This window comes from Columba livia (assembly GCF_036013475.1).
Source record: "Columba livia isolate bColLiv1 breed racing homer chromosome W unlocalized genomic scaffold, bColLiv1.pat.W.v2 SUPER_W_unloc_5, whole genome shotgun sequence".
NCBI lineage: Eukaryota > Metazoa > Chordata > Aves > Columbiformes > Columbidae > Columba > Columba livia.
Window position 1 is genome coordinate 4,004,670 of NW_027043000.1, and position 72,089 is coordinate 4,076,758.

The window sequence follows — 72,089 nt, forward strand, 5'->3', positions numbered from 1 at the left end:
TTAACATCTGCAACTTCTTTATTGAGGTGTACTTTTCATGTAAATGGTTGTTATTCGTACTTTAGTTTAAAAAGAATTTTAAGTAGCTGCACTGATACAAAATACATTTGAGAAAATTTTATCTTCCCAAAATTCCTGAATGCTTGTTTGAATTTCAGATTTCATACACATTTTATGCTTAATTAGTTTGTTTTGAGAAAGTCCAAACTGCTTTTCATTGTGGGATGCTAATGTAGCTCTTAAATCAATGTGTCACTGACAATAAGGAACTGGCTTGTTTAATTCACGTTAGAGGGTGACTACAGTCATACTCTTGTTTCGGTTAAAATTAACTATGACTTTCAACAGATTTGATGATGCCATTGCAACCTCTCTTATGCATGCAATTCTGTAGATTTCAGTTGCACATCCTCACCACGCCCATTCAGAGAAAAAGTGCGTTTCCACAGGGAAAACTGCACCTGTGCTATATGCACATGGGTGCTCAGGCAAACAATAGCGGGTTCAATCATGTTAAACACACATACGTACATAACCTACATAAACAGGCCTATGCTTATAAACTGAACTCACCAAGTACAAGAGAATTAGAATATGACAGGATATTAAAAGAGCTGCTGGAGAGCTGTGGGATGAGGGAGTGCCTTTTTGGTTTGTCTTTTAGTGCTGCTAGGCAGAGATTTCTACGATGAAAAATCACAGTAATTTACAAAACTAATGCTGAGCAAGGTTTTGGTAAGGTTGGCTGATGTTGCATTGCTCATGTAATCGGAGCTTACTGTGCTAAATTCAGGAGTTCTGGAGCAGAAGATAGAAAGTCAAGCGTTCCTGAGTTATTAATCAAGCTCTAGCAACAAATCTCTTTGGAGCCAATGCCACTCTGCCTCAGTTTCTTTTTCTGCGTGGTCACAGGATATATATCCCTCTTTCAGAGATATAAGCAGCAGAACTAGCAACGTAAACATTTTAGTTGAATCAAGACTGGAGTTTTTAAGAACACTGCCCCAAGAGACCCATTTAGTGCTTTAGTTTGTATTGCAACGTGGGCTCAGAGGACTTGAAGTGGGTTCGTTTCAGTGATCAATAATACCTCTAGAACTACATCAAACGGCAGCTTAGTGGTCTTGAGATTAGCTTTATATTTAAGTAAGTTCCAGGAAAGAAGAGTTCTATTCTTGGCTAGATAACAAATCTCTCTTCAGAACATGCACATAGCCATTTCTGTGCTGTGTCCCCACACTTGTTTCCCCCACCCCGATATTTTTGGTCTTGTTTTTCGGATCACATACAATCTGCTTGCTACTGCCACATGCGTGTAAAATGTTTAAAGTCTAATAGTGAAGTCCTAAATCAAGCATATTCTGTGAATTAAAAGTATTTTTCCGTTGCCCTTCTAGCTATGATGGCTACTACACAGAAGATGACCCAGTTTATGGCAATCTCAATCAAGATATTTTAGGTAAGCTTCACTTTGAGAACACGTGTCTGTTCAGAGGCTGTGATAAATGTGTAGTTAAAAACTGACTGACCAACACTTTCTGTGTTTCTCAACACAGAATTAATACCAGCTTGGGATAGAACTGCAAACCATCATACTGCACTACTCTTTTTAAGACCAGGTCTCATACTGAATTGGATTTTTTGCAGTCCAAATGATCCTGTTCAGCCAGATATCTCAAAACCAAGAGCTGTTCTTCATGTAAAGCTGCACCAGTTGAAATAACAGCTTCATCCATGCAGTTACAGCAATCTAAGACACATATTACTCCCTGCCTAAAGTCAATGCTCCCACACAAGCTGGTAGAAACAGACACAGACCAGTTCTCTGTTGTGGCTGTCCACAGATCATCAGCAATGTTGACAAATATGCTGGAACAAGTCTGAAAACTGTGAGGAAATAATCTGTTATACTGGTGGCTAAAATGAGATACGTGATGAAAAAATGACTTACACCAGATTTTTCAGAAAACTGGAAGTAGAGTCAGGAATACAATTTAATCACCAGCTGCTGCAACTCACAGCCTCTTTCGTGGCCCAGTATAAGTTTGCCCGTGCTGAAAAATACATTAATATGTGGTTACGCTCTAATTGCAAGATGTACCCCTAGCAGTCTAAAATGACGCCCACTTAGTGAATAATGAGAAACTTTCCATCCATATGAACAGAAAATGCTTTTCATTTTCACAGTATGCATGTCTGAATTTCTTAGCTAGTCGCCCTTCTGTTAATAGAGAAAGAGATCTGTGTGTGAATTCAAACCAAAACAAACTTCTACCAAAGTAAACTGGGCAAAGTTGGTTCTGTAACCGGGAGGAGCTGTTAATTTGATCTTTTAAGACTCAGTAGTGTGCCTTAATAACTAAAACATTTTTCTACTTTGATAAACTGTAGAGGAATGTTGTTACGGGCAGATGAAGTCCCAGCCTCAAAGGCCAGTTAACCAGCTACAGGTATCTCTAAGTTTAATTCTGGATTTCTGAATTAGGGTAATGTGGTCTGTCTCAGAATTTTTGTGTGTATCCCACGACAATATATAACAAAAATTTTCACGCTGCTCCTCACGAAAATTACCATGCATTAGTGTCGTAGTTCATCAAGAAATTTAAGCACGGACTCGACCCTTTGTTCCATCTGGGACATTAATGAGGGAGCAGGAGAATTATAGACAGCTCATTTCCATCCATATGGCATAATAAAGCTCGGTCACAGGCATGCAGATTAGGCTGAATTGAGCCTACATCTAATGCCATGGCTTACGTAAAGAATTACTTGTATTTATTTTGGACATCATTCAAGTGAAAACACAAGCGGCATCACGTGATAATCATGAGTTTGACTGGCTCTCTCTTGCCCAACACAAAATCTATATGCCTTAAATAAATGCCTGGTTTTGTATCAATTTATATTTTGTTGAGATACCTGGATGCCTAAAAGCATGCAACCTTCAGCTGAAATTTGTCTGTAATCGAAGCATTCCTAGCATTGATTTCCTGAGCTGATTTCCAGCTTCTCTCTCAGGATACTTCCAGGTGGTGGAAATTTTTTTTTTTTTTTCTCTTTTAAATCTAGACATTTGCTTTATTATACTTCACAGAAACAGACTAACCTATGACAATTCCAATATGAAAAATGTTTGATAATTTGGCTTGAAAAACACAGAGAAAAACACGGGAAAGACACACGAGGCATACATTTTGCACTGCAAATGAGATCATATTTACAGACAAGAATCACCCATCTTTAGTTTTCTGCACAGACCAAGCCTATGAAAAATGTCGCTAGTAACTGGATTATAATTTAAAAAACAAACAAACAAAAACAGTAAGAAGAAAAAGAGATCAAATAATGTCTTACATCCCAAAGAACTTGGACCAATTATATAAATTTCCCTCAGTCCCACAGTGAGTCTTTCCAATAATAGCTGCCACTACCCTGTGGGGGGATTTTGATGGATAAAGATTTGTTGCTGAATTAGTCTGGCTCAAAGGAATCTCAAGTCCGCTTCAAGAAGCTGAGAACAGAATCTCCTGTGAGAAAGAGGTGTGTTCCTCAATCAGCGGGGTCCCATCATCGGACGTATCATCAGTGAGACTCCAGCGCATGGACAGCCCATGATACTCATTTAGCGAATCCATGCTTGGAGCCTGGGCACGTGATTAGAACATAGTTGCATATATAAGGAGGCTTGTTTCTGTAATAAATGTCTCTGCGTGATTCACATTGAATCGGAATGCTGAGTCCTTTATCGTTCCAACAAATGGTGACCCCAACGTGATACTCTGGCGTACCACTACAATCAGGGAAAAGCCTGGAGTGGCCCAGCCGGGAGTGGCTTCAGCTGGACTGAAGACCGGACGGAGGCGTAAGGATGCCCCGGGAATAAAGTCGTTGATGCAGCAAAGGGAAGAGGTGAGTGGCTGGGAGCAGGAGGAGGGAAGAGTAACGTTATGGGGCAGAACGTGTTATCTGAAGCACAAGCTGCAGTTAAGTTCCTCCTGCATATTCTCTCTCTGAGAGGACTTACATAGGAAAAAAGTAACATATGTAGACTATTAATTTGGTGTAGAATTAACGGCTACCCGGGAGAAAACGAGAAGGCTTTTAAACGTTAACTTTGGGACGATAACGGGCAGAAATTATGGAATAAGGTCAGCAATGGAGATGATAAAGAAACTAAATCATTAGCGACTACATGGAAGCTTATAATTTCCACCTTAAAAGACTTTAAGGCTGAGCGGGCTGCAGTTGCCGAAATTTTTTCAGCCTTGCAGCCTGATAGCAAACCTAAAAATAACCATAAAGTTTACCCGGATCATGTCTTTTGACCCCCTCCCCACTCCATCCCCTGTTGTGCCGTCGGCACCCCCGATGATACAGCAGTCTGGGGCGGAGGGAGGAAAATTACCGAGTGGATGGACTCCTATACCATTACCCGACTCTAGAGAGATCAAGAAGTCTAAAGGACTGGAATCAGACAATTTGTCAAAAGAACTGGTGAAAGCCGAGAATGCTAAAGTCGTAAATAAGTGTAATATCAGTCCTTTTACTGATTCATGTCCGCCTTTACCGCCTTCTACTCCTCTAACTCCTACGAGAGAGCAGAAGGAGTCGCTGGATAAGAACTGGGCAAAAGAACTGTGTGAAAGATCAGATCAGCTATTAGCGAGTGAATCCAACAGTCAGCAATGCGGTCATGCTGATCGTGACGGGAAAGGGGATGCGCTTGGGGACTCAGGTTATAAGAATAATTATGATGCTACAAAGGTTTGGCGAGAATGTGCACCGTTCCAAACCTCCCTGTTACAGTTACTAATGATTCTCCAGCACTGTTCAAGTCCGTGTTATCTGATGACTCGGAAGAGAATGAGGGTTTGAAGCATTTTTCTTGAAAATTTAAGTATGTGTACGAGTTGCCATTAAAAGTTAAGTATGTGTACGGGTTGGTGAGCTGCCAGGAACAGGGGGGTGGAACTTATCTAAAGAAGATGGTATTATATTATCTACATGGAAGTTGCTTCTGAAGAAGCAGGGTATTAGCCTTCTGGAATTGACTTTACGAAGGACTAAGTTACTATGGGGCAAAGCACTAGTGAAAGATCCAAAGCAGCAATTGAACTGTTAATAACATGGCACTTGTTGCTAGAGACTTTGAGAGGATTAAAAGAGCAACGGGAACATGCAGAGACAGTGGAGGGGGGTGGCTTCTCTGGACTAGATTTGTAAAAAAAAAAAGCACTGTTCCAAACCCCGAACCCACCTGTTACTAATGATTCTCCAGCACCGTTCAAGTCCACGTTATCTGATGACTCGGATGAAGATGAGGGTTTGCAGCATATTCTTGAAAAGTTAAAAGGAGTATGTGTGCAAGTTGCCCCGAGATCAGATAAAAACCATGAGGTACTCAAAGGAAAATTTGACCTATGGAATGTAACAGCTATAGATCATTTAGGACGGAACTATGGGGATTCGTTGAAAGGGGCGGGTATCCCACAACTCTTGGAAGAGACACTAATTGGCACACCACAACTACAGGCACAGATAAGTTTCTGAAATCCTGAGGCCCTCAACAGACCTCGCATATCAAGCTATAGTAGAGGTGTCTGAAACCAACAATACAGCCAAATCATTTGCAACTATTAATCAGGGTCCCAATGAGAATTACATACAATTTATTGACCACTTTCAAGAGGCCATCAATAAGCAGGTTGAAAACTTAGACGCTATGGAAGCATTAGTATTTATTAGTATTTATTCCAGCATTCAACTCTGTGACAGGCTGTGTCTCATCTCGGTGTGCTGGATTTGGCTTTTCTGTATGCACACCATGTAAAGAATCCTGGTTTTGGAATAACAGCTGTACTGCACCAGATGAGACACTTCAAAAAGAAAAAAAAGCCTTGCCCAGTCCAGCTTGCTGCGGCGGCGGGGGCGCGGGTGCCAGTGTGGCTCCAGCACTCACTGACCTGTTTTGTGAGGGAGACCCAGAAGTGCCTCCACCTGGCTGGGCAGTAAGCGGCCCAAAGGTGCAATGCAAAAATGGAGATATTGTCTTAAATTAGTGTAACTTTGATCCATCTGCATATTTGAACTTGGTGTTTGGTTTTCATATCTGAGCTCAGTATTTTAGTTTGCATATTTATATTTGGTACCAAATGAATCTTGTTTGGGGAGATAATTACAAAATGGGAACCGGTTCCACTGCTAAAATTCCACCTTGCTCCCCCTTAGGATGCATCCTTACACATTAGAGTAATTGCTTATATTGTTATCTAGTAATTTTGAGACCAGAAAAGCATTTAAATTGTTAAACTCTGCTTTGAAAACAAAAACAAAAACAAAACAAACAGAGAAAACCCAAAACACCTAAATGCTATGATAGATGTGAATTTGGAAGAGGTTGTATTTAAAAGTTGCTAGAATATTAACTGATTTGGATCTAGGAGAATAGAATAATGGATTGATGTTTATTATAATGTTTTTTGACATCTGCTGTAAATTGTAAAAGGTAAATGGAGCTAAGGAATGTAACTATTGCTGAGCTACTTGTAATTGCATATAAAGTGTATTATGGTTGGAATGAAAAGGGAAAACAAAAGAGCAAAATATCCCAGGCCTGTGTGCAGCTCATTTTAACTGAGAAATTTCCCAGAAGAGCCTCCCACTTCGTACCAGCCATTATGCCAGCTGCATGACCTTGGGTATATCGAAACTACAGCAAGAAGAGAAAGAAAAAAAAAAAAAAAAAGGAAAAACCTGGCTGCCCACTTTTAAAGCGGTGAAAGGGGGGATTTTCTTTCCCCCCCCACTGCAGCGATGTAATACTGAATGGAGCAGTCTGAGGGTGAAGTTTAAAGGCATCCCTAGCAGACCCCTAGTTCTAATGAAACTGAAAAATAAAACCAAAAATTTGTTAATAGACTTATTCTGTGGTAATTAGTTGTAAGAGACTTCTCAGTAAATTCACCATGCTAGTTTTTGAGGTCATGAGAGAGAATGAAAGAAAGGCTTTTTTTTGAGACCAATAGAATGCCAAATTTGGAACAAAGTTTTAATACATGAATTCTTATAGTTGCCAGAAAGTCCTATACCTCTTTTACGTTAAGATTTGTTAAGTAAATTGTAAGCTCAAATAACGTTTTCTGAGAATACTGTTTAGTTGCATTAGTTGCATGGCCTACAAGAAGCTGCTTGGATGGCGCAGATCTGCTTGCTGCAAGTGAGAAATCTCCAAGGAAATTTCGAATGCTGTATTTCCACTAGTATTAACAGCCAATGTTTTGATAAAGCAAATACTGCACTGATAGATCTGAAACAGGACTTCGATCCGGTAAGGGAAAACAATACCCAATAAATATGACAGCCAAAATGGACTTAGAAATGTTGAGGAATAAATTTATGACAACCTTACAGGCTGACTGCATTCGATTGGACTTGCAGATTTGTCTATGAAACAGCCTGTGGCTGTTGTGGGATAGTGTGCTTACATTGCTAGCAGAATGATATACCCACTGTTATGTATCAATTGTCACTCTGATCAAGAAAATGCAGGGAATGAATTTAAGTGTTAATAGACCATGATCCTTTTGTCATATATGTACCACTTGTGAAATTTAATTCTGATTTATTTTTTTTTTTTTAATTTGTAATCTATGTCTTTGTAAATTGCACTACCTGGGTTTTTTTTTAACAGCACAGATTTTGGCATGCATAAATGTAAATTGCTGCAGAACCTGCAAGTCTTTCACATCAGGTCATAGGCCATACTTGTATTTGGTCTGATCCTACATACTTGCACAATTTTTGTCGATGGTTCTGGGAAGTCTCATAAAGCTGTAGTGGTTTGGTGTGAAGATAACGATTGGCATCATTCTGTAAAAATTATTGAAGGTTCAACCCAATTAGTAGAACTTGGCACAGCTTTAAATTACTTAGAGCTTTTTAAGGAGGAACCTCTAAATTTGATTTGTGATTCTGAGTACGTAGTCAAGATCCAACGCATATTGCTAGTTTAAACTGGGTTTTTAAACTAACGAAGTCATGGGCATTGAAAAAATGAAAACTATCTATCTACACAGACTCTTTTTTATAAAGGCATTTTAAAGAGAATACTTCAATTTAAACTTGTCTAATTTGTCTGTGTAATTATATGAAGTGAATTACCTATTCAGGAGGAGTGTTGTGTTGTATTAAAAAAAATTATGTATGTAAGGAATTTCTTAGTCATTTTTTGTTAAGCTAAATTTTAAAGTAGCTGACATGGTAATTTTCCACACTTTGATCTAAAATCATTGAGCAGAAACCTGTGTAATTAAGAAGCAAATATCTTTACTGCTTAATGTAAACACTCTGGCACATCATATCAAAAAATATTTACCTACAGTGACTCCACATGTGTTTGGGACTAGTCATAAGATAAGATTCTATGCATTATGGTCACCATTTTCTATTGGTGTCATTCTTCTGAATTCATCAGCTGTTCATCAAGTGTGTCAGCGAAAACAAGTGGCACATGAAAAAAAACCTCTCAAGTGTGACTCCCCAAAGTCTTGTTCTGAACCAACGTGAAGCTGCAACTTGTTGTTGGGGAGGTGCTTTGAAGTCATGAAGGTATATTGTAAGTTGACCTGATTATCAGAATGCTTATTGCTAGTTTAATAGGCAGCAGAAAAGGAAAAAGAAAGCCTAATGTTAGCTCATGTTACATTATAACCCTTAGCAAATACGAGCGGTGAAGGGGCAGAGCTGAGCCGCTGATCCTGAGGGCTGCCAGAGCCCACAGGAATGCTTTTGCTTCAAAGCCCCGCCTAGGAGAGAAAAAAACAGTCTAGCACTTGCTCTCAAGAAGTGTCTTTGTCAACAAGATTGATGCAGATGCCAGCTGTGAGTGTCTGGAGAAGCTGGGCTGCCTATATCATCATCACAGGGGGGGTAGGTTTTATTTAAGGTAGATGTGTACTGAGAATGGCTAATGATTTTGTCACCATATTCACCTTGAGAAGAATCACAGGTTTCAAACTCACTCTGTGCAGCTGGGTGAGCTTTGCCAATCAATGGGGTGATTGGTAGTTTCCAAAAAGAAATACAGAGGAGCACTCAGAAAAGACAGGCCATTCTCAGGTCACACAAGACAAATGACAGCTGCTGTTTCCTTAACATCAACATTTTAACATTATAGTTTTTCCTTGTTTCATTTCTTTTGCTTGTTTACAGTTTGATGCACTATCTTGCTTTGCAGTCTGCATAAATGCATACTCTGGGCAAAAGCATTAGCTAACGTTCATTGACTTTGTGATTCCTAAGGTCATGGAGTTTGAAATTTTTGGTTATACCCTATCAAATATACCAGTTACTACTGCTATAGGATAGTTTTCATGTGCAACTGCTGAATGCCCCTCTCATTTTCTCGCAGGGGTGGTGTAAGAAATTATTTGCAATTGAGGGCTCCTGTCAGTCTAGTGAAGTGTTGCAGGAATTCCAAACAGCCAAAAGTAACAACTGGGTAGACTGGCTGAAAGACTGATCTTCTCCCAATGAAACTGAAATAACAGGAACACACCCTTATTTTCCCAGGTTAGTGATTACCTCAAATACAAAATGCCTGAGGCTAATTCTATTTCTAGTTTAAAATTACATATTAAGAAATTAGAAGATGGTTGTAAACTGAGTGTCTCCTAAGCTAGGGAATGTCAAAAGAAAGTAATTAATCTCATCCTGTGTGTGCACTGTATTGGTGGCTTTACAGGGAAATGAAATGTTCTACCAGTTTTTATTATCACTGAAGTGATGATTACGTTTTGTAAGTTACTTTATCAATTCTTGTAAAGTAGAACTTAGCACACCTACACGTGATGTGCTACCACAGTACCAAGCCTTATCTAATCATTGCACCAAATATGATTTACCATTTAAAGGCTTTTACAGACTGGGAAAATTGCATTTCATAGCATTTTGTATACGTTGTCCATCAAGAGAAGGAAAGGGTGGCATACAGCACTGTAATTCACAACTGTTGATTTGTAAAGGTTGGTTATACTTTTGGTTTACTAACCTCTATTCAGTATGGAATTAATATGGATCTCAATCCTGTCAAGCCTTAACTATGGCTTTAACGAACGTCAGAAACCATGTAGTCAGCATGCATTCAATAAAATTTTAAGAGTAAAATAATTTGCTTTATTTCCCCTCTTCATGGCATGTGCGGCTGTAATGCTCCTTGGATTTTAGCTTAGTGTTGTTAGACTTAGCATGTGATTTTGTTGTTGTTTTGTTTTGTTTTGCCTGACTTCTCAATTAACTTAGAATTACAATGTTCTCTTGGCTTGTTTACCTGAGAGTTTTTGCTTCTACAATTGTATTGGAGGCTGTTCAGTTTTGATAATGTGTTGTTACTATGTAATATGTTCTTCCTAAATGTTTATGTTTGTTAGAATGATACTGGGTATATATAGTGCTATAAGAAAAGCTGTGTTTATACTGATGTCTCTTGTTGTTTCTAGGACCTAAATCATGGAAGGATGTGTCAACCGAGGACCTTAGAAAATGGCAGGAGGAAGTACTTGACGTAGCTATTAATGTAGTCCTACTATGCAGTTTGTTGTAATGTTTCTTTTTCCTTAATATATAATATCTATAGGAATAAATTCAAATCTCGCTGTGCCATATCATATTTGCAAGAGGTATTAATCAATTAATTCAACATCTGCCTTAAAATAGGGGTTTAGGATAAATTGGTTAAGACTGTCAGATGAGACAGACTAAAATAGATGACCATTTACCAGTGGTAAGCACCACTAGTAAACCTGGAAAAAATAAATATTTTTTTGTCTACATCCTGGCATCCTGGCTGATGGGGATGTGTACTTTTGGATCTCATCAGAATATAGTCATTGAAGTTAACAAGCATTGAATCAATTGATCTTGGTTCAGGTAATCAGCTCTTCAATTCCAGAGGGCTTACTGGTTTCATCATTAGATTTTTTTTTTTCTTTTTTTTTTTTTCCCTGCAAAATAATGCTAAAGTAATTAAAGTATCTTTGCAATCTCAACACTTGCTGTCTTTATGAGGCTAAAGCCATTACTGTTGTGTGATCTGTATTTTTTTATTCTGAGTACTTACATTAAACAAGCAGTTACTTCTTTTTCTATTTCCCGAACTCCCTTGTAAGAACTCAACAGTGAATTTATTCTAAATCTCAGTGTTTCTGCCGTAACTGCCAAAAGTCACCTTGTTGCTACATTCCTAATATCTGCCTAAAAAGCTAAGTTATGTGGTGTGCCGTGGTAGTTAACACAGAAGCTGTTTGGAACCCCACAGAGTGAGGGGACAAAGGGTAAAATTCAGTCTTGGGAAACAAGAGAGTATCTAATGGAGAGAGCAAAGGGGCTGTATTTCCCTTTCCTTTTCCACTCCTGGGTAATACCTTGTGCATCATCTACTAATCCTTGCTGCACAACTTTACAGACTAAATACATTAAGGACTGTAAGAGGAATTATCTGTCTTAGCCTGGGCCAAGGTAGCTAAAGCTTACATTCTTGTAGCGATTTTAACAGCAATAGTGTGACAAGAAGTAAGTGATCAGGTAACTTTTAACATGTATAGTATTTGTGGCTTTTCTGATCAGGCCGTGGGAAACCTGATGGAAACGGAATTATTATTTAGGAAGTGCCTAGTTGTGAGATGTACCAAAGTAAACAAAGGCATCCATTAATTACTATTCTAATATTCTTCTGATGTTTCTTCTTTTCCTGTTTCTAATTGCAGTGTAACAGAGGAAGTGAAAGGAATGCAGGTAAAGTGTTTAAGAAAATAAGTGCCATAGATTATCTTATCCAAAGAGTCTTGACTTAATAGAAGACATCCTGGTTTTATGCCAAACTCTCTAGGATACTCACTGTTCTTAGTGGGGGGAACCACACAAAACCAATAATGTTCGTAATTAAAAGCTTCAGTAAATACATTATAACTGATATTGCTGTCACCACAAGTTGTTTAAAATAATCTCACCTGATCAATTAAACAGCTTTTTGTTGTATATGTCAGTTTCGGCAGATGTTCATTGAATCTGAAAATTCCAGCCCTAAGTTACATGGATGTTCAGGTGGAGAGATTTGGAAGTTGCTAACTTTTTGAAGTAATTAGATAAGCAGGCATATTAAAAAATGAGTGTTCAAAGAATCTCATTAAGTTGCATGATGAACTATCAAAAATTTAGCCGATTATTCTGTATACTGAATGAATCAGGCTGCCTGCAGGAAAAGGTTCATTAGAGACCAAGTATCACGATGAAAGTCAAATCAAGACTGCACACCTAAGTGTAATTCTGATACTACTTAGGGAGATGTATGCCATATGAAGTTTTTCTCATTGTTCTGAAAAGGTCCTGTATGTTCCAAAAAAATACAAGTTTTTACTGGAATAAACGAGTGGGGGGAAAAGCTGATGTGTAGTACAGCACAGATATGTTGGGCTTGATTTTCTTAAGGCTTCGCAGTCTTTATTTCTTTTTTTTTTGGTGTTGCTTATTTCATGACATTCATCTAAGAAACCCTTAGCTGAACATCTGAGGACAATACACAATCTAGTGTCTCTGTCTCTCTATCAAGACTTGATCTAATTAATTTTAAATATACTGCATCACAGATAAGGTAGAAAAGCAAAAAAACCCTATGTCTGTCTTATTTTTTCCAACTTTGAATATAACTTGAGCAAAGTCTTTATTATTTAGTTATGTTTTAAATTATGCTAGGGAAGATATATTTAACTGAATATTAAAGGCGTTAACAGCTTTTGTTATGAGGAAAAACCTACTTTTACAGATTAGTATTTATACCTGTATATTTATATATGCTATAAAAGATGGAATCTCAGATTTTTTTCAATTTAAGGAAATCATATATTGTATTGACTTTTTTTTATTTGAAATGCAAAAGTAAATGGAGTGAGCATTTGAAATGGCTGATTATGGTTGGTGTAACCCTTTAAAAATAAAAGCCTCTGGCTATGGATTATTAAAGCTACTGCGCACATTTTACCTGTTCTATATTCTTAAGTGGGCCTGATATGTATTTTCACTTAGGATACATAAAGTTCTATGCTATTAAGTGTGAACATTTAAAATATCTTTATGAGATCCAAATACTTATTAGTTAACCCTTTGTTTAGTGACAGTCTTGAGTCGGGTAAACATAGCTGCTTAAGCATATGTACTATTTTTATTATTTAAGTCACATGCATTCAATCATGAGAAGTCCTGCTACAGCTTTAATACCAGCAGAGTCATATGTTTGGGGATACAGATCTTCTCTTTTGGGAAAGATTAAGTTTCCGTAATTTATGCAGCATTAGCAATAGATTTAAGCAATATTTTTTTTTATACACACCTTATCATATTCACTCTATACAGACTTGAGAGGTTGTGGCTTGCTATAGGTAAGTTTTTACATCTAACAAGGCAGTGGTTAGAAATGTAACATTTTTCTGCAATATCAAAACAGTTTCAGTCGGATTAATTTTAATAGCAACAGTATTTGTCTTAGAGGATCATTATGAAATAAACTTGTGTGGAAGTCACATTTATTTGAAGATGGCTGCTTCTCTGTGGATGTCTTGTCGGTTTTATTTAAATCCATTTGAGTTGCGGTAGCAAATGTAAAAAATAGAGATCTCTGCTGAAATAGGCAGCTCTTATAGTCTTCATATTTCTTCTGCTGCTTCTGAGATAAATGGAGGGGGAACAACCCAAAAAGATTGTGAGTGGGTCTATCTGTGCAGGAAGACAGGCACAGCACTTTTGGAATGTCCCCTTGCCAAAAATCATTAAAAAGATGCAATAGAGGTTTGGGGCTCCATCCTCAGGCTTCAGGAGTAGTTCATCTTTTTCTCATCCTTTTCAACACACGTCAAGAAAAATGCAGAAAAAGTCTGCAGTTGTCTTCCTTTTCTACAAGTGATACCAACCGATAAAAGGGTAAATTATATTTTCTGTAGTGCTTCATGGGTTAAGAAGAAAACAATATGGTAGATGTGCATCTCTGATCAGAATTAGTCTGCTGTATTTGACTAGAACGTTGTTCTGTCACTTATCTGCTCTTTGTATCAGTCCTATGTAAGTTCTCCATTTGCAAAATGTCAATGTTAAATATTTTTCCAAGTAAGAGTATATACAAATGATCAGTTAAATAGTTCGGGTATAATATTGGTCTGTGACTTATCAAATTGAAATAGAATTATTTTTTTCCTCCTGTGCATGCTAAGAAATGTCAAAGCAACATAACAGTGATTTTGAGGATGGACATTCAACGGGACATCAGGTATGGGCACCACATTGCGTCTACTGTTACAAAGCCTCTTTAGGAAAAAGTATTTATGTACTCAAATGTTGAGAAAATAATCATGAACAGGTGATCCTGTACCATACCTACAGATTTTTAAAGGCCTACTCATTGCTAAATTGAATCACTTTGTTCTCCTTAAGTAAGAACTTCTGCATTATTTTAGGAAAAATGTGTCTTTACTTGCTAGGTGCACAGAATCATAGAATCATTTTGGTTGGAAAAGACCCTCAAGATCATTGTGTCCAACCATTAACCTAACTCTGTCACTAAACCATGTCCTTAAGAAGTTCATCTACACATCTTTTGAATGCTTCCAGGAATGGTGACTCCACCACTTCCCTGGGCAGCCTGACAACCCTTTCTGTGAAGAATTTTTTCCTAATATCCAACCTAAACCTCCCCTGGGACAACTTGAGGCCATTTCTTCTTGTCCTATCACTTGTTACCTGGGAGAAGAGACCAACACACTCCATGCAACAGCCTCCTTTCAGGCTTGTAGAGAGCGATAAGGTCTCCCCTCAGCCTCCTTTTCTCCAGGCTAAACAGCCCCAGTTCCCTCAGCCGCTCCTCATCAGACTTGTGCTCCAGACCCCTCGCCAGCTTCGTCACCCTCCTCTGCACTCTCTCCAGCACCTCAATGTTTTTCTTGTAGTGAGGGGCCCAAAACTGAGCACAGTATTCAAGGTGGGGCCTCACCAGCGCTGAATACAACAGACTGGTTAATATAGCTTATGCTACCAGGTCTTAAAATTCCTTTAATGTTCTTTTAAGGAATCTCCTGAGACCTCTTGTGTGAATACATCTGATACAAGTCGGTGTTTTCACTTACTTTTTAGATATTTTTTTTTTGCTTTTTGAAACTTGTATTACTCATGATCTTTTTATTCTTGTGCATATGAAAACTTGCTGTTTTGCATAAATTAAACTATGGCTAGGCGGTTACCAGCATGTAATGATGAACAAAGCAGCTGCAGCAAAATATGGTTAGCTGGTGTTTAAATACTCTGGTATATATTAGGTACTTCACACACATAGCTGTCACCAAGGCAGATGATTGCTTCCTTCTTGAGGGAAAACAGAAAATAGCAATCATCTGAAATTTGTCCTCCTGTCATTTGAGAGTGTAATTTCAAATATGTATTTGAATGATAAAATAATTTCTGCAAAGTTAGAAAATGTAACCTTGTGTTTTCTCAACCCGTGTAGTGAAATACAGGAAACGAATTTCAGAGGCGTCTGTAGCTTAGCTTCTTTAAGTGTCCTTTGTGTCTTTTGCACTCATGGGATAAATGAATGATGCAGTTCAGACTCTGATAGCTTCATAGCAGTGTGCGATAATATGATTATCCACTCCTCCTCCTCCTCCTCCTCTTGTAAATTCACCTAGGTGTTCTGGTTTGGGGGTTTGTGGAGTTTGGTTTGGTTTGTTTTTTTGTGTGTGTGTGTTTGGGTTTTTTTAATATACAAAAGGTTAGCAACAGGACATGCCAACTCTTAAGAAAAAAAGAGTATTTCTAGCTGCTTTAGCTAAAATTTTAGTTTTAGCAGGTTTTTTCCATCTTTAGTATTCATTCAGAGACACTTCTTAGCGAAGGCAGTGTTTCTTCCAGGTTTTATACAGTACTTTTGTTCTGAAAGTATGTGAAGCCTATCAACAGCAGGTACAAATAAACCAAACAGCTCTCACCTGTACATGAAAGTATTGGTCTTCCCTTAATTGGGAAAATTATTAGGTCTACCTCCTTTGGTTTCACAGGAAGTAGCACAGCAAATTATAGTGATATCTGAACAATTCCCTGTATCTATTAGGGTAGTATCACAGAATAATTAATTTGGAGAGAAAGGGGAAAGTTCAATCTGCGTTGTATATTTATCTAAGTGTATTTAAGTTTAGAAGATTGTATCAAAGTCAAAACATAATGTTTACAGTTACCTCCGTACTAATATGTTCAACTCTTCTGTAAGATATCTCTTTTAGGTAATGATATCTCTTTTAGATGACATTGTATTGAGTGCATTTCCAGTGAAATAACTTCCTGTATTATTGGTGAAATTTTTCAGAGAGAAAGGTGGAAGTTTTCATTTTTCCTCTCTCTCCTGCACTTGAGCAACAAAGGTGTTCCCGAATTTCCCTTTTGGCCCCTAAAAACACTTCAGGGATCCCTGGAGAAGATACTTGATTTTTTTTCTGTTTTGTGCAGTGCCGTGATCCTCTGCTAATAACGTTCTAGTGATTTGAAGTATGATAGACAATACATTGAAAACATATTTAAAATTACACTTTTGTGATGTTTCACACCTAGAAGGATATTCAGTTTGTATGCAGATCAACTTGTTGTATGATACAACCTATTTCTAAGAGCTTGTAACTGACATGATGGAGTCAACCATTCTTGGACACTTGAGTTACCTTTATACAAGAACCTCTCATTTCTATAGCAGTCTAGTAATTTCTGACCGTTTAGGGAGCAGTGTGCCAGATTTGTGCCCAGTTCTACTGGATAAAGAATACTGAATGGCAGAAAGCGAGTATCAGCTGTTAGAGCAGCAATTGGAGGCTGAAACTTTTCCAGATGATAACATTAACATTTTCACTGCTTCCTCCACTATTGATGCTTGGTAACTGGTTTCCTGTGGATAAAGTGATAACTTTTTTTTCTTTTAGTCATGTGGGAAGAAACTTTGATAATCTGACAAGTATGGGTTTCAGTTCTAATAAAACAATTCTGCTGGGGTCAGGTAAACTGTCAAAGACGACCCTCCGTTTGCTCAACATTTTCACCAGATGATGTGAAATTGTGTTGTTTCCCACAAAGATACAGTTTCTTTCATATGTGTCTTTATTTTAGCTCTATGGCAGCATGTGTCCACAAAGCTTTAGGTGATGACTGCAGTGACAGCGGACAAAAACGGAAGATGGGATAAGTTGGAATATATTTTCATTCGCTTTTTGACAATTTAGGGATAGTGTCAAGAGGCAGCGATGTCATAGGTATCATAACCAGATCTTTCACTCTTTTTTTCCATTTTCAGGGGTATTCTCCTTTCCCCTTTCCCTCCCTGTGATGAACACGATCATGGGACAACGATATAACAGCCAGGGAATTTCAGAAATGAGAACTTAGAATGCAGCTACATGTTTTCTGATCATGAAAGACTAAGGCTTTAGCTAGTGATGAATTGGAAGGTCTGATACACCTAGCAAAGAAATGCTTTATTGTGTTTCATTCACAAACATACCACATAGAATACCTAAAAATTAAGTTGGAAGATTTGGACTTGCTTTTTAATATTATTAAGTCTGTCTTATTTCTTGCCTTGGCAGTTCTAAGGCAGTCTTGACAAGAAGCAACTAGGAAAAGGAAGCATAGTAGAAGGTCCTCACTGTCTTTGTTGGGAAATTTAGGAATGTAGTAGAAAATAAGTGGGAATGATACCTTAATTAATAGTGAATCTTGCCGTTCAGTACTTAGAAAACATTTCCCATCTGAAATTGTTAGCGTAAATCTTGAAGAACTGGTTGCAAACAAGTTATCTCCACTCTTTGTTCCACTCATGCCACTTAGGACTCTATAAGCCATGCTTTTAAATTTGACTTGAAATGGAAAGGTGGTACAGGTAAACAGTTTTAGTGTAGAAAAGAGTTTTCTAAAATGAAACCTGTTAGCAAATGAGTCATACAGGGTGTGTTTAAAAACATTTCTGGTTTGGTTTTGAGTTCAACTAGGTTTTATTTAGTATTTATTTTCAAATTGTAGGTGAAGAAAGTGATACCGATACAGTTTCAGTAAGAAGAAAATTTCAAGACATTCACTTACAGGTAAAAATTTCTGATTTCTAACGCAATGGAATAATTTTATGTTCAATAGACATGATTTGTAAGAAACAGTGCAGACTATATCCAAATTTTTTTTCTGTTTTTTTTTTTTTTTTTTTCTACTTTGTCCTTTGAACCGTGAGGTGTGAGTTGATCCTCACTTCAGTAAGTTTCCTGAAAAGCCTAAAGTTGAAGGTTGTAGAGAAAAGGGGAGTTTTAGCTTTATTTTGGGTTTGGGGATAAGGGAGATTAGGGGCACGAAGGATTCTGTTACATGGTATGGCTTCTGTTTCGTACTCAAGTTGCCAGGGATGTATAGATTATCCAGGTAGATATATATCTCCATGTATAGATTCTCATATTTGGCAAAGGGATTAAAATATGACACATAATGTAGAATTTGCAAAAATAAATAGCCTTTCCAAGATTAAACTGCTAACTCTTAAAAATTGTTACTGAAGTCTGACTAGACATTTTCTTCCTTGTCTGAAAGATATGAAGGCCCTTAGGACCATAACTATACAGGACCTATTATAGCAAGGAGAGAGTAGGAGAAGTCACAAATAAGGTTTAGTTGTTACTTCTAATGTGCAAAAAATTGAGGATTTTAGAGTGTGTCTTCTGTTTGTTTTTCAGTGAGAATGTCAAGGTTCGTCAAAAGGTCTGCATTTAGCTTCACCAGTGCAAGAACTGATTGGTACAGCTAAATCTTTTGGAGGTTGGTCAAATATTCTAGTTACAAAACATGTTTCTATTAAAATTTATTAGAAATATTTAATGTATTGAAAACACAGAGGCACTGTTTATCCAACAGTACAGTTCAACGGACTGGATTCTTGAAGAGAAGACAGACATGATTTTGCTTATGGCAAAATGTGTTTGAAAAAATAGAAAATAAATAACTTGTATACATAAAAGCAGCTTTTCTTAAATAGCCCCAGGAAAAAAGAAAATGCATAGTTACAAAATTCAGAAGCATTACGCTCCATTAAATGAAAGCATAGTTTTTTGTTTCTGGAATGTCATGAATGGCTTTGGGTTGGCTGGTAACTGGTACTCCAAGTGGTACTTTACTAGTAAACTTCCTTTTTTCAGAAGTTCTCCAGACTTGATGCAAACCTAAAATAGAATTTTGGTGTAAATACTTCAAGCCTAACAACTACAAAAAGCATTATGTTAATCATGCTTTATGGCAAGCAAAGCTGCGCTGGTACTAGCCAACTACAATGCTTTAAAGTAATATAAAAATAGAGTAACAAAACCTGTTGGATAAGGCTGTTCCTTCTGATCAGAAATCACGAAGAGCAAAGCAGTCTTCCTCTACAATGAAAACATTTTAGATCTCTGTCTATCTATCTATCAAGCTATTTTAAGATGGGGGGAGGGGCTCCAACACATCTCTTTTCTGTCTTCTATAGTCTGTGAAATCAATATGGTTAGGAAAAACCTTTTATTTTTTTCTTCCTAATAGATTGTATGTTAATAATCCATTTAGCCTGGCAAAAAAGCTTAATGAAATATGCTATTACAGTAAGGCTTGTTTCTAAGTCATATACATTAGTGGAAGTGCCCTAATAGATTTGGGGCTTTTTTTCTTCTTCTTGTTTTGTTTTGTCATTAATTTGGTTGGGTTTTTTTAACAGGCAACCAAGCTGCTGTTTGCAGAAGGAAAGTAGAATTGTCAAATGAATGTTCTTCATCCAGACCTCCACAGTTAGGATTTTCTGATGTTCCCATATCAACAATCACCATACCCAGGCATCAGACTTCCCCAGAACTGAATAAAACTTGGTGTGATGGTATCTTGGAAGAATACCAGTCTGCAGATGAGGAATGCTCCTGGAGCAATGTAACTCTTGCAGATTTGTATCCAGGGATGTTAGAGTTACTTGCAAGGCTCATGACAAAGCAGACTCGGAGAAAAGAGTCAAAATACATGTTTGGACAATTAAGGCACAGAAGACACCCTTCTGGAAGACCAAAGCTCAATGTCACCTTAGTCAAAATAAGAGGGTTCAGACCTCCTAAACTGAAGCGAGCACAGCCTAGCATATGCAGCAGTACACATGAAGACATCCAGAATCAAACTTTCGGAAATGAGAATAGAGAACTTCGTGATGACAAGAGGTCCATTAATAATTTGTCTGGTGTGGTACCTTATTCTTACATTGATACAAATGAATTCAAAATGGACTGCTCTGACTCAAGTTTAGTACCTAGAAAAGGCCCAAAATTCTCCAAACGGACTGTTTTTCCTGATGTTATAACTACAATGGGAGAGACGTTTCTAGTTGAAGATGAGTTACAGACTACTGTCTCACTTAATCCAAAATGCAAAGAAAGTGAAAAATTTGCTTACCAGTGTCCTTCAGAATACTGTTTTATAACGTCTGCTGCCAGTTCAGGGTCAACAGGACTTCATCCGGTAAAAGAGAGTAAAACTCAAAAAAATTACTTTTCTTGTGGTGATACCTCAGAGTTGTGTTCATCTACTTGCAGTTCCTATGGCAATAGTCATGTTTTTACACCTGTTGCAAACTGTTCTCTTGCAAGAGCATCAAATACTTTACTCATAAATCCCGAAAAAATAACCTCTGAAAGACAAATTCCTTCAAAAAGACAAAGTCCTTCAAAGATGCCCCAGAAATACAAAGATGCATTTGAAAAGCTCTACTACAAGCTGTGTCCCCAAGAAATCCAAAAGCCTTTCACATTGACACGATCTCTTGCAAATTCACAGAACCTTGAAGATAAAGGAAGATTAGTGAAGAGTAATTTAAGTCATTCTGTGAGGTCCCATACACCGTATGATAGAGAATTTGACAGGATCTATGAGCAATTGTGTAGTGGGGGTGTTCCAAAACTTCCTGGGTTTCAGAGAGCTTCAAATTTAAAGAAGTATGATGGAATACAGATGTCAGAAACTGTAAATGCTCTGGTTAACTCGCCTGTTCAAACTTTATCTGCATCTCCCAGAGTTAAAAGACTGGGGAATTTCCAAAACGATCCTCTTTGTTCACCAGTAAAGCGACTGAGAGGTATACCGGAACGTTATCTATCTTCAACAAAATGTGAACAGATTGCTCACAGAAGAAACGCTGAACTTCAGACCGACGGCATGAGGTTTTTGAACCCATACATTGTCAGTAACCCCAGCATTTTTGACAGTCACAACTGCCAGAGTGAGGTAGTTAAAGGACCTTGTAAAACAATAATATTGTGCAATCTTTGATATTTGGAAAAGGGCTTAAAAATAGATTAGAGCTGGAAGCTTTTTAAGCAAGTGGCAGCTTTCTTCTTGTGCTATTTGGTCAGTAGAGTTGTTTTACATCTTTGGGGTTTGGGGGATTTTAATTTGCTAAAATATAAGTCGTATCAGGTCTCCTGGATCATGTGAGGAAGTCCACTATATTTAATAACCTTGAAAGTGGTTATACAATGCTCAATAATAGATTGTGTTTTAATGGACTGTGTCACTGGTTAAAATAATCTCAGACAGTGAGCCTGTTAATTAAGGTGGTGTCCTTCTGAAATGATAACACTTTGTAGGTGAACGAATTGAGGCGAACCAATTAAACTTTACCTGGTTCCACTGAAATCATTAGACTTGTGGATTTAAATATTAAATCCAGCCCTTATTTCCAGGTTCCCAGTCATTTCTTCTGAGGCAAGCTGTGACATAATACATGAGTTTTTCCATCGATGTAATCTGTTAATGCTTTATTCTCAGGGCTCTGGATTTCATGCTGCGTCAGATAAAACTTTTCTTGGTGTTCCTGGTACTTCCTTGAAAGGTTAGTTTCAGAGACTTTATGAATTACTGCTTTAGCAATCACAAGCACTTCTTCAAGGGTAGATCTACAAATCTCAATAGACCGCTGTCTAGGTGACAGCTCTTCTTCCTCAGTAACAGTTGGGTATGTTCAAGTGTTCCTTTAAGGAATCTATACAGAAGAGGGTTTTCTGAATCACATGTAAACAGCAATTTAAGAAGCTTTTCTTTAGGTTAACTGGGACTTTTCCTACTAAAGTGTTGCTTATACCCATTGGTTTTCTCCCTTCCTTTTTTCTATTTTATTTAAAATTTGCTGTTGCTTTTACTTTACATATCTACCTGTTCAGCAGGAAATGCATACTTTATTAATCCTACACTTGAGTAACCACATGCTTTTGTTTGGATTCTTCATCTTTACAAAAACTTGCAATTGAGTTGTTGCATGCTACTGTCACTTGCTTAGGTGAATTAGATTGTTAGCCTGGATAAAAAGGCTTTTGCTAATTCAGGACAGTAGAATTTTAGAATTTTCAAAATACACCACCAAAACTAGCTTAGTTTAAGATTCAAAAGTGCTAATATTCTGTTTTTCTTTTTAAAATCTAATTTTGGTTTAAAGCATGTCTGTAACATAACATGAACTTTTTTTCCTACTAAGTAAAATGTTTGTTTTATTTTTATGAACCTTGTCATCAAGATAACAACTAACATGTAAAGGAAAATACTGAAGAAGATGCCTTGAAATATTGTCAAATGGTATACAAGAAGAAAATAGCAGAAGAAATGTACTTGTACACATGTTTTGGTAAACCTAACAAATGGAATGCAAACTTATTGATAAGCACGGATGGACATCTTGCGAGAGGGGCGACGAGAAACAAGTGAGCAAGAAACTGACCAACTGTGTATAACATCCCATTCAAGTGAATACTTCATATAAAAAGTGGGAGATCACGAGGATCTCATTCCTTTTTGCCTTTTTGCCCTTTTCCCTTCTGCTTATGGCCGACATTAGGAGAGGACCTTGCTAGTCGTCCCTGCGAACTGAGGCCTAGTGAGAGACTGAATCCAGCTCCGATTGGCTACAGAGTCTAATCCAGGACTTTGGTTGCCGGCTCTGCAGTTGCTGAGACTTTCAAGATTAGTTTTGTATATTTTGTATTATTTTCTCTATTCTTATTAGTAGCATTAGTAAAACATCTTTAATTTTTTCCAACTCTCTTCACTCTGTGCTTCTTTTCCTCCCAATCGCCTCTCCTTAGTGAAAAGGGGGGAGAGGGAGCGGGAAGTGTGGGGAGGGGGGGAGAGGGGGTTAACAATACATCTGCCAGGGTTTTATTGTCACCCCGCAATCTTAACCCTCGACAACTCCTTTGCATGTTTCTTGCCTTGTTGCATTTTCATTGCTGGTTAATTGTAAATAATTTGTTTATTTGAGGTGGACATCTGTTTATTTTGCCTTCCTCAAATTTTAACTAATACTTTATGTATTATGTTTTTTTTTTTCTGGTATCAGCAGTTCCTTCTACATTTTTCTAATGGCATAAGCATTTTTACAGAAATATAGCTTATACTTAAGTACAGTGTGCAAAATGTATTGGAAATTAAGTTTTGCCAGCACCTTTTGCATTAGAATATTTTTGTAAGGAAACTTGCTCATTGAAGTATGCCAGTGAAGTATTACCCATGTCTTAACAGGCTAACATTTTAACAACATACAGTAGTGTACATGCTACTCAGCATTGTTCTTATCCTTTTCATACTACTGTTTTCTACCACCAGAATCTGGGATTGCAGGTACCAACTCTGGTTGGCCTAGTGCAGTGAAGAATTGCAGCAGTCCCAGAAATGCACAGTACTGTTGCAAAAGGTAAGTTCTTCCTCAAAAAGAAAATCCAAAAGAAATTCTTGGTGCTTTACATCTATATTAAAGGTGTGGAGGCTGTTGCTTACATGTGTCCTTCTAGAATGAAAATCAGATCGGATGCTTGGGAAAGCCCAAGCTAATCAGACCTGCAGACTCAAACACTGGGAGGTAAGTGTCTGGACAAAACTAGCCAGACTTCAGCATGGCTGGCCAGTGAACGTAAGGTAGTAAGATGGCTTGACTGAATAGCTACTCTAGTCCTTCTTTCTGTTTCTTGTAGACGCATTTATTATTTTAGATATAACTCTGATGGACTGCCAGCTGACAAGCTTCCTTGGTCCTGTAGTGTGTCGTTCTTGTATATGGTTCCAAGGAGTGAAGCTCTTGTTTAATGGCTACAGAGCCCTCAGAAGTTTTATGCTTAAGCCACGTGGCAAAATGCTGCATTTGTAATGAATGGTGGTGGAAAGAAACCAGTATTGTCTTCCTGTCTCAAACTTGATAGCCTTTCTGGAAAAGGTGATTATGTAAGACGTATTTCAGAAAAAGAAATGTTCATAACTAAAACTTTTCTTGAGCTCTGTGTGACTGCTGTTGTACACCTATAGTGCTATACTGAATTGTCAGATGTAAACCAAAATGGTTCAAAATATGCCATTTCTTAAGTAATATGCAAGGAAATAATTACATTCTCACTTGTATCTTTCCTTTTTAGCTATTGGTGAATACATTCCGAGCTTACATCGGGAAGTTTAAGAGATACTTATATAATTTAGGTTAAGAGAGTAGCATTATGGAGACATTAAAATGACATAGGATGAAAAGTTTTCTCTCTAGCTGAGAGCACATAGGAATGTGGACAAGGAGTCCGGCTGCTGTTTACAGTCAAGATTTTCAGATATCTTGCTTTGATTATTTGTTTCAATTTCATTCTGTTCATCAGAGTTTTGGCAGGCATAGTATTTTTGTGTAATTTACTTTGTCATCTTAACATTTCTTTTCTATAGGGTATCCAGAAAATTAAGCTACACTGTGGGTAAAGATGACAAATCCCAGCAATCGCTTGGGTGACTTCCTGGTTGAAACCCACCAAGGAGCATTCATGGACTGCTACAGAAAAAACTTTGCTTTATAAAGTTTGGGTTTGTTTTGTTTTTCTTTCTTCTTCCAAGAATCAGGGATGTATTTTATGTACGTGTCATGCAGTTAGTCCTGTTTTATGCTTACCTGTAATGTAAATCTTCAGGACTGGTTCATCCCTTCTGACAGGGCGCTTAGTCCTTTGGCTTCATCAGGTATTGCAGGGAATCAGGGTTCCGTTCTATGGCAAAGTTTAAATTTTGTAGTTAGTTGTTAGAGCGAAATAAGGGCTCAGCAAAACAAGTCAATTCAATGTGAATCACGCTAAAGCCATTTATTACAGAAACAAGTCTCCTTATATACGTAACTATATTCTAATCACGCGTCCACGCTCCAAGCATGGATTCGCTAAATGAGTATCGTGGGCTGTCCATGCGCTGGAGTCTCACTGATGATACGTCCGATGATTCACGCCGCGCCAGGACCCCAGTGATTGAGGAACGCCCCTCTCTCTCACAGCAGATTCTGTTCTCAGCTTCTCAAAGCGGCCTTGAGATTCCTTTGAGCCTGACTAATTCAGCAACAAATCTTTATCTATCAAAACCCCTCCACAGTTAGTAGTGTTTGTTCTAACAGTGCGATCAGTATTTTCTTGTTATCTGCTAATAAGCTTTGATTCTTAACATATTAGTCGTAAGATGAGAATCAAGCTCTTTTTGCTGGATTCCTGCCTGTTTGTGCTTTATAAGGGTATTGACACTACATGAAAAATTCTAAACTGGGATGGATGATTGAAGTGCAGTATTAGGCGCTATGACTTGTTATATGCCTGCTATGTTAAATTTTCTACATAGCTCACAGAGTGGATTGTTCAATAAAACTTTATATGTTTCAGTGAATTTGACAGTTATATTCTGTGTTCTGACAAAATATATGTTCTAAATAAAAACCCGTTCTCAACAGCTATCTGCTTTCAACATTTTATTTCAGGTATGTGAATTCTCATGAGGAGTTTGTATCCCTACAGCAAATACATCAGAGTGATGTGGCTGGGTCCCACAGGTTTTCATTGCTGCATTCTTTCTTGGCAAGGAGATTATTTTAGTGGTGTCAGGTCAAGTACACTCTGTTTTATCAACCCTGCCCCTTGTCAGCTTTCTGAGCTCCAGAAAAGGAAAAAAATCACATTCCTTTGGCTTTACTTCATTTCTGGGCACACAGGAGTTTTTATGATATTTTAGCTCTTAAAACCAAAATCTTGTTATCTGAAGTGTTTTTCTTGAAAGGAACAAGAAGCCAGTTTCAGTGAGGTTTACAGTAAGACAAGAACTTCTGCAATATGCACACACATTCTGTCCCTCATAATTTGTGTATTATGTTTCCTTCAACAACAGCAAAAAAGATTGTCTTTTAGAAATGCTTTTGTGGCTCATTTTTCTTCCAGTTCCAGACATGAATGAACTGTAGGAAATATGCTTTATGAACTACCTTCTCCTTGAATTTGTTGAGGTAGTTATTTCCCAGTGTTGCTTGATACACCAATACTGAGAGATTACATAACTCAATGTTTTCTGTTCTAAAGTAAATTAAATGTAAACTGGAATTGGGTTTTGGACACGTTCTGACTCTAGATATGATGTCTACACTGCAACCTGAATATAGGCTTACCAAAGTAGGAAGGTAAGTTTGTTTAAGCTACACAGCAATAGTTCATTGTCTCCATGAAAATTACTTTGAAATAATTTTAAGAGGTGGTTCTTGAAAAACCTTGAGGTGTTGGAAGGTAAGCATATCCCTTTTTATTGCTAGCAATAGCAAAGAAAAATGGGAGAAGCTTACACAATTATTTTTACAGTTTGACCCTCCGACATCCACTTGAGTCTTAAGACTCTTAAAAGTATGATATAACCAAAAGTCTGTGGTGTTTTTTCCTAACAATACTGTTTAAACAGATGCATCTGCAGTGATTGTCAGATGCTATAATGACTACTGGAGTATACCTGTGTGAGACTCACAAAAATTTCGTGGTGATACTTGATCTCTCTTCTGTTTTGAGCTCCATACTTCTTCCCTTCCAACAAATTTTGCTTCTTCCACCATGTTTCGTCTTGTTTACTCTTTCCGCACTGTTTCATTGAACTGATACTTGAATGCGAAGCTTACTGTTAATAAAAACTGCGAGTACGTGGCTGAGGAAAACATGCAGGCCGACTCAATGTGAGTGATAAAGCATGATTCAACTTTATTGCCTGAGATAGCCTGCATTTATACCAAATGCCATAATTATGCATACTTGTCTCTAATAGGCTAAGCACTAAAAGGTTACATTTACTTACTCCACCTACTTGGGTTTAGCTAGCTATGCACATCCCGCATTCTTCTGACTCTTATCTCTTTAAGGATATCCTGACCCTGCCTTAGTTAGTACTTTTCCGTTCCCCCCTTTCCCACGGCCTAATAGGCAAGCTAACTAAGGCCTACTTATGTCAACTAAAATGGGCTCTGCTCGTACAGTTGCTCAGTGGACTCATGTCCACGCTCCTTGAGCCAATCCCTGACAAAAAACAGCTTAATACTGCTTCCCTCTGCTTCAAAGTTTTTATGAAGAGCACTGGAAAAACAGGTTAGGTTACTGAGACAGCATAAACCTAGAACCTATTATCTCCTTATTTTGTTGTAATTACTTGAAGCTAGAATTTAACTAAGCTGTGATAGTTTATATAGGTCTTTCTCCAATGACATGAAGATGAAGCAATGTTGAATGTGCTATTTCATGTAAGAATTCAGTAGTCGTTTGAAAACTATCCCCAAAAGTCATTTAAAAAAAAAAAAAAAAAAAAAAAGAAGAAAAAGAAAAATAGGTCGTTAAGTTGCTTATTTAAGCAGACAGAGGGTAACGAACTCAAGGAATAAAACTAAATCTGGAATGTGGTAGCGCTATTTCGTTGGAAACAGTTGATAGGCCATTAAAGATGATCCTGAAGCGGGGAGAGTCTGTGAGAGCAGCAGTGAATAATTTAATGGAAGCAGTCACTGAATGTGGAAGGGAAGCATGCATTGAAGGAGAATATTTACAGAAGTGCCCTGCTTTTAGCAAGCTATGTTGCAAGGGAAAGCAGCTGCTGAAAATTGGCATAAATAAATAGCTAGACTAAACAGTAGAGACTATGAATACAGAGGAAACTAGATGCACCTAAAGGCTGTGAAGTGGACTTACTGTATTATGTGTACTTGGATGAGAGGAGTGTGTACTTCATTTCCATTAAATTAATGATCAGGCTGAAATGACGGATGGAAGCTGGGTAACCCGTAGAAGTTCTTTGGCTTTGAGATTTTTAGAGGAAAGGCATAATCAAGAGTGCAAATGCTGTGAGAAAATTGGGAAATAGCAACTTTTATACAAAATGTACACAAGTTGCATTAAAATACACATGAAACGAGGGATGCTGTATGTTGGAAAACAGTAGAAAATGGACTCTTGGGCATGTGTTTATTTGCTTGAGAGATTAAGACGGCTTTCTCTTTTAATCATCTCAGAGGGCTGAGTATTGGATCTGATTGGTGCCAGCTAAATTGAAATTTTCTATAAATGTTTTGCATATTAATGGTATTCAAACAATTTTGATATGCAAGTTTAAGCAAGACTGTATGATAAATATTTTACTACTTATTTTGCTGCTACTAAGGAACAAAGTAGAAGTCTTTCCAATCTAATTAAATTAAGTTAGTATCTCATGCACTGATATCTCTGTGTTTAGCTTTGGATCTTTGGCATTGGATTTGCCATCCTCCTTCCCCCCGCTTAGGCTCTTAGTAAGGGTCGTCATTTAACGTTTCTTCATTAAAATGGGTTTTATCAATGCTTTGACAGTATTTACTTTTGCTTATCCAATGGTAGTCAGTCTAAGACCATGATAATATGGTTGCTTTAATTCCAAGTCTGCCTGGTTTCTGCAGCCTAAGAACCAAGCATATACTGACTTGATTTCTGCGCACAAAAGCAAGTGCTAGCGCAAGACAGGCAGTGAGACTGGGCAGCTTTGGATGCAAGGGCTGGCCTTTTGGTCTTGAATAGAAGTTAAGGCAAGTTAAAGAGGCTCGTTAACTATGAGCTAAACAAAACATGAACCAGGCTGTCAAAGAACTATTTCTTTTTTTTTTTTCCTTGTAAATTTGTCACATCTCTGGATATGTCCACCCACTTCTGCCTTTACAAGAGGTGTTGGTTCTTTGTACTGTGGGCTTTTTTGTTTGTTTCTTGTAACTGCTTTCAGGGTTTTATTTTTCAGGACCTGAAACACTTGCAGGGCTCTATGTGCTTGAGAGTTTCAGACTCCTTGACACTGTGCTCTGCATGGATTTTAAAGGCTCTAACATCCTTATTTTGAGAAGGCAGAACTCTCTGACACTTAGAGGTAGGCACATTATTAGTTGGTGCAAAAGTAATTGTCGGTTTGGACTGTGAATTTTAAATCATTATAACTAGACTCAAACACATCTTTAAAAATCAAAATAGGAACCATTACAGTCAACACATTTTTGCCAATAATAAATAAGTTTGTTTATTCCTGCGGCATAAAAATCCATGCTTCGGGATTTGACAAACTCTTGGAAAGCATGTTCTGCATCCTGCTGGTATTGGAAGCTTTTTCCCTGCAAAAAGTTGTCAAGATGCTTGAAGAAGTGACAGTCAGGCGACTATGGCAGATGAGGCAAAACTTTGCAGCCCAATTTATTCAACTTCTGAAGCGTTGGGCAAAGTGGGGTTGGGCATTGTCGTGGAGAGGAATTGGGCGCTTTCCATTGACCAAGGGCTGGCTGTGGGCTTTGCAGTTTTCAGTGCATCTCATTGATTTGCTGAGCATACTTTTTGGGTTTCGCCAGGATTCAGAAAGCTGTAGTGGATCAGACCAGCAGCAGACCACCAAACAGTGACCATGACCTTTTTTTGGTGCAAGTTTGGCTTTGGGAAGTCTTTTGGAGGTTCTTCTCTGTCCAACCACAGAGCTGGTCATCGTCAGTTTTTGTACAAATTTCACTTTTCATCAATCCATCACCTTTTTCACCTTTCCAATTTGCTTCAAATGCCAAACAACTGTAGGATGGTTGACGCTAAGTTCTTCAGCAACTTCTCCTGTAGTTGTAAGATGATCAGCTTTGATGATTGCTCTGAACTGGTTATTGTCAACTTGCAATGGCTGGCTGCTACCCTCCTCATCTTCAAGGCTCTCATCTCCTTTGTGAAACTTCTTAAACCACCATTGCACTGTACGTTCCTTAGCAGTTCCTGGGCCAAATGCCTGGTTGATGTTGTGAGCTGTCTTCACTGCTTTATGACTCATTTTGAACTTGAATAAGAAAACCACTCAAATTTGATTTTTGTCTAACATTTCCATAGTCTAAAATAAACATAAAATATATAGCAAGTAACAAGTCATTAGCAAAAAAAAAAAAAAAAAAAAAACAGAAGAAAAAAGAAGAAAAAACATAAAGCAAGAAAATAACATTAAAATGATGCATAAAATAACCACATTTATTTAAGAATGTATCCCAATATCAAACGGAAAATTTCAACAGTGTGAAAGCCACAATTCCTTTTGCACTAGCCTAATACATCACGATGCCTTACTGTTTCCTGCTTCTACTACTTAATGACTCCTGGAACATAAAAATAAAACCCCACTCTATAAAAGGTTACCATCTGATGAGTTTAAAGTCTTAAGATGAATGTGCACACAATATGTGAATTATTTGGGGAAATAAAAAGGCTCTTTCTACTTTTGTAAAATAGATGAAACAATGGCAGTGAAAAACCCACACAGAATATTAAACATCACATAGAATATTAGAAGGAAAAAATCCTCCCTAGGAGATTTAATGTTACAGATATTTGGCTAATATCTTTAATGTGGGCTGGATACAACATAACATTAGTAGAGGAGTTGAGATTTGAGATGTATCCTGGTATTGCTCAGAGAAGGAAACTAAAGATATATAAGGATATTGTCAAATCTTGCAAGATGTGCAATTACTACTTTAAACAAGCTATTAACTTATTCTCCAATTAGCTTTAGATAGGTTGTGTTATTACCATAGACCAGTCACCGTAAGGAAGTATAAAATGTCGAACAGATGATCGGTTTTTAGTTTAACTAAATCGTTAAGTGTGCAAGCATGAAACACAATTTCCTTCCAAAGGTGGTGTTAAAACCTATATAGAAGAGTAGTTATACTCTGCTAGAGCTCTACAGACAACAGGGTGGGTCTTTTGGGACTGTTTGAAAGTTGATGATTGTTTTAAACTAAGGATTAATTTTACTGGAATCAATACCATGTGAATGCTGAGATACCAGCTTCTACAACTCCTTTCCAAAATGTCTTCAGAAGGGCAGGTCCTTCAAAGTGGCAGTCTGGATCTTATTTCTTGCTCAGTCTCTAAATGTGCTTGGAAGACACTTTAGAACACTTAACTTACCCATTTTCTAACATGGTTTGGTATGTCAGTTTGTCAGGTTATTGCCTCTAATCATTCACTGTTTTTCCAGAACGAAGAAGCAGATATCACTTTATGATTACATATTTGGTTTATGAAGCCACTTCAAATGTTCTCTCCTTTGTAGTATGAATCAAGCCCATTAATCTCATGGGATCATCATGAATGGCTTCTACGTTTGTTGTGTTTTCAGCAGCCAGCTGCTCACTGTTGAGATAAATGCTAACTTTGGAAGCCATCATGGTGGGGTTAGATGATCTTTCTTCTTCATCCTCCTCTAATGAAGGGCCTTTCTTTCTCCTCGGCTTTCTGCGTTTTCCCTTGACACTGTGATCAAGTGAGGCATAACACATCTGATGGGCAGACTCCACCTAGATGAACATGCACTTTAACATTCAGTAGTTATGCTTGCTTTAAAGTTATGTCTAAGACTTTGAGTATGTCTACACCGTAATCATAATAGTGGCTGAAGTTTACCCAAATTAGCTCATTAAAAGCACAAATGATTCAGCTGTGGCAGCACAGAAAACAGACCAACATAACCTAACAGTAAATGACTCGTGTTCTTGGGGTAGTGTTGGAACGAAAAAGGACTCAGCATTCCGATTCAATGGGAATCACACAGAGATATTTATTACAGAAACAAGCCTCCTTATATATGCAACTATATTCTAATCATGCGTCCACGCTCCAAGCATGGATTCGCTAAATGAGTATCATGGGCTGTCCATGCGCTGGAGTCTCACTGATGATACGTCCGATGATGGGACCCCGCTGACTGAGGAACACACCTCTTTCTCACAGGAGATTCTGTTCTCAGCTTCTTGAAGAGGACTTGAGATTCCTTTGAGCCAGACTAATTCAGCAACAAATCTTTATCTATCAAAACCCCTCCACAGGGTAGTGGCAGCTATTATTGGAAAGATTCACTGTGGGACTGAGGGTACTTTATATAACTGGACCAAGTTCTTTGGGATGTAAGACATTATTTGATCTCTTTTTCTTCTTACTGTTTTTGTTTGTTTGTTTTTTAAATTATAATCCAGTTACTAGCAACATTTTTCATAGGCTTGGTCTGTGCAGAAAACTAAAGATGGGTGATTCTTGTCTGTAAATATGATCTCATTTGCAGTGCAAAATGTATGCCTCGTGTGTCTTTCCCGTGTTTTTCTCTGTGTTTTTCAAGCCAAATTATCAAACATTTTTCATATTGGAATTGTCATAGGTTAGTCTGTTTCTGTGAAGTATAATAAAGCAAATGTCTAGATTTAAAAGAGAAAAAAAAAATAAATTTTCCACCACCTGGAAGTATCCTGAGAGAGAAGCTGGAAATCAACTCAGGAAATCAATGCTAGGAATGCTTCGATTACAGACAAATTTCAGCTGAAGGTTGCATGCTTTTAGGCATCCAGGTATCTCAACAAAATATAAATTGATACAAAACCAGGCATTTATTTAAGGCATATAGATTTTGTGTTGGGCAAGAGAGAGCCAGTCAAACTCATGATTATCACGTGATGCCGCTTGTGTTTTCACTTGAATGATGTCCAAAATAAATACAAGTAATTCTTTACGTAAGCCATGGCATTAGATGTAGGCTCAATTCAGCCTAATCTGCATGCCTGTGACCGAGCTTTATTATGCCATATGGATGGAAATGAGCTGTCTATAATTCTCCTGCTCCCTCATTAATGTCCCAGATGGAACAAAGGGTCGAGTCCGTGCTTAAATTTCTTGATGAACTACGACACTAATGCATGGTAATTTTCGTGAGGAGCAGCGTGAAAATTTTTGTTATATATTGTCGTGGGATACACACAAAAATTCTGAGACAGACCACATTACCCTAATTCAGAAATCCAGAATTAAACTTAGAGATACCTGTAGCTGGTTAACTGGCCTTTGAGGCTGGGACTTCATCTGCCCGTAACAACATTCCTCTACAGTTTATCAAAGTAGAAAAATGTTTTAGTTATTAAGGCACACTACTGAGTCTTAAAAGATCAAATTAACAGCTCCTCCCGGTTACAGAACCAACTTTGCCCAGTTTACTTTGGTAGAAGTTTGTTTTGGTTTGAATTCACACACAGATCTCTTTCTCTATTAACAGAAGGGCGACTAGCTAAGAAATTCAGACATGCATACTGTGAAAATGAAAAGCATTTTCTGTTCATATGGATGGAAAGTTTCTCATTATTCACTAAGTGGGCGTCATTTTAGACTGCTAGGGGTACATCTTGCAATTAGAGCGTAACCACATATTAATGTATTTTTCAGCACGGGCAAACTTATACTGGGCCACGAAAGAGGCTGTGAGTTGCAGCAGCTGGTGATTAAATTGTATTCCTGACTCTACTTCCAGTTTTCTGAAAAATCTGGTGTAAGTCATTTTTTCATCACGTATCTCATTTTAGCCACCAGTATAACAGATTATTTCCTCACAGTTTTCAGACTTGTTCCAGCATATTTGTCAACATTGCTGATGATCTGTGGACAGCCACAACAGAGAACTGGTCTGTGTCTGTTTCTACCAGCTTGTGTGGGAGCATTGACTTTAGGCAGGGAGTAATATGTGTCTTAGATTGCTGTAACTGCATGGATCAAGCTGTTATTTCAACTGGTGCAGCTTTACATGAAGAACAGCTCTTGGTTTTGAGATATCTGGCTGAACAGGATCATTTGGACTGCAAAAAATCCAATTCAGTATGAGACCTGGTCTTAAAAAGAGTAGTGCAGTATGATGGTTTGCAGTGCTATCCCAAGCTGGTATTAATTCTGTGTTGAGAAACACAGAAAGTGTTGGTCAGTCAGTTTTTAACTACACATTTATCACAGCCTCTGAACAGACACGTGTTCTCAAAGTGAAGCTTACCTAAAATATCTTGATTGAGATTGCCATAAACTGGGTCATCTTCTGTGTAGTAGCCATCATAGCTAGAAGGGCAACGGAAAAATACTTTTAATTCACAGAATATGCTTGATTTAGGACTTCACTATTAGACTTTAAACATTTTACACGCATGTGGCAGTAGCAAGCAGATTGTATGTGATCCGAAAAACAAGACCAAAAATATCGGGGTGGGGGAAACAAGTGTGGGGACACAGCACAGAAATGGCTATGTGCATGTTCTGAAGAGAGATTTGTTATCTAGCCAAGAATAGAACTCTTCTTTCCTGGAACTTACTTAAATATAAAGCTAATCTCAAGACCACTAAGCTGCCGTTTGATGTAGTTCTAGAGGTATTATTGATCACTGAAACGAACCCACTTCAAGTCCTCTGAGCCCACGTTGCAATACAAACTAAAGCACTAAATGGGTCTCTTGGGGCAGTGTTCTTAAAAACTCCAGTCTTGATTCAACTAAAATGTTTACGTTGCTAGTTCTGCTGCTTATATCTCTGAAAGAGGGATATATATCCTGTGACCACGCAGAAAAAGAAACTGAGGCAGAGTGGCATTGGCTCCAAAGAGATTTGTTGCTAGAGCTTGATTAATAACTCAGGAACGCTTGACTTTCTATCTTCTGCTCCAGAACTCCTGAATTTAGCACAGTAAGCTCCGATTACATGAGCAATGCAACATCAGCCAACCTTACCAAAACCTTGCTCAGCATTAGTTTTGTAAATTACTGTGATTTTTCATCGTAGAAATCTCTGCCTAGCAGCACTAAAAGACAAACCAAAAAGGCACTCCCTCATCCCACAGCTCTCCAGCAGCTCTTTTAATATCCTGTCATATTCTAATTCTCTTGTACTTGGTGAGTTCAGTTTATAAGCATAGGCCTGTTTATGTAGGTTATGTACGTATGTGTGTTTAACATGATTGAACCCGCTATTGTTTGCCTGAGCACCCATGTGCATATAGCACAGGTGCAGTTTTCCCTGTGGAAACGCACTTTTTCTCTGAATGGGCGTGGTGAGGATGTGCAACTGAAATCTACAGAATTGCATGCATAAGAGAGGTTGCAATGGCATCATCAAATCTGTTGAAAGTCATAGTTAATTTTAACCGAAACAAGAGTATGACTGTAGTCACCCTCTAACGTGAATTAAACAAGCCAGTTCCTTATTGTGAGTGACACATTGATTTAAGAGCTACATTAGCATCCCACAATGAAAAGCAGTTTGGACTTTCTCAAAACAAACTAATTAAGCATAAAATGTGTATGAAATCTGAAATTCAAACAAGCATTCAGGAATTTTGGGAAGATAAAATTTTCTCAAATGTATTTTGTATCAGTGCAGCTACTTAAAATTCTTTTTAAACTAAAGTACGAATAACAACCATTTACATGAAAAGTACACCTCAATAAAGAAGTTGCAGATGTTAAAAATGTACCTTAAAAATACAAATTTAGCCAAGACTTAATTCCTCAACTTGTACGTGTTCTGTTGGTTTTTCTTCAGAGAATGGACTCAGCTGTGTTTGGCAGTGGACTGGGCAGCTAGCAACCATTGTATAATCATACCTGGCTCCCCTAAACATGTTTAAAAGTTGCATGCTCTCTACTAGAATCATTCTTGCCGAAAGATAATGAATCCATTTGTTGGCTTGAAATCTCCAAGCAGTGATGGCTTTCTCTGCAAACACTTTAACCCCTCAAACTCCATTCCTTACAGAGACATTACTTACCTTGCTTCTTTTTCATATAGTATGAAATGTTCAGTATCAACGAAACAACAAGAGCCAAACTCAGAAAGGCCAAAACTCCCCAGACAGAAAAATGGCAGTCCATTTCTGCAACCGAGAGAAAAGAATTCCATAGTTTGTGTTGTCAACAATTTTACTGTATTCTTTGTGGTGGGCTGGTTTTTGCTTTCTGTAATTGAAGCTACTATTTTGTTGTTTACTCTGTGACAGCCATTGCTATGCAAGCTAAATAATTAATATCAAACCCAGATGCTAAATAATAAGAGAGCAATGTCAATAAGCTGTTAACAGAACTACTATTTCATAGGAATTCGGCCAAAGGTTGGACTATTGGTTTATCTGTAAGATGCAGTAAAAGTCAGAAATCGATAAAGAAAAAAGTCAATAGCTTTGAAATTATTTTTGTAATTGTCGTTAACTTATGCATTCAACTTATGCATTTAACTTATGCATTAAAAGGTGTAGCTGGAACAGAGCAGTCAAGGGGAGAGACTAGATGGTACTCTCAGAATGAGATTAGAGCAGGTTCTTAACACACTTATTTGGTTTTGCTGTAGCTGGATTCCTTCAGGGGGCTGATGTTTTGTTTGGTCCTTAAAGGAAAGCTGAGGTAAAAGAATACAGGAATACACGTTTCCCGTGTTGCCAGCCACAGGTGGCGGAGGCAATGGATGTGCTCCTGCTGAGAAGACAGAGATTTTTTTCCCTGGTTGACTGGCTCCAGCTCATCTTGGGGACAGCTCCTTTACGGGCTTTGTTCCCTAATTATGCTGAGGTTGCAAAAGCTCTCTTAGTTTTGTTTTATTTCAAGCCAGAGATATGTTTATGATGTTGAAACAAGAGAAGATAATCCTTGGTAGTAAAAAATCACAAATCACATGGAATTCTATGATGCAGGTTTCCTTCATGTCAGAACTCTCTTTTAAAAGGGACAAAACAGAGATGTAACTTTCTGACAGGCTTGTACCTGTTTTTATCACATTCTACTTCCAGTGGCCATTTATCCTTCCTTCCTTTTATACTAAACAACCAATTTCCAGTCCTTTCTTTTCTCCTAGAGTTCTCCCAAAGGTGTTTGAGGGTTCTCCATCACAGCAATACTACTTTTCATGTTGAGAGGCACTTTTTTACAAGGTACAGACATTCTTGAGGAGGGATGACACCTCCATGAAGCAGCTACATATCATTCTGATTTTTCAGAGAAGGAGTTAAAAGAAAGGGACATCATACCTTGAGAAGATGTTGTCAGGCCACGTCAAGAACCATCAGTGCTTGGAACGTGGTTAGTCTACAATTAGTCACTCGGCATTTGCATCCTATGCAACCTGTCCAAAACTACGAGAAGTCTGTGTCAAAGGCAAGAGCTTTTAAGTCTCAAGTTAGTGCCTAAATAATAAGGGTCATCCTTGTCCTCCTTTCTTCTTCTCCTACAAAATCTCTTTATTTATTTATTTTTTTTTTTTTTTTCAGGGAACAAAACCAGTATTGTTGCATAAGAGAAGTGAAGCACGTGTAACTGAGATAGAAACTACAACCCTGTCATTTATTTTTCTGATTCAGGAATCCTTTATTTTCCCTGGTGTTTCCAGGCAGAAGGACAACTCTTAGTTTTAATTTTTTATTTTAATATTTTCAGCCCTTAATTGAAGTGCAGGAGGAAAACAAATTTTTGATTACAAGTATTATTTTTGTGTTTCCGATTCTGATTTAACTTGGAATTATTATCTGGAAAAAAGTAAAGGTTTGAAAAAAAAGTTGTATCCCTTTTCAGTCTCAGGTTTAACAACTACAGTATTTGAGCAGTCCCACTTGTCTAGGACTTTAAAAATATTCTAGCAAAACAAAAGGCATGAAACTGGGATTTCTAATACAACGTACCAATGTGTTAAACCTCACTATCTGTAGTTCTTTCTTAAACATGATTTAGGAAATTGCATAGGTGTGGGGAGATTAAGAAAACAATATTTATATGTATTCCTAGCTGAACACAACTGAGTTTATTTTTAAATTTATTTTCCACAACTCTGACTTAAACACCTGGTTGTATTTCAGGGGAATGTATACAAACATACGTGTGACTTCAGGTTGTTTTGGTTTTTGTCTTTGCCATAGGAGCTATTTGTTTGTCAGACAACACTAGTTGTATCTGAGAAACAACAGCAGTTTTCATTTACCCTATAAAACCATAGTAAAGGCATGATCAGAGACATACAGGTGCCACTCTGAGTTCTCTATGTTTTCCCAATGTCCGTTTCAAGTTAATCTTACGTTCCAAGTACAAAATACGCGAGATTTTGATTATATATCTTAGCTTTACAGATATACAACTCGCAGCTCTTTCCCACGTGTTCTTGTACTACCCTTACAGCTGTTGCCAGTTTGCTGTTTACATTTATAACTGAATACATTAAATATTTACTACTTTGGCAACAGCAGCAATAGAAGAAAAGCTGAATACCTGTGCGAAGAAAAAAATTCGCCTCCTCAGAAAACTACACTGCTGTCCCTTTATGTATAATAGCAGATGCAACCCATGACGGTTAACTGGTTGTGCTGGTTGTTGATGGAGAGTGAGAAATAAACAGAAAGAGAAGTCTATTAGACTAATTATAGTCTGTTCTGAAATAGTCTCTTGTATTCTATGCTCTAATTTTAATTATCATTCAAGTAATTTGCTGTCAAATGTAGCAAAAGCAGATTATTATTTTTTACGTATTACATATTTCTTCCAAAGAACCTGTAGCACTGTGTTCAGGGGCATTCTCACTCTATTGCAATCAAATTGCATATTTTTAAAAAAATTTGTTATATCTTTGAAAAAAAAAAAGTTCTAAGCAAAAATTAGGCCCCTGGAAATAGTACATTATGATTCTAATGGGATAAGCTCAAATTTCATCAGGGTTTTCTGTCATAGTCTATCTCCGATGGGGAAAAGCCAGAGCCATGGTAGTTTGTTCATAAGAAACTATATTGAAGCTATTCTTAGACTAATGCGCTCCTCTGTGAAAGAGTTCATCATATAGCCAAAGGTTTCATGAGAAGGACGATTCTCGTTTTATTGTTCCAAGCTGGGAAGTGTAAGTGGCAGAAGTACTATATTTAATCATTATAAAGTTGAGAGTGCTTTGACTATCTAATACCTGAATCTCTCTAGTATTAATTATATATTCCTGTTCTGCTGTTCTTTCACTTCTGTTTGGAAACAGGGTCAAACTTGGAGTTGCACCCAAGTAAACACCTACCTTAGGTAATTTGCTCCATCTGGATGATGTTTTTACTTTTCTGAGCTTAGGGATGGAGTTACTCGTCTCCTCTTAGTATATTTTAGAGTGCTGTAAACTATATTCAACAACAAAATACAGGCAAGTAAAAGACTTTCTAAAGACATAGTTACTTGTGTCTTTTCTCCTTTTTAAATCTATTATTGACGACTTTCTCTACCAACAGAGAAAAAACACGGGAACAAATAAACTTTTGGTCACTTGTCAGGTTTTCTCTTTGCAGGGCTTGTTATACTGTAATTGGAGGGGGATGGAGAGGAGGAAGCAAACCAAAAAGAATAACCAAACAAACAGAAGCCCCCCAGACATTCTAAACTTTCCTGGATTAATTTCTGCGATTCAATACTACTGCAACTCAAAGGAGAAGATATCATCTTGTACTTACCTTTGGGGGCAGGGGACAGATTTAACAATTTGGGGCTAGAAATAGGTGTTTGTCCTCCTAACAGCATAAGAATAGGTAGCAGAAGTACTATGTTTGGTTCCTTCTTGTTCTAATGTATTTTGTTTAGAGAATCTCTCACAAAGGCTAACAGGAAGATACCATACTTCGACCAGTTTCTCCTACTGAAAAGGAACGTGAGGTGCGGAATATAGATACATGTCTAGCTGGACATGCCATCTATGGTATCGACTCATCATTCATACAAGCAGATTAATTACTTTGGTCGCTACCGGATTTAAAATGATCATCTGGAGCACAAAATTATTTGCTTCCTGTTCTTTCTGCAAATTTGTCAAGATGAGATAAAATTAGTGTTTTCCCCCCTCTCCAACTGAATGGTGAGATAAATAGTATTACATACTAATGACCCTTAGATAAAGAAACCCATTAAAAGACTGATGAATGTTAAATTAGCATTAAACATGCTTCCACCTGTGTGAGTTTTTAAGACAAGATTAATTCTCCGGAAAGGATTCCTTAAACTGCAATTAATTAGTGCACAACTAATTGCTTTGTAAGTTATCAGCTTCATACTTCAGAAGGGAAGCAGCGCATTGTAAAATAAGCCTTCAGCACACTAAATATATTAAGCACAAAACTAACACCAATCCTTAGTCTTCATTAATAAACCTTAATTAAGGAAGGTTTAAGCTGTCTATGATGACTCATCATCATCATGATTATTATTAATAATTTGAATTCAGAACCCTGACCAACTTTCTTGGAATGCTAGTGCTCTACCAGTGTGTTTTTACTGCTGATTTGTTTACAAGTTTATAATACTGAAAAGATAACACTTACCTGTTTTTGTTGTTTCTAGGAATACTCCCCACCCTTTATCCAACAGACAATCAAGTTATGCTGGCAAACCTTGGATGCTCTTTTGTGTTGGACCTGGCAGCATGAATCTATCTCTACAGCTGCCACCAGTCTTTAAGGTCTCCAGCCTTTTTTTTTCCACCAGCTTTCTTAAAAACAGGAAGCGTGGTTCAGGCTTATGCAACCTCACTAGCAAACTGACAGTCTCCTTCAGTGTTTGCCTCATTCAAATGTGTAATTTCCTTCAAAGGAATTTGAAATTCATTTGCATATGTAATTATGTATGTCTTTATTAGTGTATTTATTATCTACCTGCCTTGCCACAGAAGAGCATGTACAGGAATATTAGTTCCATTTTATGTGATACAAACCTGCTTTTGTGATATTCACATGAGACCCACGCTCTAAGTCTTCCTGTTTGTGATGTTGTGTTGAATTCAACAAAAGTATTTAGATACCTCTTAAACTAAATTACAGATCTATATTACCTAGGTGTGCTATTTGACTCTTTATCTCTTGAGATTTCTAAACCAAGCCTGAAAGTTCATCTCCGAGAGACACTGTGTTTTAGCTGAAATAGGATTCAGAGGAATGATGCAAAAATGATACCATTGCCAGCTCTGCAAGGTCAGGTTAGGATATCATGATATGTTTCCTCTATTCTTTAAAGTCTATAAATCTGGATCCACAATCCAGAACATTTGTGGAAAGACAGGGTACATCAGCATGTGGCTTACGATGTGTATTTATCTTTAAAATTTAATGAAACATGCCCGTGTTTGGGTAGAGAAGCCATTGGAGTAGCTTCTTCCAGAGGAAGATTGCACTCTGAGCACCGTCAAAGAAGTTTTCTGTTAACTTCTGAGGGCTTGGTTTTTTTATGGTATTTGTTTATTTGTTTGTTTTTGCAGAGCAGAAGATTTTATTTCCAATCGTGCATAATGTAGAAGGCGGAACGGTTTCTTAACAGAAAAAGTGAATCACATGACTACATTTATCTTTTTTGAATACCTACATTGAAATAGCCCTCAGTGTAGTCTAAGGAGCAATGTAAAACATTGTTCTTCAAGAAAAGTTCTTATGTGAGAAAATATCCTTTGCAGTATATGCTTATTTGAGATGTTATTACTTTGGAAAATTATTTTTACATTAACTGCCTTAGATCAATGCTTAAGAAAAAATTTACTGGATTAGCATCTTATTTGAACATGAAGGAGCAGGTTAGTCTTGATTAATATAATATAACCTTCCATCTGAGTCCAAAGGTGATATAGACTCTTAACTATTTAGAGCTTTATCATAATGAAGAGAATTGATGAGGAGAAATTAATATAAAAACGCTGAAAATTGTGGGAATTCTTCCACTTTATACCGTTCTTGAGGTTGTAATTAACATGATGAAAAATCGCATGAAAATGACACTATTTTAAAGTGGACATAGCTTTGGCATCTGCCAGCAACTGAATTTAGAGACCACACTCATCAATACGAGTAGAATCAAAATTTCTCATCGATAAACCAAAAGGCATGGGTCCATCACATTTCACTGAAAACCAGGATATATAATAGAACTAGAACTCCTTTTGGTAAGTGATGCATTCTATCATCTGTAGTCTGAACTGTGGCTTAAAGCAGGGAAGACATAGAGTTTTACGAAGTGGAGACTGCAATTCATGTGTTTGAAAGTAAAGGTTTTGTCACAAGCCCGGGGAAGGAGAAGGACTCAAGCAGTTATAAGGACTGGATTGAGTCATTCCATTTGTACGATCAAGTGAACAGAAGAGTCCCGGGGCCATCTGATAGGAGTCTGCATCTCAAGAGGAGGCCTCTTGTTAAGCAACGAAGGATCTTGTACTGAAAGAGAAGCTGGGGAGAGTGGGAGATACGCATTGTAATACTGGAGACAGTTGCTTAGTTTCTCAGCTCAGAACATGAGGAGTAAATCCGAGATCTGCAGAGGATTCAGAATGAAATGCTTATCAGCCTGAACAAGAAACTTACAAGGAATAAACTCCTTTGGAGATAATTAGGGGCATAATGGAAAGGTGAACACTGAGAATGCAGCAAAGGATTTCTGGGTTTGTGGTCCTGGTGGTGTGTTAATAAATCTGCTCTCCAAGAGCAAATCACTGTTGTACAGTGTCAGCTTTGACTGGCTACAGAAGCAAAGTCTATTGGATTGGACACGAGCTTGGTATGCTATTTTGAGCAGCCTGCAACAGAATGGAAGCTCTCTTCAATAGCAAAAAATTATTTGCTGCAGGCTGTAAAATCCATTGTGAATATAAAGGACTTCTTACTTTTCTTTCTTGTCCTTTATATCAGTGTTACATTAATAACTTAGTGAGCCAGTAGCGTGCTTGAAGTGCTGTTATTCGGGATGATAGAGACAAGGACAAATCAAGTCCAATTTTAGAAAGATGGGACATAAGGTAATATTATTCCATCCACATCTATTGTGCACAAAGACATTTCCTCTTCTTTTCAAAGTCCCCAAGCTGTAAACTGCTGGGTGCATATTCTGGGAAAGTATCTGACTGCTTGGCTACTTATGTGATCTTTGGTAAACATATGCTGCTGATGTCTCCAAGGTAAGAACCTATGTCAAGTGGACATCTGACTTGGCTGGGAATAGCTGTTGGTATTTAAGTGCTTGGAGAAGGTAAATGGAGTATTATTAAATATTGATGTGCACAGCTGTATATGAAGGAGTAAGTCTGCTGAAATGGAGTCAAGCAAACAGTAATGTTTGGCTAAAGGCTTACATGATTGAGTGAAGCTGACTGAGACATCACTTGACAAAGTAAAAAAAAAAAAAAAAGAGCTTATGAGGTAGTATTTTGTTTGTTGTTTTAGAGAAAGACAAGGAGAAGCATCCTAAAGTAGGCATGAAAGACAACTCTACCTTAGGGAGGAAAGGCATACTTAGAAAGAAGAGCGCAGGTCTCAAATTTCTTTCTTTGGGCTTAGCTAAGTCTTCCTTAGCTTGATATTAGTGTAGAGAAAGGGGGGCAGGGGAGAAGTATGTTATGGATGTAGGGGGGGCTTGTTGCTTTTTTGTTTGTATGTTTTTGTCTTGAATATACATTGTGCCATCTACAGAGTGGAATAGTTAGAAAACCTGGAAGTGCCTGTCTTCAGTACTCATGTTCTAGTAGATGGTAACTCACACTTACTATGAAGTTCCTTCTACATGTGTGTTTATCCATCAGTGGTATATATGAAATTGGAAGGTTTACACTAAATTTTTGAGGAAGGAGATATGTGGCAGCAGCCAAACAGATTAGATATCTGTATCTAACTTTTGTGATGAGATAGCAGTGCTGCCATGGAGCATGGAACTAAGGCAGTGGCCGACCAAGGAAAGATTATAATAGTGCTGAGATCCCAAGAGAGGAAGTGAGACAGTTTCCAGAAGCAATACAGTTATCAGAATTTTTATATTTAAAGGGCTTTTCTAGTTGTGGATGAAGCATGGAAGGATGGAATGTTTTACTGTTGGTGTCTTAAAAAGGTAACAACACCCTTAGCAGTTGCCAGCAGGCTCTTCCAAGCTTGGAATTTGCTCTACATGAGCAGAAACCCCAAGGGAAAAGAATTTTCAGCCTTATTGACCTAAAAGCAGTTTCAGAGTTTTTCATTTCCTTTCCTCTACCCTAAGAAATCAAAAAGCTGTCTTGAATCCTTCCTCTCTGTTTTCAAAGAAGAAAGTGTTTTCTATGCCACTGAAAGAAGACTTCTGGGGACTAGCTTAACTCTTGCTCCAAAAATGAGCGTTAAAACTAAATACTACACTTTTCAAGTGTAATTAAAGAAAATGCAAATTTAACAGGCAGCTGGCACAAGGCTTCAATGCATTGGACTTGATAAATCTGCATCTCTTATTTACTTAACAAGTAAATCTTGGGAGTTTTGCACAGGTCCATGTGGTGGGTTCGATAATCAACGTCTAGGATACCTGCAGACTGGTCCCTGTTTGCGTGGAGACAGTGTTCCTGAAAGTCTGTGTTCGTTAGTACCTGCTCTATCTATGCGTCGCTCCACACGCGTGTGAGTCCATGTCTTTCTCTCCATGAGCATGTGAGTTGATTTTGTTGCACAAGTGCATCTGCGCTAGTATTGAGCTCAGCGGAGTGTGTCTGTTGACACTTGGTGTGCGTTGGCTGTGCCTGTGTGTAACACAGCGCAGTCATGATTGCTCAAGTGAACAGAGAAAAGGGAAACCATCTAAGTAGAGGCAACAAAGGAAAGCCGAGGCAGGATTGACGTTTGCTAGACAGAGACGGATTCTCTGCGCTGATATTTCTCAGTTACACGAGAAGAAAGCTGACCGGTAGATCGACCGGAGAAATGTTTCCAAAGAGGGCATTTAGCGAATGAATAGCAGTGTGCGCAGCTTTCAGGAGTGTGCCTGAAAGGTGCCCAAACCAGCACAGCCTGTCGTCAAAAGCTAGTGCCTATGTGACTGCATTGATGCACGTTCCCGTGTCTGCGAGTGTATAGACGGCTGTTTCATGTTCACACAAAGGCAAGTGGTCCGGTTTTTCTTCTGTGCGTGCACACGCGACTGCGTTCTCACTTCCTGACAGAGGTAGGTGTGTGCATGCAAAACTACGTGGTAAAACGTGTCTGCATATGTTTTGGTAAACAATCGAGTGTGCGTGTTCAGGCAGTTGCAGACGTCTCCACAGATCCAGTTCTGAAAGCCCCGCACCCCAGAACTTGAATGTATAAACAACCAATTGCACCCGTGTGCTCAATCACATATTCAGAGGGACGTCTTTAATCTCACAGAAGCACGAACGTATTTGCGTTCAAGCATATATCAGAAACAAGGTGTGAACATAGGAGCTGCTGGTATTTTCTCTGTTCGGTGTGTTGCAGTGCATTCTTTGTAGAAGGCACTAGATGTCAGCAAAGACCGTGAAATAATTAACCTCAGTCTAACCCTAGGTATTTGCAATTGTTTCTTACTATAGATGCATTGGATGTTAAAAATTCCCCCAAATTGTAATGAATCTGCAATAATTGTGTGAATACAAGCATCACAAGAGCATCCAGTTTTTGGAGCACTTATGGAGCATGACAAAGCCAGACAGAGCCTGACAAAGCCCCACAGAGCCCAACAGGGCTTGGCAGAGCCTGATAGAAGTCGACAGTGCCCGACAAATACTGACAGCACTTGACAGCAAACAGTGGAGTCTGGCAGGGCCTGAAAGAGGCTATCAAAGCACAACAGATCCTGAAATTGCTCAACAAAGCATTACAGAGCCCAACAAGGCCCAGGAAAGCTTGAAAGACCCCAACAGGGACAAACGGAGCCTGATGGAGCCCGACCATACCCAACAGGGCTCCACAATATCCGACAGAGCCCTACAAATCCTGACATGGCCTACCAAAGCCTGATAGACCCTGCCGAAGTCTGACAGAGCCCGACAAATCCTGAATAAGGGAAGAAAGCATGACAAAGCCCAGCAAAGCTTGACAGAGCCTGACAGGTGTTGACAGAGCCTGACTAAGCCTCACAGTGCCTGACAAAGCTCGACAGGGCCCACAGAGCCATGCAAATCCTGACAGACCGCAACAGAGAACAACAGATTTCCACAAAGCTATATCGAGCAAGTCAAATCCTGACAGAGCATGACAGGGCCCAACTGAGTAGGACAGAGCCCGTAAAGCTGGACACAGTTTCATATTGCCAAACAAAGCCTTACAGAGTCCCACAGAGACCAACAAACCTGACAGAGCCAAAGGATCCTGACAGAGCCCAGCAAACCCGACAGGGATAGACAAAGGCTGACAAGGCCTGACAGAGCCTGGGTGCTTGTGGAAAGGTTTCTTCCTGTTTTTCGGTGTGTGTGCACGTGGACAAACAGAAGGCATAGCAACTAGGTTCCAACACTGCAGAAGGCAGAAGGCAAGATTTCCCACGCTCTCTCTTTCTCTCCCTATAACTATTAAACGTTGTAAGGAACTGATCTTTTACTTATGTGACTGTGTACTAGCTGCGGTTCCAGTAACATGGAGAGTCGATCACCTGAGACATGAATCTCTGTTGCGCTTTGTCAGGCACTTTTTGGCTTAGTCGGGCCCTGTCAATACCTGTCTGGCTCTATCAGGCTTAGTCAGGCACTTTTGATCCCTGTCATACTCTGTCAGGATTTGTTGGGCTTTGTCGGGTTTTCTTGCCATTATTCAGGCTTTGTTGGGCTCTGTCGGGCTTTCTTAGGGTCTATCGGGCTCTGTCAGGCCATGTCAGGATTTGTAGGGCTCTGTCAGATTTTGTCGGGCACTGTAGGGTATTGTCGGGCTCTGTCAGGCTCCTTTGGGGTTGTTGGAGTCTTTCAAGGTTTTTTTGGCCTTGTCGGGCTCTGTAATGCTTTGTTGAGCTCTTTCAGGCTCTGTCATGCTTTGATAGCCTCTGTCAGGCCCTGACAGACTCCACTGTTCGCTGTCAGGCACTGTCAGGATTTGTCAGGCCCTATTGAGTACTGTCGGATTCTGTCAGTGTTTGTCACACTCCATAAGTGCTCCAAAAACTGGACACTCTTGTGGTGCTTGCATTCACAGAATTATTGCATATTCATTACACTTTGGGGGAATTTTTAACATCCAATGCATCTATAGTAAGAAACAATAGCATAAACCTAGGGTTAAACTGACGTTCCTTATTTCACGATCTTTGCTGCCATCTAGCGTATTTTAGAGAGCATGCAGTCTGTTTCGGTGGGTCTTCTGAGGAGCTTCAAGTCTCAGCTGATCGACCTCTGCACGTTAGCAGCTCTCCTGGAACCGCAACTGGTACACAGTTGCATAAGTAAAAGATTGGTTTCTTACTTACAACGTTTAAGAGTTTTGCACAGTTACATGTGGTGGGCTCGACTATCAACGTCTAGGATACCTGCAGACTGGACCCTGTTTGTGTGGAGACAGTGTTCCTGAAAGTCTGTGTTCGTTAGTACCTGCTCTATCTATGCGTCGCTCCACACGCGTGTGAGTCCATGTCTTTCTCTCCACGAGCATGTGAGTTGATTTCGTCGCACATGTGCATCTGCGCTAGTGCTGAGCTCAGCGGAGTATGAAGGCCTACCTGTGAGAACGATGGGAGTAAAGGAGTATCCGGAGATGTTAAGGATGTACCCATGAGAGAGAAGGGAGTAGAAGAGTAACAATGATGATAGCAAAATCAGCCAGTGAGATGTTACTGCTGTAACTTGTAACCAATAATGAAAAGACACATTAATTGGTAAAACTGTATAAAAATGCACTTGTGGCAATAAAGGGCATCTACTACTTTCATCCTGGAAGAACTTGGTGTATGTCGTTTGTCCGTCTCAACCACAACATATGGTGACCCCGACGTGATCCTGCATGAAGAGGATCTCGCATGAAGAAGAGACAGCAGTGAAGCTGTGACAGCTGGAGATGAGCTGTGGAGACGGAGCCCGGTACAGCTGATAGAGAAGCAGGGGGGAGCTGCCGAAGATCTGGATCCTTGAAAAGACACCACGCCAAGAGTTGGTGAGCTACCGGGAACAGGGGGGTGGAACTTATCTAAAGAAGATGGTATTATATTATCTACATGGAAGTTGCTTCTGAAGAAGCAGGGTATTAGCCTTCTGGAATTGACTTTACGAAGGACTAAGTTACTATGGGGCAAAGCACTAGTGAAAGATCCAAAGCAGCAACTGAACTGTTAATAACATGGCACTTGTTGCTAGAGACTTTGAGAGGATTAAAAGAGCAACGGGAACATGCAGAGACAGTGGAGGGGGGTGGCTTCTCTGGACTAGATTTGTAAAAAAAAAAAGCACTGTTCCAAACCCCGAACCCACCTGTTACTAATGATTCTCCAGCACCGTTCAAGTCCACGTTATCTGATGACTTGGATGAAGATGAGGGTTTGCAGCATATTCTTGAAAAGTCAAAAGGAGTATGTATACAAGTTGCCCCGAGATCAGATAAAAACCATGAAAGACTCAAAGCAAAATTAGACCTATGCAATGTGTCAGCTATAGATCATTTAGGACGGAACTATGGGGATTTTTTTAAAGGGGTGGGTATCCCACAGCTCTTGGAAGAGACACTAATTGGCACACCACAACTACAGGCACAGATAAGTTTCTGAAATCCTGAGGCAGTCAACAGACCTCGCATATCAAGCTATAGTAGAGGTGTCTGAAACCAACAAAGCAGCCAAATCGTTTATAACTACTATCAGGGTCCCAATGAGAATTACATGCAATTTATTGACCATCTTCAAGAGGCCATCAATAAGGAGTTTGAAAACTTAGAAGTTAAGGAAGCATGGGTGTTGAGATTAGCAGTAGAGAATGCTAATGTTTGCTATCAACATGTTATTTGCGAGTTTTACAGTACATATTACATGCTTCTGTGTATTGCCTCTCTGAAAATCAAGCAGCTTGTCAGGAATGTGAGTTCATTGTTTCACGGGTTGCTATTAGACTTGTTTCTTTGTTGTATAAGTACACCGTAAAAAACCTTCTCCCCACTTTTCCCACTCACACTGCAAGCCGTCCTGTGCTTTTCCCCCCTCCCTCCCTCTTCTCATGGTTTTTACTTACGAGATGGGGTCAGAAACAACTGTTTTCTGTTGTGTTCCTAAGAAATCGGTATTGGGAGGTGTTTTAAAACATAGGAAAGCATTTGGAAATATGAGGAAGGAAGATCTTGTGAGATGTAATTAAGGGTGGCTGCTGTATAAGTTAAATGATTGGGAAAAGTGTTCGGAGAATAGAATCTTGAAGTATAACACTTTGTTGCAATTCATGTTGTTTGTAAAGGCGAGAAGAGCAGGACAAAATAAATCTCTACAAGAGATCATTAAATCATTTCAGACATTTTACAGGCGGAACGGTTTGAATTTCAACAAGCTGAGAGAGAATTAACTGATAACACACAGGTCAGAAAACTTGTTAAAGTCTGCAAGATGCTTTCCTTATTAACCTGTTTTCTTTGTAGGTATCTGTTTGTTACAGTTTTGGTAGGTCTTTGTTATATGGCATGATAAGTTCACAGACTGTTAAACCATGAGAATCTGTTGACTCAAAATGTGCATTTTGTGATAATACAGAAGATCATGAGTAATTTAGTTTTTTACTGCGTGAATGTGATGGTAAAATTTTTGTTTGTAGTAGGTGTTACTTTTCTTTCTAGAATGCTAGCTTTATTCCGGTATCCAGACTTGCACAACTCTGTGATAGGCTGTGTCTCATCTCGATGTGCTGGATTTGGCTCTTTTGTATGCACATCAAGTAAAGAATCCTGGTTTTGGAATAACAGTTGCAGCACACCAGATGAGACACTAATAAAAGCCTTGCCCAGTCCAGCTTGTTGCTGCGGCGGTGGGGGGGCGGGTGCCGATTGGGCTCCAGCGCGCATTGACCTGTTTTGTCAGGGAGACCCAGCGGCACCTCTACCTGGCTGAGCAGTGAACGGCCCAAAGGTGCAATGCAAAAATCGAGATATTGTCTTGAATAAGTGTAACTGTGATCTATCTGCATATTTGAACTTGGTATTTGGTTTTCATATCTGAGCTCAGCATTTTAATTTGCATATTTCTATTTGGTACTAAAATAATTTTGTTTGGGGAGATAATTACAAAATGGAAACTGGTTCCACTGCTAAAATTCCACCTTGCTCCCCCTAGGATGCATCCTTACACATTACAGTAATTGCTTATATTGTTATCTAGTAATTTTGAGACCAGAAAAGAACTTAAATTGTTAAACTCTGCTTTGCATTAAAACAAACAAACAAACAAACAAAAACAACCACCAACCAACCAAACACCTAAATGCTATGTTGGATGTGAACTTGGTATTGTATGAGGTTGTATTTAAAAGCTGCTAGAATATGAACTGATTTGGATTTAGGAAAATGGATTGATGCTTAATATACTGTTTTTTGACATCTGTGAATTGTAAAAGGTAAATGGAGCTGAGGTGTGTGGCTCATTTGGAAAGCTTTAAACTAGGCTCGAAGGGGGATGGGGTTGTAGCTGGGCTTGTCCCAGTGGGGCAGCATTCTAAAACTGATGAGGACCGGGTGGCCTCCTATGCCCCTAGGGAGAAATTGGTGTGCTCTGCTCGCTCCCTGAAATGCCTGTACACCAATGTGCGCAGCATGGGGAATAAGCAGGAGGAGTTAGAATCCTGTGTTCGGTTGGGAGATTATGATCTGGTGGCAATTACAGAAACATGGTGGGACAGTTCACATGACTGGAATGTGGTTGTCACAGAGCAACCCACAGGTCAATTTAGGGACCACAAGGTCCAAAACCAACTTTTATTAGACCAGCGAGGCACAGGGTTTTAGCACTCCGAATGTGACTTAAATACAGGTTCGGATATCAGTGGAGGAAATTATTGAGAGGGGCAGCCACTAATACAACAGGAGGTCCACAGAGTGCATGCACGTGGCTTCACCAAAACAATGCCGGAGCCGTCCCCGAGTCCCGGAGGAGTACACACTTGCCTAAGCACGGTGTGGGATTATTTTTATAGAGATACACGTACTCGCAGTGAGTACGGAAAGTGTGCACTCGCGATTCCGCGAGAGTAAATTTATAATACGCTCGCAGTCCTGCGAGAGTTATTTTACACGTGCAAATGTGCACGGAATCCTACACGTGCTTATGTGGAAGCACGGGAGGAAAATATACTCGCGATTGTGCGAGGAAATAAAGTACTTGTGCAAGTGTGCACGGAAAGAAAATATACTCGCAATCCTGCGAAAAGTTTTACTTACACCGTGGCGGCGAGGCAAGCGGAGTCTCCATCCCGGGGAGGGGGGCTCTCCTGGCGGCAGTGGCTAAGCTCGTGCTCCAAGAGACCCGCGGCAATGGGCGGAGTCTCGACGAGAGTCCCGTTTTGTTATCTGATCAGACCTGACTGTAGGCATTGTATAAGCTTCTCTGCACCCCCCACACTGAGTGTGGGTGCCCCTGAAGCCCTCAAACATCCCCCACACTGGGCGCGGCCCAGTGTGCCTTGGCACTCCCTTCTTCTAATGTCCCAGGAGCCAGGGTGCTCTGGGCCAAACAAAAGAAGCTGTTAGCCTCAAATAGCAGAGAAAGGGGAAGATGTGCCATATTAAAAGAGGGAGGGGGGTTGCCATCTGCCACAGTGGTCATGGATGGCTATGCCCTTTTCAGGAAAGACAGGCCAGCCAGGCGTGGTGGTGGAGTTGCTCTCTATGTGAGAGAGCAACTACAATGTGCTAAATTCTGCCCAGGAGTGGATGACGAGCGAGTTGAGAGTGTATGGGTCAGGATCAAGGAGCAGGCTGGCAGGGGTGACACTGTTGTGGGCGTCTATTACAGGCCACCAGATCAGGCTAAGGAAGTTGATGAGGCCTTCTATGGGCAGCTGAGAGTGGCCTCACAGTCACAGGCCCTGGTTGTTGTGGGGGATTTTAACTTCCCTGATGTTTGCTGGAAGGACGATTCAGCCAGCCAGCCACAGTCCAGGAGGTTCCTCCAGTGCATTGATGATAACTTCCTCATGCAGATGGTGGAGGAGCCGACTAGGAGAGGTGCACTGCTGGATCTCATCCTCACTAACAAGGAGGGTCTGGCTGAAGCAGTAAAGGTTGAGGGCTGCCTGGGTTGCAGTGACCACGAGATGGTGGAGTTCAGCATCTTGTGTGGCAGGAATAGAATAGCAAGTAGAATTGCAACCCTGGACTTTAGCAGGGCTAACTTTGGCCTTTTCAAGCAATTGCTGGGGGAAATCCCATGGGCAAGACTGCTTGAAGGAAAAGGGGCCCAAGATAGCTGGATTGCATTCAGAGATTGCTTCTTCCACGCTCAGGATCAGAGCATCCCCACACATAGGAAGTCAAGGAAGGGAGCCAGGAGGCCTGCGTGGTTGAATAGGGATCTGTTGGGTATGCTCAAGCAGAAGCGGAGAGTTTACATGTCATGGAAGCAGGGGCTGGCCACTTGGGAGGAATATAAGGCTGCTGTTAGAGGATGTAGGAAGGCAGCTAGGATAGCCAAAGCCTCCTTAGAATTACAGTTGGCGAGAGGGGTCAAGGACAGCAAAAAGAACTTTTTCAAATACATAGCAGATACAACTAATACCAGAGGCAATGTAGGCCCACTGATGAATGGGGTGGGTGCCCTGGTGGCAGAAGCTACAGAGAAGGCAGTATTACTGAATGCCTTCTTTGTCTCTGTCTACTCTGCTGGAGGCTGTCCTGGGGAGCCTTGTACCCCTGAGACCCCGGATGAAGCCAGGTCAATGGAGGAGTTTGCTTTACTCGATGAGGACTGGGTTAGGAAGCAATTAAATAATCTGGACATCCATAAATCCATGGGTCCAGATGGGATGCATCCGCGGGTGCTGAGGGAGCTGGCTGAAGTCATTGCTGGACCGCTCTCCATCATCTTTGCCAAGTCTTGGGAAACGGGAGAGGTGCCCGAGGACTGGAGGAAAGCAAATGTCACTCCAGTCTTCAAAAAGGGCAAGAAGGAGGACCCGGGTAATTATAGACCGGTCAGCCTCACCTCTGTCCCTGGGAAAGTAATGGAACAGCTTATCCTTGGTGCCATCTCAAGGCATATCAAGGATAAGAGGGTTATTAGGGGCAGTCAGCATGGCTTTACCAAGGGTAAGTCATGCTTGACCAACCTCATAGCCTTTTATGAGAATGTAACAAGGTGGATGGATGATGGCAGAGCGGTGGATGTGGTCTACCTTGACTTCAGTAAAGCCTTTGACACAGTCTCCCACAGCATCCTCACAGCTAAGTTGAGGAGGTGTGGTCTAGACAATAGACTAGTGAGGTGGGTTGCAAACTGGCTTAAGGAGAGAAGCCAGAGAGTGGTAGTCAATGGTGCGGAGTCTAGTTGGAGGCCAGTATCTAGTGGAGTGCCTCAGGGGTCAGTACTGGGGCCAATATTATTCAATATATTCATTAACGATTTGGACGAGGGAATTGAGTGTACTATCAGCAAGTTTGCTGATGACACTAAGCTGGGAGGAGTGGCTGACATGCCAGAAGGCTGTGCTGCCATCCAGCAGGACCTGGACAGGCTGGAGAGTTGGGCGGGGAATAACCTAATGAAATTTAACAAGGGAAAGTGTAGAGTCCTCATCTGAACAGGAACAACACCAGGTGCCAGTATAGGTTGGGAAATTACATATTAGAGAGCAGTGTAGGGGAAAGGTTCCTGGGGGTCCTGGTGGACAACAGGATGACTATGAGCCAGCACTGTGCCCTTGTGGCCAGGAAGGCCAATGGCATCCTAGGGTGTATTACAAGGGGGGTGGTTAGTAGATCGAGAGAGGTCCTCCTTCCCCTCTACTCTGCCCTGGTGAGACCCCATCTGGAATATTGTGTCCAGTTCTGGGCCCCTCAGTTCAAGAAGGACAGGGAACTGCTGGAGAGGGTCCAGCATATGGCAACCAAGATGATTAAGGGAGTGGAGCACCTCCCTTATGAAGAAAGGCTAAGGGAGCTGGGTCTCTTTAGTTTGGAGAAGAGGAGACTGAGGGGGGACCTTATTAATGTTTATAGATACATAAAGGGTGAGTGCCACGAGGATGGAGCCAGGCTGTTCTCGGTGGCAAACAATGATAGGACAAGGGGTAATGGGATCAAGCTGGAACACAAGAGGTTCCACTTGCAGCTCCACTTAAATTTGAGAAGAAACTTCTTCTCAGTGAGGGTGACAGAGCACTGGAACAGGCTGCCCAGGGAGGTTGTGGAGTCTCCTTCTCTGGAGACATTCAAAACCCACATGGACATGTTCCTGTGCGACGTCACCTCCAGCAGGGGGATTGGACTAGATGATCTTTTGAGGTCCCTTCCAATCCCAAACATATTGTGATAGTGTGATAACTCTTGAGCTGGTTGGAATTGTGTATGAAGTGTGTTATGGTTGGAGTGAAATGGGAGAACAAAAAAGCAACATATCCCAGGCCTGTGCCTGAACATGGATTTCGGGCCTGTGTGAAGCTGCAAGATAAACTCAGCTCATTGCAATCGAGGAGTTTGCCAGAGCCTCCCACTTCTTACCAGCGATTACGCCAGCTGCGTGGCCTTGGCTACATCTGAACTGCAGCAAGAAGAGAAAGAAGAAAAAAAAATATGGAAAAACCTGTTTGCCTGCTGCTAAGTGGAGAAAGGGGGGCTTTACTCCCCCCGCTCTGTCTCTTTTCTTTTTTTTTTCCCTAGAGCATTGTCATCCATCCTTGTTGTGGCACCGTGTTGCTTCTCTGCTTTGAATCAGGGGTTGTTGGTGTTGTTTCTTTTTGCTTCTGTCTTTTTTCCTAGGTTTTGACACATCTGGGGAGAGAGGTCATCATTTTACCCCCTTGCTGAGGTCGGTCTTTTCACACTGGTCAGCTTTTGGGGGTCAGAGTGCTCAGTGCTTCTCTGGGTCAGACTGGTACTGATTTGGGTGTGGAGTGGAGCCAGGGTGGTTTGATGTGGAGTTCAAACTGATCCGTTTTCATGCTGGGCTGGACATCCTGCCATCTCAGATGGGGGCAAGAGGGAGGTTTTATTCCCCCCTCCCCAGCGATGTTACTGCTAGGGAACTGTCATACTGCATGAAGGAGTCTGAGGGTTGAATTTTAAAGGCATTGCCAGTGGATCCATAGTTCTAATGAAGCTGGGAAATTAAACCAAAATTTTTTTTTGAATAGACTTATTCTGTGGTAACTAGTTGTAAGAGACTTCTCAGTAAATTCACCGTACTAGTTTTTGAGGCCATGGGAGAGAATGAAAGAAAGGCTGTTTTTTGAGACCAATAGAATGCCAAATTTGGAACAAAGTTGTGACAGATTGCAATCCCCTGTCCCTCCTGCAGCACGGCACGTCTCCCTCTTCCTCTGCTATTTGAGGCTAACAGCTTCTTTTGTCTGGCCCAGAGCACCCTGGCTCCTGGGACATTAGAAGAAGGGAATGCCAAGGCACACTGAGCCACGCCCAGTGTGGGGGATGTTTGAGGGCTTCAGGGGCACCCACACTCAGTGTGGGGGGTGCAGAGAAGCTTATACAATGCCTACAGTCAGGTCTGATCAGATAACAAAACGGGACTCTCGTCGAGACTCCGCCCATTGCCGCGGGTCTCTTGGAGTACGAGCGTAGCCACTGCCACCGAGAGCCCCCTCCCCAGGATGGAGACTCCGCTTGCCTCGCCACCACGGTGTAAGTAAAACTTCTCGCAGGATTGCGAGTATATTTTCTTTCCTTGCACATTTGCACAAGTACTTTATTTCCTCGCACAATCGCGATGCTCGCCGAGAGCCCCTCGCACAATCGCGAGTATATTTTCCTCCCGTGCTTCCACATAAGCATGTGTAGGATTCCGTGCACATTTGCACGTGTAAAGTAACTCTCACAGGACTGCGAGCGTATTATAAATTTACTCTCGCGGAATCGCGAGTGCACACTTTCCGTACTCACTGCGAGTACGTGTATCTCTATAAAAATAATCCCACACCGTGCTTAGGCAAGTGTGTACTCCTCCGGGACTCGGGGACGGCTCCGGCATTGTTTTGGTGAAGCCACATGCATGCACTCTGTGGACCTCCTGTTGTATTAGTGGCTGCCCCTCTCAATAATTTCCTCCACTGATATCCGAACCTGTATTTAAGTCACATTTGGAGTTCTAAAACCCTGTGCCTCGCTGGTCTAATAAAAGTTGTTTTTGGACCTTGTGGTCCCTAAAATTGACCTGTGGGTTGCTTCCGTGACATTTCTGGCGTAGTCGTGCAGGATATCAGAGATGGAGGAATTATTTGGAGGGTTGAGTAATATCTCTGCAGTAATCTGGGGTCTTGTAGTTATAGGGTCTGCGGTGTGTGCCAGCTTGAGTGTTTACTTAAAGGTAACACAGGATCTGTGTAAACTTAAGGACCGAATGGAGGAAAACCTTTCGCGGGAGAGTGAACGATTTGACTCTTTAAGGCAGGACTTTTTGTGGCAAAACAAACAGTTTGACTCTTTAAAGAAAAACCTCTCGTGGCAAAATGAGCAGTCCGAGATTGTTAAGCAGGACCTCTCGCGACAAAGCGAATGGTTTGACTCTTTAAAGGAGGACTTTTCGCGGCAAAGCAAACAGTTTGATTCTTTAAAGCAAAGCCTTTCGTGGCAGAGTGAGCAGTCTGACTTTCTTAAGCAGGACTTTGCGCAGCAGAGCGAAAAGTTTGACTCTTTGAAACAAAACCTTTTGCGGCAAAGCGAACAGTTTGAGTCTTTAATACAGGACTTTTCGCGGCAAAGCATACGGTCAGATTATTTAGAACAGAGGTTTGGCTTGTTGGAAAAGAAACTTGAGTTTTTGTTATTTAATATAAGAGCCGTCTCTAGCGCCTCCCCCATTCAGGCATGCGCCTCGGCCCCCCCGATTCTCGACAAAGATACTGATTCTGAAAACAGTGTTGATGTGTGGGGGGTAGAAACAAAGGACGTGCGTCCTCTTATTAGAACTGAGACACATACGGATGGACGAGGCAGAAATCCACGCACGGCTACCCATAGCACGCCATATTCAGGACTGGAGCTAGGGGATTTACAAACTAGATTCTCACGGAAGCCGGGCGAAACAGAGACTGAATATCTTTGGCGCGTTTCGCTTACTGGGGGTGACAGAATATTATTGAGTAAGGATGAGGCCACAGGTTTCTGGGGCCCAGGGGTATTTTTAAGTGATGGTCCAGACGGTGATCAGTCCATTACATCTCGTGTCGCTTACTGGGCTGGTGGTATAGACCCCAGGGAACGTGGGGAGCCAGTGGCAATTGTTATAAAAGGTTTATCAGATCTTGCCGAGGGAGTTCAAAAGGCGGCTTGTATACAAGCAATGTATGAAAGAGGCCGGCAGTCCCCCCCTATGGCGGCGCCGGTGGATCCGGTCCACCTTCGGCTGCTTATTAAAGGACTACCGGATGCCTTAAAAATATATGTCCAGTCCCTTAAGGAAAAAATTCAGGGGGCTATTGATCGTAATAAGCAAAGTCCCCGAGTCCCGGAAAAATTGTCACGGAGGCAACCCACAGGTCAATTTAAGGGACAACAAGGTCCAAAAACAACTTTTATTAGACCAGCGAGGCACAGGGTTTTAGCACTCCAAAGTGACTTAAATACAGGTTCGGATATCAGTGAAGGAAATTATTGAGAGGGGCAGCCACTAATACAACAGGAGGTCCACAGAGTGCATGCACGTGGCTTCACCAAAACAATGCCGGAGCCGTCCCCGAGTCCCGGAGGAGTACACACTTGCCTGAACACGGTGTGGGGTTATTTTTATAGAGATACACGTACTCGTAGTGAGTACGGAAAATGTGCACTCGCGATTGTGAGAGAGTAAATTTATAATACGCTCGCAGTCTTGCGAGAGTTATTTTACACGTGCAAATGTGCACGGAAAGAAAATACACTCGCGATTGTGCGAGGGGCTCTCGGCGGCCACTCGCGATTGTGCGAGGAATAAATTTACTTGTGCAAATGTGCGTGAAAAGTATAAATATACTCGCAATCCTGCGAGAGGTTTACTTACACCCGTGGCGGCGAGGCAAGCGGAGTCTCCATCCCAGGGAGGGGGCTCTCCTGGCGGCAGTGGCTAAGCTCGTACTTCAAGAGACCCGCGGCAATGGGCGGAGTCTTGACGAGAGTCCCGTTTTGTTATCTGATCAGACCTGACTGTAGGCATTGTATAAGCTTCTCTGCACCCCCCACATTGAGTGTGGGTGCCCCTGAAGCCCTCAAACATCCCCCACACTGGGCGCGGCTCAGTGTGCCTTGGCACTCCCTTCTTCTAATGTCCCAGGAGCCAGGGTGCTCTGGGCCAGACAAAAGAAGCTGTTAGCCTCAAGTAGCAGAGGAAGAGGGAGACGTGCCATACTGCAGGAGGGAGGGGGGTTGCAATCTGCCACAATGACAAAAGGATCATGGCCTATTGAAACTTAAATTCATTCCCTGCTTTTCTTGATCAGAGTAACAAGCAGCATATCAGTCTGCTAGCAATCTCATCATACTGTTCTACAATAGCCACAGGTTGTTTCTATGTTGTAGCTATAAATAGACAAATCTGCAAGTCGAATCGAATGCAGTCAGCCTGTAAAGTTGTCATAAATTTATTCCTCAAAGTTTCCAACTCCATTTTGGCTGTCATATTTATTGGATATTGTTTTCCCTTACCAGATCGAAGTCCTGTTTCAGTTCTATCAGTGTAGTATTTGCTTTATCGAAACTCTGGCTGTTAATACTACTGGAAACACAGCATTTGAAATTTCCTTGGAGATTTCTCACTTGCAGCAAGCAGATCTGCGCCATCCAAGCAGCTTCTTGTAGGCTATGCAACTAAACAGAATTCTCAGAAAACGTTATTTGAGCTTACAATTTACTTAACAAATCTTAACCTAGGAGAGGTATAGGTGTTTCTAACAACTATAAGAATTCATGTATTTAAACTTTGTTCCAAATTTGGCATTCCATTGGTCTCAAAAAATGGCCTTTCTTTCGTTCTCTCCCATGACCTCAAAACCCAGCATGGTGAATTTACTAAGAAGTCAGTTACAACTAATTACCACAGAATAAGTCTATTAACAAATTTTTGGTTTAATTTTCCAGTTTCATTAGAACTATGGATCCACTGGTGATGCCTTTAAATTTCACTCTCAGACTCCTTCATGCAGTATCACAGCTCTCTAGCAGTAATATTGCTTGGGGGAGGGGCGCCGGGGGGGAATAAAACCTCCCTCTCGCCCCCATCTGAGATGGCAAGACGTACAGCCCAGCATGAAAACACATCAGTTTGAACTCCACATCAAACCAATCTGGCTCCACTCCATACTCAAATCAGTACCAGTCTGACCCAGAGAAGCACTGAACACTGTGACCCCCCAAAGATGACCAGTGTGAAAAGACTGACTTCAGCAAGGAGGTAGAATTATGAGCTCTTTTCCCCAGATGTGCCAAAACCTAGGAAACGAGACAGAAGCAAAAATAAACAACAACAACAACCGCTGATTCAAAGCTGAAAAACAACACAGTGCAACAACAAAAATGGATGACAATACTTCAGGGAAAGAAAAAAAAAAAAAAAAAAGGACAGAGCGGGGGGAATAAACCCCCCCTTTCTCTGCTTTAAAAGCGGGCAGCCAGGTTTTTCCAGTTGTTTTTTCTTTCTCTTCCTGCTGCAGTTTTAGATATAACCAAGGTCACGCAGCTGGCATAATGGCTGGTACGAAGTAGGAGGCTCTGGGAAACTTCTCAGTTACAATGAGCTGCACATAGGCCTGGGATGTTTTGCTCTTTTGTTTACCCATTTCATTCCAACTACACTTTATATGCAATTTCAAATAGCTCAGAAATAGTTACATTCCTTAGCTCCATTTACCTTTTACAATTTAGGGATGTCAAAAAACAGTATAAACCAGTATAACAAACATAAAACCATTATTCTATTTTCCTAGATCCAAATCAGTTAATATTCTAGCAATTTTTAAATGCAACCTCTTCCAAATCCACAGCTATCATAGCATTTTAACAATTTAAATGCTTTTCTAACAATATAAGCAATCATTCTAATGTGTAAGGATGCATCCTAAGGGGAGGCAAGGTGGAATTTTAGCAGTGGAACCGGTTCACATTTTGTAATTATCTCCCCAAACAAGATTCTTTTGGTACCAAATATGAATATGCAAACTAAAATACTGAGCTCAGATGTGAAAACCATATACCAAGTTCAAATAAGCAGATGGATCACAGTTACACCAATTTAAGACAATATCTCAATTTTTTGCATTGCACCTTTGGGCTGCCTACTGCTCAGCCAGGTGGAGGTACCTCTGGGTCTCCCTGACAAAATAGGTCAGTGCGCACTGGAGCCCCATCAGCCCCCACAGCGAGCTGGACTGGGCAAGGCCTTTTTTTTGTTTTGTTTTGTTTTGTTTTGTTTTGTTTTGTTTTGTTTTGTTTTGTTTTGTTTTGTTTTGTTTTTAGTGTCTCATCTGGTGCGGTACAGCTGTTATTCCAAAACCAGGATTCTTTACATGATGTGCATACGGAAAAACCAAATCCAGCATACCGAGATGAGACACAGCCTGTCACAGAGTTGCGCAAGTCTGAATGCCGGAATAAAGGTAGCATGCTAGAGAAAAGAAAAAATAATAACGGCTACTACACACAAAATTTTACCATCACATTCACGCAGTAAAGAACTAAATTACTTATGATCTTCTGTATTATCACAAAATGCACATTTTGAGTCAATGAATTCTCATGATTTAACAGACTGTGAACTTATCGTACCATATAGCAAAGACCTACCAAAATTGCAACATGCTTAAACCGATACCCACAAAGAAAACAGGTTAATGAGGAAAGCATCTTGCAGACTTCAGCAAGTTTACTGTGACCTGTGTGTTATCAGTTAACTCTCTCTCAGCTTGTTGACTGTTGTAGGAAAATAGGAAATTAGGATTTTAGGCCTATATCAGTGTTATAAGCTGTGCTGCTAAGGCTGAAAGTCTCAGCATGTCCCCTGTATAGTCCTTACCCAGAACCATAAGCGTGGTTACCTTATGCTTGCTTTGTACCCTTAGTTAAGACATTGATAAATGCTATTCTTAGGGTTGCTGATTTCCATGCTAGACTGATGAACTATGGATAACAAATGAGACAGGTTAAACTTCAAAAGAAGCTAGCCCTGCGACCTGATGACCTGTCGTTCGGTACTTGCCAAGAAAGAAGTGGAACCCGCAGACCACTGGAACGGAAGGAACCTGAGGATATCGACAGTGATAGATATCGACAGTGATAGACTGATAAATTTTGCTTAGTTGCACAATACCTGTTAGAACCCTATATAATGACTAGTTATACTGCTGTATGATTGTCACTCTCTGAGGAGGTGACCCAACGCTGCTGTTCCTGTGAATCTTCTACAATAAATACTGCTCAGAGTAACCCACAAGAGTTCGAGTCTCTATCCAGCGCCTACCTATGACCTTTTTTCAGTTGGCACCCCAGATGGGACTCTGCAGCACAAACTGAAACAACGGGACCTGGCCAGGGACAGGTGAGTTCGAGTCTCTCCTGTTCTCCCGATTTGTTTCTTTTCTTTATATTTTTATTAGAGTTCAAGTCTCTAAATATATTTACAAGGATGGGGGCTGGACCCTCAGTTCCTAAAAATACGCCTTTGGCTGAAATGATTTCAAATTGGGGAAGATTGTCAGGAACCGCAGGGTTGCACATAAAAAGATTAATTGCCCTCTGCCAAGATGATTGGCCTTTTATAAGCAGAGTGGCTGGGGCTTCCCTTGATGATCGGTGGCCGATTTATGGCTCATTTGAAGAAACTAAATTGCAGTCTCTCCGTAAAATCCTGGAGGACTGCCAGCCCCAACAAATGAACTATTTGTATTTGTGGTTTGACTATGCTGATATACGAAAACGAAAGCAACTCCAGAAGAGCATGAATAAACACCAATTACTTGCTTATCTGGATGATGAAATAAGTGACAATTCTAAGCCCAAAACTGATTCACCTGCAGGTATTTTCCCTATGACTTTATCCTATGTAGCTAATCCTAGAGCTGGTCGTAGTAATGCTGGCAACCAGCCACTGCTTCTCATGGTAACTACACATCATCCCTGGAAACCAGGTGATCTTTTACTCTGGCATGATAAAATGCCGCGACTCCGTGATGACGTGGAGCGATGCTCTAAAATAATTCGAACTATTGCCCGAGATTACTCACCCAGCTGGAATGATATGCAAACACTTTTGTCCGAATTATTTACACATGAGGAAAAACAAAAAATCCTGGCTAAAGATAAAGAATTGGCTGAACAGACACAGGGACGTAATCCCTGGCCAGACCAAGATCCAAATTGGAATTTACGTGAGGAGGACCAAAAAGCTACCTATTTAGTTGCAATTGATAATCTGATTGAAGCAATTCGAAAGTGTGATGAAAAAGTGACTAATTGGTCAAAAGTTGCAGAGTGCCAACAGGCTCCTGATGAACACCCGGGAGACTTTTGGCACCGCTTAAGAAAAGCTTTAATACAGTATGGAGGAATGACCGAAGATAATTTTCAGGAACCATTGGCTATTAGCATTTTTGTCAATCAGTCAGCCCCTGATATTCGAAAACATTTTCAAAAACATATGCCTGGCTGGCAAGTAGAGAATTTACAAAAAGTTCTCTCTGTTGCTAATTTTGTGTATAACGGCTGTACAGAAGAGCAACAACATAAGCTACAATTAGAAAGGGAGGCTGAGCGCCTTCGGCAGGAGAAAGAACGTGAGGTCGAACGTAGACGGTATCGGAGAGAAAGACAGGAAGATATGAACTTACTAGCTGTAGCCATAGCTCAGGGGGTTTCCGCAACTCGGGGACGTGGGTATCCCCGAGGAGTCCGAGGGGTATTCCGAGCTCGCTTCCCTCGGGGCCGGGGAGTCCTCGGCAGAGGAATTGGGATGGGAAGTTCCTTTCCACCCATGGGGGGTTCTTTCCCTGTTACAAACCCTGCTGTTACCAACCCTACGAATGACGCAATGCAATTAACCTGTTTTTGGTGTGGTAATTTAGGACACATGCAACGTGAATGCCCGTTGCAACCCCAATATCAACCAGGAGCTACTCTACCTGCACCTGCTGCCGCTGTTGGTAGTCAACTTGGTGGTATTACTGACGCCCCTTCTGCTCCGCCGCCTCCATATCGTCGTAGCTACTCTCAGTAAGCATTGCATAATGACCTTAGAAATTTCCTCTACAGGTCATGTCTTAGCTGATGTTAATGGAAAATCAGTCTCTTTCTTAGTAGATACTGGGGCTACACTCTCGCTTCTCAACTTTGATGTGCCACAAACATCGCAGGAAATGATTGCTATCAAGGGTGTTACAGGCTCTGTGCTTAACCATGCTCTCTCTAAACCACTCCCTGTTACTTTAGGCGATAAAGTTACATGGGCTCGCTTTATTGTTGCACCGGGGGCACCGACTTCTTTGCTGGGACGAGATCTCTTACAAGAGTTTGGTACTCAATTGACCTATGGTAAAGGTAAAGCTAAATTGATTTTTATTGGAAGTGTTTTCACTCTAGATCATACTCCGAAGAAAGAAGTGGCCATTCCGTGGGAATTGCAGAATGTCCCTTCTGGACTTTGGAGTCGTACAACTAAAGATATTGGTCTTTTGAAGTCTGCGCTGCCGGTTGTTGTTAAAACTAAAGGTGGTCCCCCTCCTGCTATTAAGCAATATCCAATACCAGCTGTTGCATTACCGAGTTTGCGAAAACAAATTCAAACCTTTCTCGATGAAGGGATTCTAAAACCTGTTATGAGTCCATTTAATACCCCAATTCTTCCAGTAAGTAAAAATCAACTAGATGAGGATGGAGATCCTGAGTACCGTTTTGTACAAGATTTACAGGCTATCAACGATTATGTTGAAGCTCCGCACCCAGTTGTACCAGATCCAAGTTTAATTTTAACCGAAATTCCATCTTGGGCGCGCTGGTACACTGTTTTAGATCTGACAGGAGCTTTCTTTAGCATACCTGTAGCAGAAGAAAGCCAACCTTTGTTTGCCTTCACTTGGGAAGGTCGCCAATTGACTTGGACTCGGCTCCCTCAAGGCTTTACTGCTTCCCCTACCTTGTTTTCGCAAATTCTCAAATATGATCTCCAAGATATTGAATTGCCAAACAAATCTGCACTGATTCAATATGTTGATGATTTGCTTGTTGCTAGCCGAACTCGGGAGGCCTGTGCAATTGATACAGAGCACCTTTGCATTCGACTATATCATAAGGGTCATCGTGCCTCATTAGCTAAGTTACAATTCTGTGAACCAGAGGTAAAATATTTGGTCTTTGTTTTAGCAGGAGGAGTTCGAAAGATTGATCCCGACAGAATCAACGCTATTCTTCAAATTACACCACCTGTTACTAAAAAACAAATGAGAGCTTTCCTTGGCCAAGCTGGGTTCTGTCGACCATGGATTTTAGAGTTTAGCGAACTAGCTAGACCACTTATTGAAACTACAAAGGACAAAGCTCCAGAACCAATTGTCTGGACGCCAGAATTGTCCGATGCCTTTGCATCTTTGAAGCAAGCCTTAGTCACAGCCCCAGCTTTAGGCCTGCCAAATTACTCTAAACCTTTCACTTTGTATGCTACCGAGAAGGGTGGCATTGCAAAGGGGGTCCTAGTACAACCTCATGGACCCTATGAAAGACCTGTGGGTTATTATTCAGTTGCTCTTGACCCAGTTATCAAAGGGTCACCACATTGCCTTAGATCAGTAGCAGCAGCTGCGGAATTAGTGGAAAAAGTTCGCCCACTTGTTCTGGGTCACAAATTCATTGTTGCCGTGCCTCATGAAGTTGAACTTTTACTAACCCGATATGCTACCAAGTCTCTCTCACCGCAGCGCACACATCGATACGAAGCCATCCTGTTACTGACTGATAATATCTCTTTAAAACGGTCAAAACCCTTAAACCCATCTACCCTTCTACCTGAGGTGCACCTTTCCAATGACCCACACGACTGTGTGCAATTTGTCACCACTTATTCTAAAACCAGAGAAGATTTGCAAGATGTTCCTCTCGCCCACCCTGACCTTAACCTGTTCACAGACGGATCAAGTTACTATCTGCATGGTAAGCGTTTTACTGGTTTTGCTGTTGCCACTGAAAATCATGTACTTTTTTCTGAACCTCTCTCTCCAGCGCTTGGAGCACAAGCTGCAGAACTAATTGCCTTGACTCGTGCTGCAACTTTTGCTAAAGGTCTCCGAGTTAATATCTATACAGACTCTAAGTACGCTTTTGGCATTTGTCATTCTGTTGGCGCACTTTGGAAGGAACGCGTTTTTTTGACCTCCGCCGGTCGTACTATTGCTCATGGACAATTAATTCATGATTTGCTGCTCGCTATCCAGAAACCACGAGAAATTGCTGTTATTTACATTCCTGCTCATACTAAACGCCTTGATTCTTTCGCTCATGGCAACGCCTTGGCCGACTGTGCGGCGAGAGCGGCGGCAGTCCATGATGCATCTCCTGCTACGACTGTGGTTGCTACCCTTCTTCCTTTTCCCGTTGGTCCTGCTCTTTATGATGAACTGGATGAAGAAGAGCTCAACAAATGGAAACGCTGGGAAGCAACGCAACAGGACGGCATTTGGAAACTAGGTGATAAATCCTTATTGCCTATGAGGTATGTCCTTCCTCTAACTCACTGGATTCACGATCGTACTCATGGGGGGCCTGAAGCTGTAGCTTCTAAAATCCAACAGTTGTGGGCAGCGCCTGGAGTTTACAGCGCTGCAAAACGCCTGACTGATTCTTCTACTCTTTGCAAGAAATATGGGGTCACAAAGGTCACAACAGTCCCTGGCAAGCGGCCGCCTGCTTACTTTCCTTTCCAGAAACTGCAAATTGATTTCGCATAACTCCCCCCTTCTATGGGATATAAGTACATTCTTGTTATTGTTGATCAACTTTCGCACTGGGTGGAAGCCTTTCCTACTCGCAAGAATGATTTGAAAATTGTGGTTAAGACCCTGCTTCGTGATATCATTCCGAGGTACTGTATCCCTGAAATTATTGATTCTGATAGGGGACCGCACTTTACTGCTGCTGTTCTAATGCAAGTTTATGTTGCTCTTGATATACAGGCTGCCTTTCACACGCCCTACCATCCACAATCTTCTGGTCAGGTAGAGCGGATGAATCGCACTATTAAAGATCGTTTGGCAAAACTCACTGCAGACACAGGTCTCAAATGGCCTGAAGCACTACCGCTTGTTTTATGGGATCTTCGTACAACTCCTCATGCTACTACTAAACTCAGCCCTGCTGAAGTTTTGTTCGGGTGAGTTTTGGCAGTTCCGTTTACCTTTATGTCTGCCAAAACTGCCCTCCTGGAAGGGGACAAGGCAGTAACGCAGTACTTGCTCTATCTGCAAAATAGTTTTGCTCGGATCAGAAATTATATGCATTGGTATCAAGGAGTGACACCAGAAATTCAAGAATTGCGTAACCTATCTCAGATTGTTTTACAGAATCAAATGGCTTTAGACATCCTGTTAGCTTCGCAAGGAGGTGTCTGTACCATGCTAAACTCCAGTTGCTGTATGTATATCGATCAGAGTAAGCAATTGATAACTGAAGTGGATAAAATCTGGAAAGTTAGTCATGTTATGCAGCAAATTCAACAAGATGACGCTAACTGGGGTGTCGCAGACCTGTGGCAATGGATGACTTCCTGGTTTCCTGATCTCGGAACGTTAGTGAAGAAGATTTTGATGATTGTCATTGTCATTGTAATTGTCTTTGTGATCATTTTTGTTTTGATTCATTGTATGTCAATGTTTTGTAATTGTTGCTGTAATCTCTTGAATCAACAGAAGCTTTATTATCGTTATCAGTAAATTGGGAAATTTTAAAGAGAAAATGGGGGACTGTTGTAGGAAAATAGGAAATTAGGATTTTAGGCCTATATCAGTGTTATAAGCTGTGCTGCTAAGGCTGAAAGTCTCAGCTTGTCCCCTGTATAGTCCTTACCCAGAACCATAAGCGTGGTTACCTTATGCTTGCTTTGTACCCTTAGTTAAGACATTGATAAATGCTATTCTTAGGGTTGCTGATTTCCATGCTAGACTGATGAACTATGGATAACAAATGAGACAGGTTAAACTTCAAAAGAAGCTAGCCCTGCGACCTGATGACCTGTCGTTCGGTACTTGCCAAGAAAGAAGAAGTGGAACCTGCAGACCACTGGAACGGAAGGAACCTGAGGATATCGACAGTGATAGATATCGACAGTGATAGACAGTGATAAATTTTGCTTAGTTGCACAATACCTGTTAGAACCCTATATAATGACTAGTTATACTGCTGTATGATTGTCACTCTCTGAGGAGGTGACCCAACGCTGCTGTTCCTGTGAATCTTCTACAATAAATACTGCTCAGAGTAACCCACAAGAGTTCGAGTCTCTATCCAGCGCCTACCTATGACCTTTTTTCATTGACGTTCAAACTGTTCCAGCTATAAAACTGTCTGTAATGATCTAATGATCTCTTGTAGAGATTTATTTTGTCCTGCTCTTCTCACCTTAAAAACAACATTAATTGCAACAAAGCAGTATGCTTCAAGATTCTATCCTCCGGCCACTTTTCCCATTCATCTAACTTAAACAGCAGCCAACACTGATGTCAATATTTATAAGGTCTTCCTTCCTCATAATTCAGAGTGCTTTCCTAAGTTTTAAAACACCTCCCAATACTGATTTTTCAGGAACACAACTGAAAACAATTATTCCTGACCCCATCTTGCAAGTAAAAACCTTGAGAAGGGGGAGGGAGGGGTAGAAAACACAGTCTGCTTGCAGCACGACTGGGAAAAATGGGGAGAGAGTTTTACGGCGCACTGAAACACAACTAGTAAAACAAGTAACTCACATTCCTAAGAAGCTGCTTGATTTTCAGAGAGGCAATACACAGAAACACATAATATGTACTGTAAAACTTGCAGATAACATGTTGATAGCAAACATTAGCATTCTCTACTGCTAATTTCAACAGCAATGCTTCGTTAGCTTCTAAGTTTTCAACCTGCTTATTGATGGCCTCTTGAAGATGGTCAATAAATTGCATGTAATTCTCACTGGGACCCTGATTAATAGTTGCAAATGATTTGGCTGTTTTGTCGGTTTCAGGCACCTTTATCATAGCTTGATATGCGAGGTCTGTTGACTGCCTCAGGATTTCAGAAAGTTATCGTGCCTGTAGTTGTGGTGTGTCAATTAGTGTCTCTTCCAGAAATGCACAGGGTCCCGTGGTTAAACTGTAATCGAAACTGGGGGTAAATCCCAGCTTTTTGGTAAGTCCAGTTTACGCTCTGAAACTCTACCCCCACCCTCAGGAATTCGCTTTTCAGCAGTGTGGGAGGGAGGCGGGGGCAGGTTGGGGGGACCCAAATCTGTAGGAATTACGTTATTTGGCTTGGTCTGGCTCACCACGGGGGGGTCCTCCCCACCTAAATCTCCAGGCAAGGGGGGATAGGAAAAAAAAAATGTCCATTTTTTTTCTTCTCCGACTGATAGCAGCAGGGCAGAGAGTTGAACTGTGATCAATGGCGGTGACGCAGACGGCGGAACCGTGGTTGATGATGGTAGAGGAGAGGTTCGAGCCGTGATTAATGACAGCGGAGCAGTCGGCCGAATGCACCGCTCCGACCGGTGTTTCGAGGGCCCCTTCCCGAGATCGCACATAACCCAATGCTGTTTTTTCATGTGAGTCTTTCATAGCTTTTATCTGATCTCGGGGCCACACATATGTATACGAGTCTTTCATAACTTTTTTCTGATCTCGGGGCCACATATACGTACGCTCCTCCTTTACTCCTTTTAACTTTCCAAGAAAGTGCCGTGGATCCTTATCCGTGTCAGATAATATGGACTTGGGCGGTTTTGACGAATCCTTAGTAACAGGGGGGGTCGGAGCAGTACTTAATCTTGCTTTTTTCTCCGAATCTGGACCAGGAGAGCCAAGAAGACCATCCCCCTCCTCTGCCTTATCCTGTTGCTGTTTTAACTCTTTCAGAGTATCTAATAATAAGCGCCAAGTCGTTAACAGTTCAGTTGCTTCCTTGGACCCTTGGGTAGCACTGTCAAACAGTTTATCCCCCAAGTCCATCCATTGTGACACACTAAATGCTGTCACAGGATTAACCTCTAAACCTTGTGCTTTGCCCCATAGTAACATTTTTCTTAAAGTCAGTTCCGGAAGGCTAACACCCCGCTTCTTCAGAAGCAGCTTCCATGTGGATAATACAGTACCCTCTTCTTTAGATAAGTTTCACCCCCCCTGTTCCAGGTAGTTCACCTACTCCTTAGCGAGGTGTCTTTTCAATCGATCCGGATCTTCGGCAGCTCTCCTCGGCTGCTCTTATCAGCTGTACCGGGCTCCGTCTCCACAGCTCTTCTTCGGCTGTTCACAGCTTCACGCTGTCACCTTGTCATGCGAGATCCTCTTCAGGCAGGATCACGCTGGGGTCACCATATGTCGCGATTGAGACGGACAAATGACATGGACCAAGTTCTTTCAAGATGAAAGTAATAGATGCCATTTATTGCTACAAGTGCATTTTTATACAATTCTACCAGTTCATGTGTCTTTTCACTATTGGTTACAAGTTACAGCACTAACATCTCATTGGTTAATTTTTCTATCATCCATGTTATTCTTCTATCCCCTTCTCTCTCACGGGTACATCTCTCCTCTCTCCGGATACTCCTTTACTCCCATCCTTCTCAAGGGTAAATCTTAATATCTCAAGGCTAATCTCTACTCTAATATTTTCTGTCAAGGATTCCACAGACCCGCTGCAGTTTCCCACAGTAAGCTGTAGCCCCATGAGGTCTCCTCTCAGTCTCCTCCAGGCTGAACAAACCAAGTGACTTTAGCCACTCCTCATACAGCTTCCCCTCCAAACCCTTCACAACTTTGCAGCCCTCTTCTGGACAGTCTCTAGTGGCTTAATATCAAACTGTGGCTCCCAGTGGGGAGCTCTGGGCAAAGCAATACAGAATGTAACCTTCCTGTTGTGTTCCGCAGAAATGGCCAGAGGAACAAGGGCTGGAAAACTGGACTCTAAGTGGCCACCACGACTCATGCCCTTTCTGGTTGTTCTCCATTGGGTCCTGGAGGGTTGCAGGCCTGAGGCCACTGAGGAGAAGGGCTGGAACTGGCACCACCGAAAGCATTACCAGTCTGCTGGCACTGGTATTTTTGATATCATCCCATTCCTCTCCCAATATTCCTAAACCAACCGTTTTCTACAAATAAAGATTTAATTTTTAAAAATTGCTATCAGTACATCAAGTTGCCTGGAAACTCCCATTCCAAAAACCTTTTCTATTTCACCAATATAAAGGCATAGATGCATCTTTTCAGAATGGCATCTTCATAATGGCATCTTGTCTAAAGCTGACTTTTACTTATCTACTAACTTTTTATGTGTTCAGTTGTAATAAATGCTATTTTTTAAAATTACACAACTAGAGAAAAATACTTTTTTTCATCCATTTTTAAGCATTCTTACTATTATGTGGTTGTGAAATTTCCACAGTGTCGAGGTTTTGATTGCGGGATGACAATAAAACTGGCAGATGTATTGTTTACCCCCTCTCCCCCCACTTCCCCCTTCAGCCCCTCCCTCTCCCCCTTCCCACTGAGGACAGGCGATCGGGAGGGAAGGAAGGACAGAGAGAAGAGAGCTGGAAAAATTAAAAATGTTTTACTAATGCTACTGATAAAATAGAGGAAAAGAATAACAAATATACAAAACTAATCTTGCAAGTCCAGGCAACTGCTCTGGCAGATGTTGGGCTGGCACCCGAAGTCCTGGACTGGACTCTGCGGCCAACCGGAACTGGGTTCAGTCTGTCACTAGGCCTCAGTTCCCAGGGACGACTAGCAAGGTCCTCTCCTAATGTCAGCCATAAGGAAAAAGGGACGAGATCCTTGTGATCTCCCACTTTTATATGAAGTATTCACGTGAATGGGATGTTATACTCTGTTGGTCAGTTTCTGGTCACCTGTTTCTCGTTGCCCCTCTTGTGAGATGTACATCCATCCATCCTCATCCATGACCTCACATTCCATTGCTGTGTCTATCTGGCTTTTTGGGAAAGCAGCTAATATGAAAGCTTTAGCTGACAGGCAAATTCACTAAAAGAGAAACTTGGTTTTTAACAAAATCAGGAGACACAGTTGACAAGTTTTGCATTAAGGCCTCACCCTGTTTTTAGCAGGTCTTACCCTTTTTCTGGTTCTGCATTAAGGACTTACTGTTTTTCAAGGTACGATTTTTCTGCCACCACTGCATGGGCCCCTGTGGTCAGTGGTTAAATCACATTTAAAAGAGTAGCAAAGTATTGATTTCAGCTAGCAGGATGAGAAAAGACGAGTGTCTTAATACAAATCTTGATGAACTAGATCACACTCCTGCATTTGTCACTCTTCTCCCACTGGGATGAATGCAAGACAAATAATCTAAAAACCGGAACATCACGGAGGAGCACCTTATTTTCTTGATATCGACTTGGGAGGAGATTTGCAGAAGCTCTCAGCACTTTCTCTTGCTGTTCACTTTAATGGAAGATAGACTTTGAATATATAAAAGCATATATAAACTTTCTACAACAAAAAAAAAAAAAAAAAGTAAATACCCTGATAAATCAGATTCTGTGTAGCTCAGATTGACTTGACAAAATTGGTGCAAATGTAGTAGTTTGAATCAAGTCCCTGTAATCTTTCCCATGGGCAAAAGAGGAATACTAATACTACTTTTACTCCCCTGAATACTGGAAAAATGAATTCTGTGATACTTTCAACATGATCAAATATTGGGATAGGTCAGAATAGTAGTACTAAGTTTATAAGTAAACAAGTAATTCTGTACCTGTTCAGGGCAAAGTTTACATAATCTGTAATAAATAAAACTTGAGGTGCCAC